The 72,089-nt window shown below is 41.9% G+C and overlaps 2 protein-coding genes across 4 annotated transcripts; one reads left to right on the top strand and one right to left on the bottom strand.

Annotated features, from left to right (window-relative positions):
* Positions 1 to 20,124: 20,124 nt before the first annotated feature.
* Positions 20,125 to 39,046, bottom strand: Snx21 (Sorting nexin 21). 2 transcript variants are annotated; one of them, XM_084589074.1, is made up of 4 exons: positions 38,370 to 39,046; positions 32,726 to 32,862; positions 29,652 to 30,033; positions 20,125 to 22,389 (listed from the first exon to the last, which is right to left on the bottom strand). In XM_084589074.1, the coding sequence occupies exons 1-4, from the start codon at positions 38,509 to 38,511 to the stop codon at positions 22,067 to 22,069; spliced, it is 984 nt and encodes a 327-aa protein (XP_084445200.1). In that variant the 5' UTR covers positions 38,512 to 39,046; the 3' UTR covers positions 20,125 to 22,066. The 2 variants fall into 2 exon arrangements, with proteins under 2 accessions (XP_084445200.1, XP_084445201.1); XM_084589075.1 differs by having other exon boundaries at positions 38,605 to 39,046.
* A 154-nt stretch (positions 39,047 to 39,200) lies between these two features.
* On the top strand, positions 39,201 to 68,056 carry LOC146204050 (uncharacterized). 2 transcript variants are annotated; one of them, XM_084589076.1, is made up of 6 exons: positions 39,201 to 39,437; positions 39,666 to 39,858; positions 41,381 to 41,542; positions 45,114 to 45,321; positions 51,860 to 52,055; positions 65,496 to 68,056. In XM_084589076.1, exons 2-6 carry the CDS (start codon positions 39,685 to 39,687, stop codon positions 65,647 to 65,649), a joined length of 894 nt encoding a protein of 297 aa, XP_084445202.1. In that variant the 5' UTR covers positions 39,201 to 39,437; positions 39,666 to 39,684; the 3' UTR covers positions 65,650 to 68,056. The 2 variants fall into 2 exon arrangements, with proteins under 2 accessions (XP_084445202.1, XP_084445203.1); XM_084589077.1 differs by lacking the exon at positions 65,496 to 68,056 and adding an exon at positions 61,504 to 61,772.
* The last annotated feature ends 4,033 nt before the right edge of the window (positions 68,057 to 72,089 follow it).

Raw genomic sequence — 72,089 nt, 5'->3', positions numbered from 1 at the left:
AAAAAGGTAAGTGAGCATTAAAATCGGTTCAGTTCAGTTGTGTCGGACTCTTCGTGACCCTATGGACCATATCACGCCACGCTTTCCGGTCTCTCACTATCTTCCTAACATCACATAACTTCATCTGCAGAGCCTCCAGGATGCCATCTAACCATCGCGTTCGCTGTCTACCCCTTCCCCGGTGACCCTCAACCTTTCCCAACATCAAATCTTTCTCCAGCGACTCCTCTCTTCTCATCAGATGACCAAAGTAGCTGAGCTTTAACTTTAGAATTTGACCCTCCAATGAGCAGTCAGGGTTTATGGTCGACAATATCGACTGATTTGATCTTCTGGCCATCCAAGGAACTCTCAAGAGTCTCCGCCAGCACCACAATTCAAACGCGTCAATTCTTCGGCAGTCAGCATTCTTCACAGTCCAACCCTCGCATCCATACATCACAACTGGAAGACCATAGCACGAGAAAAAACGGATCTTGGTTGGCAGTGTAATGTGTCTGCTCTTTACGAGGCGGTCAAGGCTAGCCATGGCTCTCTTTCCCAGAAGCAGGCATCTCCTAATTTCATGACTGCAGTCTCCTTCCGGGGTAATCTTGGAGCCCAAGAAGAGAAAATCTGTCACAGCTTCCACTTCTTGTCCCTTCATGCTTCAGGACTTGATAGGGCAAGACGCCATGATCTTTGTCTTTTTAATGTTCAGTTTAAGCCCAAACTTCTCACTCTCTTCTTGTACGCGCATCAGAAGTCTCTTGAGTTCCACTTCACTTTCTGCCATTAAAGTAGTATCATCTGCATATCTAAGGTTGTTGATACGTTTCCCAGCAATCTTCACACCAGCTGAACACTCGTCCAGACCGGCCTTCCTCATGATGCACTCGGCATATAGGTTAAATAGGCAGGGCGACAGTATGCAGCCTTGTCTCACTCCTTTCTCAATCGGAAACCAATCAGTAAGACCATGCCCAGTTCTGACTGTGGCCTCTTGCCCATCATACAGGTTCCTGAGGAGACAGATGTGAATTGGAACTCCCATCTCTTGGAGAGCTTGCCACAATCTGCTGTGATCTACGTAGTCAAACGCTTTCGCATAATCAATAAAGCAGAAGTAGATGGGTTTCTGGAACTCTCTTGCTTTTTCCATGATCCAGTGAAGGTTGGCAATCAGGTCTCTAGTTCCTCTGCCCTTGCGAAACCCAGCTTGCACGTCCGAAAGCTTGCGATCCACATACTGCTGCAGCCTACCTTGGAGGATTTTCAACATCACCTTGCTAGCACGCGAAATAAGAGCGATTGTGCGGTAGTTGGAACAATCTTTGGCACTGCCTTTCTTTGGAATGGGGATGTAAACTGACCTCTTGCAATCCTGTGGCCACTGCAGGGTTGTCCAAATTTGATGACATAATGTATACAGAACGTTAACAGCGTCATGGTTGAGGTTTTGAAGCAACTCAGCTGGAATGCCATCAATTCCGCTAGCTTTGTTCTTAGCAAGGCTGGCTAAGGCCCATTCAACTTCACTCCTCAGGATGCCCGGCTCGAGATCAGTAATCACAATCGTTTTATGTTGGGTTTACACATCCGGGTCCTTCTTGTACAGTTCTTCTGTGTATTCCTGCCACCTCTTCTTTATCTCTGAGGCTTCAGTGAGGTCCCTGCCTAGTTTGTCCTTTATCACGCCCAGCTTAACACAGAAGCTTCCTTCGATATCTTTGATTGTCTCATACAGAGCTCTTGTGTTCCTCAATTGGCTGTTGTCCTCAACTGCTTGGCACTGTATGTTCAGGAAGGCATTCTTATCTCTTCTTGCTATTTTCTGAAAATCTGCATTAAGAACCTTGTGTACCTTTCTCTTTGCCCCATAACTTTTGCCATCCTCTTTTCCTCAGCTATTTGCAAAGCCTCTTCAGATAACCAGTTTGCTTTCTTGCATTTCTTTTGCTTTGGAACTACCTTAGTAACAGCTTCTTGTATTATATCACGAACATCAGTCCACATCTCTTCAGGCTCTCTGTCTTCTAGATCTAATTCTTGAAATCGATTCCTCACTTCCACAGCATATTCTGATGGAATTTGATTCAGATCATACCTGAAAGGCCTTCTACTTTTCTGCATTTTCCTCAATTGAAGCTTAAATTTGGCAGCAAGAAGCTAATCGGTGCCACAATCGGCCCCAGACCTTGTTTTTACTGCTTGTATAGCACGTCTCCACCTCTGCCGGCAAAGAATATAATCAATCTGATTCCTGTACAGCTCGTCCAGTGAAGTCCAGGCGCCTCTTGTGCTGTTGAAAATGGGTATTAGCTATGGTCAGGTTGTTTTCTTGACAAAACTTTATTAGCCTCTGCCCAGCTTCATTTGGCTCACCAAGACTGACCTTGCCTGTAATTCCGGACATTTCTTCACTCCCCACCTTAGCATTCCAGTCTCCTATGAGAAAAAGGACGTCTGATGATGGAGTGCGGTCTGAAAGGCATTGCAGGACAGCATAAAATCTCTCGTCAGCTTCTTCAACAGTAGTGGTTGGTGCATAGACTTGGATAACTTATGTTGAAAGGGTGACCTTGGATCCGAAGTGAAATCATTCGGTCGTTTTTGGGGTTGTACCCTAGCACTGCTTTGCCCATTCTTCTGTTTACTATGAGAGCGACTCCATTCCTTTTCCTGGATTCGTGCCCACAATGAAAGACAGAATGGTCACCGGAATTAAATTCTCCCATTCTGGTCCACTTGAGCTCGCTGATACCCAAGATATCAATGTTCAATCTGTCCATTTTATGCTTGACGACATCCAGTTTACCTTGCGTCATAGATCTTACATTCCATGTTGCTATGTGATATATCTCCTTGCAACATCGGACTTTCCGGTCGCTTCCCGACACAGCCACAACTGAGCGTCCTTTTGGCTTTAGCCCAGCCGCTTCATTTGTCCTGGAGCTACTAGGAATCGCCCTTTGTTCATCCCCATAACATGTGGGATGCCTTTCAACCTGGGGGGCTCATCTTCCGGCGCCATATTCTTAATGCTATTGTGACTGGTCATAGGGTTTTCTTGGCAGGAAATACTGGAGTGGGTTGCCATTACCTTCTCCAGTGAATCACCTTTTGTCAGAGCTCTCCTACTAGTAAATATGCCTCCGGTAGCTGTGTTATGAGTTCTAAGTCATGTGTTACTTTTAGGTGAGGCTAGAGATATACAGTGCATATTGTGATGGCTTTAAAATGGAGAATAGTTACCGCAGCAGATTCATGTTTGGTGTTGAGTGATTTTGCGGGTTGTGACCCCACTCTGAACTATGATTGCAACACCTCCAGAGAGCCCTGCTTGCTTCTTTTCGGCTGCAACGAAAGACTGCGTTTCTTTGAAATATTCTCATGTCGTGGTCCTAAGTTGGTTTCTTGTAAGCATAAAACAACTGGGGAATACGAGTTCAGAAGATCTATTATGTCAGTGTAGTTTTTAATAAGGCCATGAACTTTCCAGTGTATAAGGAATGCCATATTGAACTATGTGACTGTTGTTAAACCCTTAAGTTTCTACATTGTCTGGGCCTGTTATGAGACTTCTCTCTTTTCTTTTAGAGAGTTTTGCTGCCGCTGTAGCGGCGGCAAAAAAAAGGTTAGCGTTCATTCCCTGTTCACAGATGCTAGAAGTCCACAGTTGCACCACGGATGAACAAGTTTCAGGCTTCTCATTGGGAGGAAGCCTTGTAGCTACCTACTAAGGGGCCGGCGAGCCCGTTTTCGAAAATGACCGAGCAGCTTTCGCTGTCCGTCTGGGGCAGGGATGGCCTTGCCCGAGGCTTTGCCTGGGCAGGGGTGAGATCCTGTTGTGGTGTGCCGCCCCCACGCACCACCACATTGGAGTAGTCTGGCTGTGAACACAAATTTCCTTGTGTAATTTGGTACCACTTTTGCGCATCTTTGAAAGTTGTGTTTTCCTTTACCTTCAGGGTGATTTTTTTTTTCCTGGACGGACATGACCGCGAATATGCCGCTTGGTCACCTTCACAATTTGCACAATGCGGCGCAGCTTCACATTCATCAGACTGGTGGTCATTTGCAGCACATTTGGCACATGCTTGTTCACCATGGCAAGTCTGGGAGCCATGGCAGAATTTTTGGCAGTTGAAACATCATTGGAGGGTGGGGGTATATGATTGGATATCTACTTTAATGTAGCCTACTGCGACGGAATCTGGCAGTCTGCTGGTGTTGAAGGTCTATGTGCTTTGTGGGAATCCATCTTTTCAGATTTTGATCTGGTGCACAGCAGTGACATTTGGTTCAGTCAGTCCTTTCAGTATTTCTCCCTCAGTGAGCAATAGGAAGTCATTCTCGGACATTACACCTTGGACAGTGCTGAGGGATCTATGACCACCAACAGTTATTGGGACGTTGCCAAAGGTCTTCTTGGAGTATTGATTTTTGCTTTGAAGTTCGAGCAAGATATCCCTGCTGCTCAGCTTAGTTACTTAGTATCTGGGGCCTAGAATGTCTGTGAGGCACTTGGAAACTATGAATAGTTATATCAGACGAGCTTGTTTTACAGTGTTTTCACCATGAATAAGATGGTATTTGGGGAAACTTTCTTGTGTTTTGGAGAACTGAAAAGCTGCTTCGATCTGCCTCTTTTTATAGAGGCGGTCATTCTGCTGTGCGGAGGAAGCCATAAAAATTTGTTTTTCAGCCACGGTGTTAGCCACCCATCATCGAGCCCAACTAGGGGACGAGACAAGAGCTTGGAAGCAAGCCCAGCCCATGCCAACCATACGCCATAACTATAACCTAATATGGGGCAACTCAGGTAAGCCAATTCAAGAAGAGGTCTTTGTCGGGCTGGTTGGTTGATGTTGACTGAAATGTAGAAACAGCACTAACAGACAAGACTAGTGAAAAGGCGAGACAGACACATGTGCATGTCTGTCTCGCCTCTCCACTCATCCTATCTGTTGCGCTGTTTCTTCATTTCGTTCAAGTTAGCTACTCTACGCTAGGTTAACCCTCGCCGCCAGGAAAACAATAAGAGAGAAGACAGGACAGTTGTAAGAAAGGAAATAGGAAAGTTAAAGATGAATGAGAGAGTAGGAAAAGGCATCTGTCCCAGGGTGGGTCAGCCCAGAGGTGTCGTCTGTGGCAAGTGTGGGCCAAAGTGGTGTGTTGCCTCTGCCGAGGGGCCTTAAAGGTCCGAACACTCGGTATCGGTTCAACCACCAGGATCCCCTTTTCCCCAGACATGCCGATGTCACGCACGGCTAAGCATGGGTGCTTGTGGTCAGTGGTGTTGCACAGTACACGCAAACATCTGCTTTAACAGATGCCCCCTGTGGGGTCTCCATTTTGCGGCTAAGACGAAAATCCTTTAACTTCAGGACTTTTGAACAAAACTGTGCATGGCAGATGGATGCCTACCTTCAAAGAATTTGAAACTCGCTTTTGAATATGAAGACGGTCATCAAAGCTGTATGTTAGTGGCTATGGTAGAAGCTGTACACGGAGCCGTAACTACACCTCTATATAAGTAGCTACATGTGCATGATATAATGCTTTCTGCCCATAAAGATGGCAGTGCTGCACTTGATGCGCCTTTTGGAGTCACTGTGCCAACAGCAGTTCTCATTATAGTGAATGTGATTTCTTGCCATTGTAAAGCAAACACACACGCTGAATGCCGAGGAAGCTTTCTGTACTTCACAAAAAGTAGGAATGACTGTTTGTACACAGAATGTGGCAGGCAAGCTGAACCTGGAGGTAGCAATATGGTACAAAGGAATCCAAATAACTTATAAAAATGAAACTTTTACGATAAATTTTAATGCACCGTACGAAAAACGCATCACTTATATTGTGTGTAGTGATCAGATTCACAACTGAAATTATAAATATGCAAATATTCGAAACTTAAAAAGTTTGTGAATGCTACTTGCTATTCGATTCGCACCGCACTTTCAATATTCAATCTACACGAACCTCCCGAGCATTCAAAAATCACAAACTTCTCGTTCATCTAACTTTCAGAAACACACAGGTTTGTGTACTGCCTAGGCCACCATGAGCAATCAATATTAATCCAACACAGCCACCTGGATCAAGCATACAACCGCATGCTAGATATGGGCGGAGGTGTTTTATATGAGCTACATGACTAGTGTGATAAAAATTTCAACACAAGTTGCTATATTTTTACTGCTCGAGACCTATTGCATTATAAACACTTAATACCCACCCCCTCTGCCCAACACATACACACATTTTTATACATATATTTTTCCTTTCTTTGTACTCTTTTACACTCAATGATGCTGCAATTGCAGATTATCAGTGACTGACTTTGTCTTTAGAGGAGATGGGGTATGAAAAGCGGCTTCCCTCAACCCCTTAACAAAAATATTTATATTTCTGTCTTTTAGGCTGTAAAGGTTTCGGACAAATGCTTTAGACTAGAAGGCCCTTAGCAGCAAAGGCGCAACTCTTTTGCCATGTAGCTGTGTACCATGCATATAAGGAACAGATTCTGAAAGGGATTTCTGGTGCCCATGCAACACAATGCTTTACGATGGTATTCAATAGCCTTATTTGCCATGTGAGCATCATATCAAACTGTGGTATTACTTTTTCTCACAAAATCACAGTTATCCAGAGAACTGTAAACAAGCATATTGAAGAAAACAGCACTCGCCGAGGTCACAGAGGGAAAGAAAAATATACAAAACACCGCTACGGGTACTTTGTTCACAATAAAGAATGAACGAGATGGGTCGTTGGTTATGAAGTGAAAGCGTTGAGTATAGAGCACATGTGCATCTCTGGTAGACTTTCGCTTCATAACCAACGGCCCATTTCGAACGCCCCATCTCGTTCAATCTTCATTGTGAACAAGGCACCCGTAGCGGTGTTTTGTATATTTTTTTTTTTCCCTCTGTGACCTCGGCGAGTGCTGTTTTCTTCAGTATGCTGAATTTCACTCACCGGACGGGCTTCCATCGAATCCTCAACTAAATTATAAACAAGGTTTTAGTCTAAAAAATAATCTTCATTACATTACTATGATCCCCCTCAATTATTGCCTGGTAGGCCTCGCAGGTAAATTATGCTAATGATGGGTGAAAACAAAACATGTTTGCAAAACTTCAGTTTCTTTTTATGGCCATGATTTTTAGGAAAGCATTATTCTTCGGTTAAAACTAACAACACCAGCATTCAAAATTATTCAAAAATGTTTGATTGGACTCACAACCAATTTTTATTATTCATATTTTCTTTGAACGAACATCTTCATAATCACACATCTTATTAAAGTTCTGACCAGCTGCAAGGACAGGAAAGAATATTTTAAGTGCCTTTTTTTGGTCTTTAAGTCCACTGCCACCATGGAATAACAACAGTGTAGGTTTGCTCGAAAAGGAACACTGAAGAAAAACCAGGTAATCAAGATTCCTTTGTGCATAGAGCACCAAACACATTCACTTTGACGTGAAGACTTCATTCAAGCTAAATCCAAAATGATATACTTGATCAAAACTTTACTCAGGGTCATCTGTTATTGTTTCACCAAAGTGGACAGCACACTAAATAAAGCAACAAAGGAAAGATGCGACACCTGCAGCCTATCAAGAAAAATGCACCCCTGGTAGCCTTGAAAATGCAGAACAGCAGCAGCAATGTAACCAGTTTCATTTTTACAAACCTCAGCAAATGCAGCAAACCATTCTAGATTCAAAAGAAACATCTAATGCAGAAAATTGGAAAGAAACTTGCCAAGCAGTCTGTAGCATCTATTTGAACACAGTAGAGAATATACAACTTTGCAAAAATAAAGTATACCACACGAGGAAAAACCTTATTTAAAACTTAAACATAGTGACACTACTAAAAAACAAAATTTTGCTGCAATAGACTATTGAACATACATAAATCCATGCAAACTATGGCAGGCTGCAGCGATTACAAAATATCTATAGTAACTTGGTGTACTCAAAAATGACAGCACCATAGCGTGACACTTGCGCATTTTGCTGCAAATAACTATCACTGAACCATGGCTATCAACACATGTACATGGTACATAGTATGACAGGAAATTAAACTAGGTAAACCTTTTATGCGTTCTGCTATGCTGACATGCAAGTAGGTGGTCCACTATACAATGCCAGGTTGTGAACTTTTGCACGAGTCCATGTGCAAGCACAAGTTCAGACAGAAGTCGACGGTATTTTTCTTTACTTTTGTCTGCCTCACCATAGAATATGTATGGCCAAAGGAACAATACAGAAAGCATGAACACAATGCATTAATATCAACGCTTGAGAGCATGACATTTCTTTGGTCCTTGATGCATAAAAAAGAGCATGCCCAATAAACATTTAAAAAATGAAGTGCTGCTTGCATAGAAAAAAACAGCATTCTGTACCCTGCTTCCACAGCACCTTTAAGCCTCCTTCCTATGCTCTCCCGAGAAAGGAGAGTGATTAATCAGTCCTGCGCAATGGGTTGGGTTAGCAGTGATAGTGTCAGTTTGAAATTCTGAATAAGTGACAAAAGCAATGTCTCCTTGAGCCTCCTCTCAAGGTGGACAATTGTCACCATTCAAAACTCATTCGATACGCAGATAAACAACGCATGTAATCCCCTGCAATAGTTTGCTGTCTTGACAAGAGCTGCTAACAAAAATGAATTCTTGAGCGGCCAAGCAAACACAGTGCTTTTTAATTCCACACAATGCTATATCCTGTCAGAATTCAGTGCTTGTTGCTGCCTCGTAAAATGAAGCTGCCCCTTCCCTCTCCAAACTTTCCCAACAAAAGGAAGCATATACAGGGGTGGAAGCAGGCTCGAGCATTTTGAAGCAGCTTTGGCAGCAGTAATAAAGCCATTTTGCAGCAGCTTTGGAACAATGAAACGAGTTCTGGAGCATTTGATTTATGCTTTAGAAGATAAAACGCCTTTGGTAATTGCAGTTTTCTTTTTCTGAAATTCAGAATCTCCAGTCTGGTTGATTCCTTTCTATGCAAGTTCAATGCCTTTCCAACTTCGCACGCATCTCTGACAAGACAAACGGAAAAAGCATGTAAAGATATATAACACAGGCCAACTTTAGCAAAAACTTGGAACAGACTAGCAGCAAATGTAACACTTGCTGGTTGTCTTCATAACTGAACATCTAGTCTGCCCTAATCTGTTTACCTATTTTTACTTGATAGATTCAAATGTCAAGTTTACCACTTCGATGCACTTTAAGCGATACTAAACTGGAGTTCAGATTAATGGGCATGACATTTCCGCTCCCTATCTTGTGCATATATATTTTATTTGATTTATTTTGAATGCACTTCAAAGCACCCAGATATGGGGTATTACATGATCCTTTTTGATCCTATACCTGAGGTGATATATTCCTGAGCACATGAATATTTCGTCTGCCAAAAAGGCGCCTTCAGACCACAATAACATGCCTTGATAGGCTTGGCGCTAGTACCGCTCCCGTGCTTTTTGTCTACCATGGGATCGCAGACAATTGCAGCATGACCTTGATCGCCTTGTCCGTGGTGGAAGCGGGCTTGAGCATTTTGGAGCAGCTTTGGGATACAGAATGATGGCATTGAAGGGTAGCCTTTCCACCCAGCAGCTTGTTTACTTCACTGCCTCCTGCCAACTGTTCATCATTCCTTGTTTAAGCAACGCTGGGGCTCATTTCTAATATTTTGGCTATAGGCCCCGTATGCCTTTCCAACACTCTTGAGAAGCTTCCTAATGATTGACAGCTTTGGTGTACCAATCCATGACGCTTCAAGTATGGTTTTGTCTGTCGTAGGCCTGGCAAGCTTGTCACTGACAAAGGGGCTCGATGATGAAGTACCTGCTTGTTTTCATAGCAGAGCCATTAGAATAACTCATGCAGTGTTTGCAATCTGACAAGTTTCCTTTGTAATGGCTCACAGTAGTTTGCACTACCTGCTTCACTTGCTGATCTCACTTCTCTCTACCGGCAATTCAAACAGCTGAGAGGAGGTGCTATGTCACACACGCACAGTGCATTTTTTTTTCTTATCTCCAATCGCTGGTGGCTCAGAACAAGTATTTATTATTCTCCATGCTTCCTTCCCTTACAAATATTTGATCTGTATTAAGACCAGTGCAATATACTTTATATCTTAGCCACTGGTGTAATGACACTTTTCCCCTGCTCTGCTAAATTGAATGGCAGAACATCAAAACAGTCAGTTTGGAGCAGTTTTGGTGCAATATTGCATTTTGGAGCAGAATGGAGCAGGGAAAGCAGTTTGGAACAGGATGGAGCAATTGGAGCAGCACCCTGCATATAATGCTATGCACTTAATCAAGTTGAACACTTTCCTAAGTTAACAAGCTGCAGACACTACTGCATCCCCCTTTAACCAAGACTGGCAAATGCACAAAACCTCACCAATTCCACCTGTTGCTGTAGGAATGACATTGCTACTAAAAGAATGTCATCCTTTTAACACTTTCAGAACAGCATAGAACTACCTTGCAGACTGCGCAGCCATTTGATAACTTGATCAATTTCATGCATGTTTCCCGTTCCCCTGCATGGCTTTTACAGCCATACTTTCCATTTACACACTCTGCTATTCACTGTTCAAAGCAAAGTGCTTTCATTATAATAGGCTTCACAGATCAGATCACAAAACATTACCTAGAACAGCAACTCGTTTCTACGCAGACATAAATTCTTCATACATAGTTTTAAGGGATCTGATTAAACAGCAGTGCCTTCACATGTTGCTTACAGGTGGAAGTAAAAGCACACAACACAAAAAGTTGCTCTCCTACTATTCATTCAAAAGATGAGATGGAGACAATGTGCTGAATGTAATATGTAAGATTCCCACAGCATTTATCTTGTCAAGATGCTGAAATTAAAAATAGAAACATTTGTATCGATTTTCAAGATGGTGATGCATAATCAACTATTGTACAATTATGAGTCTTCAAAGTATGTTTCCTTTAGACAGCTTAAATTCGAAACACGGCAAAATGTTCACCTCACTTTTCACGATGCTGACGAACGTTTTTAACTAGGTGCATGGTAACAAGGGCAGTGCAATCAACTAAAGAAGCTTTATAATATGATAGTGTGAGCAAGATACAAGTGCAACTGTGCCAACAGTTACAGTGCTCTATTGTACTAAGTATACTAATGTAACTCCAGACATGCATACAGGGTAAGCATCATACACCACAGAAAATAAGTAAAGGCACTAGGGAACCAAAAAAGAAGTTACACTGAATACATTTCGTAACATAGCATGGCTAAATTTGCAAGTCATGACTGCTGTCAGATGCATACAATGGAAATTACATTTATACTGTTCCAGACTTTAGTTATCTCGTATGCATGCCTACTGCTAAATGCCATCTCATTCAAACTGCTAAGTAAAAATGTTTGCCCAAGGACCTTACAAATGAAAAGAAAAAAAAACATTCCTATAACATTCTAATTACCTCCAGAAGCAAATTTGAGATGATGCAACCAATGCTTAAAGGTAAAGTATGCAAGCGAAGGATGTGCACATGACAGTTCCTTAATTGCAGAGATGCTTTGAAGGTGAACACCGTAAAGACTTCAGCTGATGCTACTACTGAAAGTTAGACGCCAGCAGCTCACATTCACTTCTGTCAGATATAAAACAACTAAGCAGCCATTCAGACAACACATCAAACAAATACTAGACAACTTTGCTGAAAGATATGTACACATCAGTATGCACACTGAAGTGTGGTGCAAGACAGTGACTTGCATTAGCCAGTGCCAATTGTAGCACATCCTTTACATACTGTGGCTCGACTGCAGACCTTGCAAGCAGTTACTTCCAGATGTTAGGTAATTACTGCAGTGTCTCCCATTTCTCACTAAGCATTTTCGGCGCCCCTTTTTAACACTACTAATTACCAAGCATTCCACTCTCTTACTGTCATATTTAGCTCCTTCGACTTTCCGTTGACACACAAGAAATGCTGCTTCAACTCGCATAAAACTTTGAAAATTTAGATTCAATACTGTCCATAGATTGAATGTTACCTGTTGGTGCTACTGCCCATTTTACTCAGCTGCCCACGGTAACATGAAGCCCATCTTACATCCAACATGCTCAGTAGATTATCTTGCAACATTAAGGCATCAAAGATTACTACATACAGCTTCGAGAACATGGACAGGTAAGGCATCTCGCTTTGGTAGTCAGATCTTTCAGTTTAGTGAGTGGCAGGAATTTATCTTGCGATGTTCTTGAAAACCATAATATTACCGATTAATGGTGACTAAGAAGCCAAGCAGAATGTATACTACACAGAAGACTGAGAAACACAAACATGTTTAACACGACCATATGTAGATATGTATACACCACTGATATCCTCTCTTTACAACTGATAAAAGATTTTAGGCTTTTCAATCAACATGCACAAGAAAAAATAACAAGCACCATTCAAGAATAGGTGGAATGTATAGCCTCCGTGGCTTTGGAATGTGCAGTCAACATAAAAAAAAAAATCTATAAATTCAATTCTTTCAAGAAAGGTATGGACAGTTCATGTATCCTAATAAATGTATACAAGCAGCTTTGAAGGCGCTGTAAAGACAACTAATTATCAAGCAATGCATTTTTATGACCTCCACAGACCATGATGCTTATAAATCAAAGCAACGCAACATCAGCAACCCACTGCTGAAGAAGGCAGAACACACTTGGTGTTCCACAAAATAATGTGTATGGTGGCCATTTTCATGTCTAGCAGCTGCAAGGCTCCATTGAGAACTGAGCTAATTTACTGCAGTAAAAATGCCAACAGAATTTTGTTTCTTACAGCCTCAGCGCATGGTAGTGCAAAACATCTCACCAATATAAAAATGCACATCACACAATCTTTCCACTATCATTGCTAATCCTCCCGTCCATAGCTGGACAGACAACCAATGACAGTACCATAACACCTCTTTGACACTGTGGCATCGAAGTGATTTGGCGACACTAATGCACTGACAGGATACAATAAATGCAAGCACTACTGAGTGGACTGCAGATGCTTGAATGCCACAGCATGATAGTTATGAGAACTAGGGCCAAATTCTGCTTCTGTCACAAACAAGGATTGATCCAGGCTGCACGTGCTGACTGGCTAGAGCAACAGAAGTAGCTGTAATGAACAGTGTCAAGCATGAAGTGCAGCCACACCATATACATTCACAGTATAATAATTAGCAGTATTATGATATAGCCACACAAATTCCTTTTTGTTTTTGTTTAAGAACATAATACGACATGATATCGGCTATGTTCTCCAGAAATGAGTAAGAACTGCTACTTTTCATAAACAAAACCAAGCCCCTTTTAGCCCGTTTATGAACGTAGCTCACATGAAACTGCAGCAACACCACTGTACCTTAACAATTCTGACATTCAAAAACGAATCAGTAACTTTTCTAACAGCAGTGTGCTTCAGAGAAAGTACATGGGTGGTTCTCTGCAATATCAAAGATTGTAGCAAGAAAAATGCAACCAGTGCACCTCGTTATCAACACACACGTCACTCCACTGCAACTAAACTGCCACAACCCCTACCAGCGCTTCAGCCAATCATTAGGCAAGGCTGGTGATTCAATTTAGAACAGCAATTACTGAGTTATCCCTACTCTATCAGGCCAAGAATAACATCATATGACAATAAGGGTGCTTCATAAAGGTCCACAAACAATGTCAGTGGTCTTACAACCGCTTCACCATCATAACTGACAGCCTTTTAAGAACTGAACTTCAAGGGAAGAAGCAGCAGTAAAACTTTTAATGATATGCGACATGGTTCTCTCAGTGTGAAATGATGATTGCGAGTGAGTAAAATGCATTTTTTTCACTTTTCAGTTAACCCTTCCAGATGCTGCTCGCCAGTTATTTACAGAATAGCTTTCTGCCTAAATAATTTATGCAAGCCTCAAGAAAGCCAATTACCAGTAATTCAGCATGAAACACTTAACTGTTCTGTTTTGTACATGCATAGAGTATTGTGATTGGTTTAAGCTGTTTTGGAGCACCTTTTGCAGCAGATGCCTGTATAATACACACACATACAGTCATACACACATGCACGCACACATGCAAAGAGTCAGTCAGACATATAAAAGCAGTTTCCATTGATCAACAGGCCAGGGAGAACTTTAGGAACAAAAGGGTCATGACTTTTGCAGACAAACGAAGGTAGCCATAAGAGGTGTGACCCCCTTCAGTATACCAGGTGTCTCAACTAAACGTAATCAGTCCCTTAAAAATGGCGCTGCCACCCAGCTCAGTAAAACCAACAAAGAGCTGTTAAGAGTCGCATGGCATAATATGCAGTATTAGTTTATTAGTTTCATTCTCCAAAGTTAACGCCGTAGTGGAGGGCTCCAGAAATTTCAACCACCTGTGGTTTCAAGGCAGAACAGCGCAAGCTACACAGGGACAAGAAAGGAAGACAGCGTGTGTCTCATCTTCCTTTCTTGTCCCTGTGTAGCCTGCGCAGTTCTTCCTTGAGATGAACCAACTAGCCCGCGATGTGTTATTCACCTGGGGTTCTTTAACATGGACTGATATCTCCATTACACAAATGGTATCTTGGTGCAAACATCTCAGCCAGCCAATTTTCAAGACCGTCTACAAGTTCTCAATTGACACTTTGTTTCTGAAGCCAATAATTAAAGTTAGCTAATTAGTCTTTACCAATTGATTAAATTTAGAGAACAAAAAATACTGCAGAGTGGGCTATGGGGCTTTGAACAGCCCACAGCTGGGTTAATTTTACTGGAACACTCACTACAAATATATGAAAGTTAACATCACGAAAGCTACTTTGACCACACACATTCTATTGCTTCTCGTCAATTTTCCCGCCATTCCGTAGCTCGGACAATTATGAATATAACATAAAAAAAAGATTCACCAAACGCAAGCATTGCTTCGTCGTACCTCTGAACAGTGTGCGCACAAAAAACTGCATCACTTTCAGTGTACACTCATTGTTTTTAAGGCCTCTAAGATATAAGCGAGTCAAATCCCGGAACCCAAACCGACCGAGAATTTCACAGTGGTGCTACTATTGAGCAACCTACATTTCAGCCAAGCAAAGACATAAAAGCCAACACCAACCCCATTTGTAAATGCCTAAGCCATTCGTACTTGCCCTCTACACCTCGGCATGACCACACTAAGTGACCAGCATGCTGCAGGCTCATGTTCATGGCCCAGACTGAAAATGTTAATGTAGTGGTAAACTGCAGACTAACAGCTGGATGACTGATACTACAGACACAATCAGGTTCGCCACTCAACACATTAAATGGTCTCAGCACTAGTTGTGACATTGATATTGTATGCTACATGCTGCAATTGAGGTCCTATTTTTTTCTTTTAAAAAACCACAGCTTTTGGCACAGGCTTGCTGCAGACTACTGCTATTTTGTCATCATACAGCAGCACATAGTTTGGTGCAGTTTGGGCAACTGGTGCAGCAATCATATCATTGCACATGCAAGAATCTTGCACAAATCTTTGCAGCGGTCAAATATAGTAGTACTGAAACACCAGGGTTTGCAAAATAAGCATTATGGGTATCATGGGCTTGTTCTCTTAACACGTAATCTGAAACCACGGCATATTCAATAAATGACAATATGAGTGTGAGTCGTTACGTCAAGAGGACATACTGCCAAGGTCACTATTTTGAGAGACATTTTCTGCATTTGCAAGCTAAGATAAAGCACTATCCCAACTATCAAAAGTGTTAGAATGATCTTAAAAAAAATTGCTGATACCAGTCCCACACTAACAGACAAAACTGCAAGTTCGTGATATATACAAGTGTGCATATAGCATCTGAAACGACTAAAACCTTATGTACTATCACCACTCAAAGTGCTCTTGATTTTAAGGCTCCAAAATTTGCCACTCGATCATCGCAGTAAAAAAGACACTATTCTTCACTGCTGCCAATGTACATAAAACACATGTCACAGTGGCAGTTTTAAGAGGTGTGGAAATGTTTTGGTGACCACCACTGTTCTTCACGAATGCTCTTCCTGGGGTTCATGTGCCCTTGTGCAATGCTTTTCGTTTCAGAGCCAGCATTGTGTATGCATGTTATGGCCCTTGTAATTGCAGACAAAGCATTTAGCGGCAGTGTACCAACTGTCCCATCCCTTTTGTCACCCAATGAACAGCAACTGACAATTAGCTACAAGTCTACTAGACCCCACTTTAAAGGAGTATAGACACCAAATTTTGGTGACATTTTTCTTCTTGTTAATGATGCGTAAGTCATTCCTGTATGTCGATCCGCACGCAATTTTCGCTTACAAACACTAAACAATATATAATTGAATTTTCTTCTCTCTCCAGTTTCAGTTTCGATATCCGAGAGATGGCTGTGACGTTACAATCAAGTCTTGAGGCGTGGTATGAAAAAACAGCGATATAATTGCTTATTTTCTCTCGCAATGACTCCTGTTTTTAAGGCAGGTTGGCTTTACCATTGCAGCGAAATCAAACAACACAGGAATGATTCTATTGCTGTATTTTCATCCTTAGCATGACCTAGACTTGACTGTGACGTCACAGCCATCGCTCGGCTGTTGAAACCAAAACAGGTGAGAAAAAAAATGTGGTTATAAATTATTTAGCAGTCGTAGGCGAATGTGACATGGTGATGATCCATGTACAGTAATGTCCTAAGCAGCATTACAAAGAATAAAACACGAGCCCAAAAATTAGGCGTCTATAGTCCTTTAAGAAAAGCATAATGTAACCTCATAAATTTGTTCAGCTTAAAGAAAGTGCCGAAATTAAAACACGTAAAAGGGTCATACAAGCACTCAAAACACTATGAAAGACAAAAAAGTGTGTATATATATATATATATATATATATATATATATATATATATATATATATATATATATATGGCGATTGCACAAGAATACCTTTATTAAGCCCCAAGAAGAAAAAAAGTTTTCAGAAATCCCATCAGGCCTGTAGGCAGCTATTCAGCTGATGTGGTTTTAGCCTTTTTCAAAGAGAACACCCTTTTTGACACAGAAAAACATGTGTTCAATGTTTTCTAAAAACTAACCACATGCATATGATCCTCTTCATAGACTCTGGTCATATCCAATTAACCAGACTTTTTCTGTACCACATTCTGACCAAATGGTCCCAAAACTGTTCAGCTAATCAGAATTAAGCTTAGTAGAGTTGGCTCCAAAGGCCATTAGCACAGCCATTGCAAAGAGTGACTGGCCAGCAGCGCTTGCTAATGATTTGTGTAGCAGGGCACGCCTGCACACCTGGACCTCCAAAAGCCTCTTGGGTGCTACTCCTTGGTCCCCCTACGGAGCTATGTTTAAAGTTACAAGTGTCCTACTGCACAGCTTAACAGCAAACATTGCAGATAACACACTTTTGACAAAGGCAATAATCTAGTATGTGTACAAAATTAAAATCATGTGAAGTAGAACTGCATATGCACACTCTTGCCAGGGTAGACAATAATGTTTCCCTTTTTTTCTTTTGTACAACTAAAATGCAGGTATACAATGAGGTAGGTAGTAAATTCAATAAAATGATTTCCTTACAGCCATCCCCTAACCCATTTGCTGTTATGGATGAGCCCTGTTCATGAGTTGTACTAATATAGCCAGAAAAGCTCAGCATGCCTAGTATTTACGACCAGCTCGTACAAAGCCTGTAACAAGCTAAGCCTGCCATTCTGCATTAATGTATAATTCTGACAACTAAAATGGTGACAGCTTTTCCATTCCTTGCTTTTTGGTTGCTTTTTGCTCGCCATGGTAATGGCATTAAGGAAAAATGACTATGTGCTCACAGCAAGTGCAAGAAAATAGCGTGAACATGAAAGATTTAAATGTGATTGAAAGAAAGCTACATAGTTTTAACCAGGAACAAAAACTGATTTATGGTGGTTTTTGAAGTTTAACGCCCCATAGTGATTCAGGGACGCCGTAGTGAAGGGCTTAGGAGAATTGATCACATGGAGTTTTTTAATGTGTACCAACATCGCACGGCGCACGGACGCCTTGCGTTTCGCCTCCATCAAAACATGCCTCCCTCCCCCTCCCCCCAGTTGAAAAACGAAAACTGACACAGACACTGTTTCAATCATGTCGGCAGTGACTAATGCTACTCATCACTCCAGATAATAATGATGATGATGATGATAATAGTAGTAATAATAATAGATGCCAGTAAGAACGGCACAATTCTAATCATTTATAGTGGTAGAAGGGCAATGCCTCTGTCACTTGATGTGAGCTTTCCTTTGAATGTTCTGGTATAAGCCATTCCTATTTTAAAGGGCACTAAACGCACAGATCAGCCTCACAAGCTATTTTTCTTCTTCAAGGGTCATTCACTACTACAGGTAACACATTTGTAAATGCTACCCCAATTTTACGTGACATTTATTTAGAGAAAAAAATAAGTAATTTTACAATAACACCTGCACGAGGGATCTTCTCAAGGGTTAATACCATCAGCTATCGGCACTGAACATCATTTGAAAACTACCACATTCCTTTCCTTGGCATAGAGGCCAGGAAGCGCCACCTGCGGACATGTCTAAGTGGATAGATGGTGGAGTATGGCATAGCTATCATCATTCCTTGTTCATCACAGAAGAAAGCCAAGAGTTTAGGAGAGGACATGTCAGCAGAAGCTGCACAAACACAATTTCTATGCCCTCACTAGTCACTTTCTAGCACATGTTTAAGGCAAACAAAACAATTATCATCTCAATTATGGCAAACAACCTCCATAATAATGTACGAGGCTCACAACTAATAAAGAAATTACAAGATTTTGGGGCATTCAGTGCACAAAACGCTGATTTCAATAAAGCAAGCATTTAAAACTTAATCTCTTGCAGATGCTCTTTATTTTGCCAGTGTCCCAATTCTTTCCTCCACTCTGAAAAGCAAAGAGAGGCTACAATGGCATAACACCAGCTGGCCTTGTTTGTAAAAAGCAATGTTGAAACTGGGCGTTGCTAACATGTAAGTGTCCACGGTATCTGTAAGCATACTGTTGATGTATGTGCAGACTGCTCTCGCCGATTCTTATATTTATGTATCTCTTCCCCCTACAATAATGCCCATCAGCCCCCCCCCCCATTGTAGGTACTCCGAATAAATAAACAATGAACAATAAAGCAATGTTACCTTTATAAAATAGAAACGACTCGCAGTTATCACAGCTTCTCTGAAATGTTAAAGGACTTAATACCAATCCCCAAAAACCACTGAAAATTAGTCACTGACTAATAAAAGGAAACAGGCACTGGCCAATATATATGACTTGTGGTTAAAGCTAGATAACAAAACTTTCATGAAAAGATAAGATGGATATGAAATATTTGAAAAAGCAATACACCCATAGGATTCCCCATTAAACAGTGACTGTGGAATGAAAGCCATACAATGAGCTTATGATCCTCAAAGGTAGCAGAGCGGAGGAAAAATTATACACAGATTGCCCCCATTTTGTCCAATTTGACAAAGTATACTGCTTTAGGAAAAGCATACTAGTACTTTGACCTTTTAAATGCAAATAAAAACAAAAAAAATAAATTCATTAATTTTCTATAAGTGCTTCACCTGTATGCCTTATAAAAAAATAACCTCTTTACAAGAGGTCACCAAGTACTTTTTTCAAAAGATGATATAAAAGTTCACAAAATTAACCATTTCATCACGTATACTAGGGGCCTCCAAACACCGCATGTGAACTACATACTGCCTGCAGAGATGTACTCTCCAATCCCCGTTGATGGCTTGGTAACACTGAATCTTGAGCTTGTTACAGCTCCTCAGGTCCTCTGATGAGGGCCTCTGAATGGCCCCTCGGCCATTTCTTGTACTTTTTGCATAGCCTATGAAATAAAAGCTAATACTTTTGCTTGCCAACATGGACAACACTGATCTTGGCAGCTGTGACAGCCAAGTCCAACGAGCTCCCTGTAGCCATTGCCAAATTGCCTTCTCGGCTTGTGCAAAACGCCATGCAAGCATCAAGCCACCATTAAAGAACTGTTAGCAAACAATCTGTGTAGAGGTCCGCATTCATTTTAATATTAGCCACAAGGCTGAAATAAAGGGCAGCTTACCAATGACAAAAAAGTTGTGAAAGTTTTAAGTAGTAGTTCTCACCTAATTAACTCTCATGCTGCTTTAACTGGCCATGGATGCATATTATAGTTTGTTTTAAGCATTGATGAAAAGTAAAAAATATAGCCTGTTCAAAATGCACAGTGGAAATACATAATCGAGAAGAGTGTACGAGACTCTTCCGCAGCTATTTTTTTCATCCAGTGGCTACTCAGGCCCCACAGCACGCAACTCCAATGATGATCTGCCCACCTAGCTGCTTCTCTAAGGCTTTTAGATTACTTCAAAATTGATTTCTATTGTTGGGTATATAATTACGGTCATGAAATACAACTGCTGCTGACAAACACAGCTGAATGCCAAATTCAAGCATGAACGTCTGGTACATATTTGAAGAAGTCTGGTACCTTAACAATTTCCAGGCTACAAGCCCCTTCTTTCTTACATCTACTTTTGGTTAAAAGTAACAGTGCAAACAATTTTAGGAGTGAAGTAGATAGGTCCAAGGACAGGGCTGATTTATGTAAAAAAAATTTAAGGTCCACTCTCACTGCTGAAACATGAAAATGTTAAATGCAAAAGTGGAAGCATCAGCTCTAACATTTACTTTACTACTCTGAATGCAAAATCATAATTAACCTTCTATGAGTGTTCCTTGGATTATTCAGTACACACCTGTTAAGCTTAAAAAATATAACTCTTATTAAAGTAAAGGCTTTTCACTCTCTAAGATACTGTGTTTATCTGCAGATGACTACAATTTATAGCCCACTGTGACTTGTCTTTCTGACCTTCAACATAATGACAGGTCACCAACACAGTCATATAGGCAGAAGGCTTGAAGACCCCAGGTTTAAAGCAACAATATATGTGGCCTAAAGGTAACATTAATTTATTTAGATGTGTTAATTTGTGCTGCTAAATATGCCTGTAAGATTTGTCTGAACACCTGTTTCAATTAATGCACTTTAACATAATATTAAAGGTCCCCCACTTGCCTCACAACAACATAATCAACAATAAAGGTTACACGGCAACTAGCTTTACCAAGCTAATTTAATAAATAACCGTTCACAAACTTCAAAACAAGCACCACATACCAATTTGTATCAGACACCACAAGCTTTTTTTATACAGAATCCACAGAGGCCCATGACATGTCCCCAATCACAAATGTCGCACAAGAGTTCTGTTTTGACAGAAGTCCAATACAACCTGCCTATGGCACTTCATGATAGCCAATCAGAAATAGCACACAATGTGAAATTTGAAAGTGTGAACATTAAAGTGCAAAAGGCTGCATTTGCTTGCCATACAGAACGAAGGTTAGCTCAAGGTTTGTGCATCATGACACTGAATTCTGTGCTTCTTCTGGTACCCAGCACGCAAAAAATTTTGTTCCTTTCTGTGTTCTGTATGAAGCAGAAGCTACTGCATCCACAGCTTCTCACATACAAAATTCTAGGCACTATCCTCAAGTGATGCTTCCGAGTTCCGAGTACATGTGACTGATGCAATTACAGAAAACGGAAGAAATAGTTCAAATCCACAGAGTCCGTGTCTAATTTGCTCCTCAGATCCCAAACTGGATGCAGGTTCTCACCATGGTTGCTACTCCATCAGTTGCTCCAGCTAGTAACCTGAAAAATTTTTTCAAATCATCCTACTCTCTTAGGCTTCAGCCCTCTATGTCACAGAGGTCGCGTAATTTAACTGGTGCCCAGTTGCATTCACACAGCCTACAGTGGCTACTCCAAAAGCATCCATATCTACTGAGCACACGAAATAAATACCAGATCTAATTCGTGGCAGGCAAAACATTAAAAGGTCGGCCAACAGGTGCGGTGCGCCGGGGGAGCCGGTGACGGTGGCCAAACCCCCAATCTAAGATGAATACAAGGTGGCACTGTCCTTCTTGAGCACCAGCTCAAGCAGTGTTGGCAGGGCATCCACGTTGAGCCCCGTGTCTTTCACTTGGCGCAGTCTCTCCTCCAGCTCACGCTTCTCCTTTCCCACTGCCCACCAGAGCCGGATGGCCAGCACAAGCAACGGCACCTCAAGGTCACTGGCACTGGTAGCTTCCCCACCGGGCAGCCTCTTGGACAGGGCCAGCTCCGCATACTTTTGTGCCTCGGCTACATTGTCCACCGCATTGAGGCAAGCTGTCAGCACAGCTAGGGTAGTGAATGTGTCTGGGTCGCCATCACCTGCAGCCAGGCCCCAACAAGAATTCACTTAACCTATTGTAAATACCACATATGCACATCCATGGCAATGGATGAAAACAACAGTTTTAGGGCCTCCTTCCTGCCTCCAACTCTAAGGAGTAAACTTTACAACAAATAAAGCCTGGGCCCCTGATATGAAAACCTTGCACAACTAAGAAAGGCCAACCAAAACACAACCTTCAGTGCTTTTTAATCAGTGCATTAAAATGACAATGTCACATAGCTATGAAGTTTTTGGCACTCCTTTAAGACAAGCCACAAATTCTAAAAAGCAATAAACTGTACTCTATATCTGTGAATAGGACAGTGAAGTGTTAAATACATGAAGAAGTGCAGCACTTGCAGCAGAAACATGGATTTAATAAAGCAGCAATTCTGCCCAGGAAAAACCAACAGAAAGCTGCCAGTTCCTATTTCCAAAACATTATGCAATCAGCTGGGGGGACATTCTATGAAAGCACAGAATCAGAGATTCACACCATGATGCAACCTTCCTGTCAGAGGCTGCACCTATGTTCGCTAGCACACATACTTAAGTCAAGAGTAGATGAAATCAGAGGCCTAGCTTCCCTGTTACTGTTTGCCATACATTAGAAGGCTACCCTGGTGCACGCATTCTACTGCCTATCCTTCTCTCTGACAGAAATCTGCAGCTGTATGAGTGATCTCAGAAATATCAAATAAAACCAGCAAATGGAAAGCAGCAACAGAAATTTCCATCAGGCGTGAGAACAATTTGTGCAGGGTGAAATTAGTAGAGGTAATGTAGAGGTAATCGGGAAAGTGCGATGCAGTGACCACAGGATGGTGAGGTCCCGAATTAGCCTAAATCTGAAGAAGGAACGCAGCAGATTAGTAAGAAAGAAACCCATCAACGAATTAGCGGTGAGGGGGAGGGCAGAGTGAGTGAGTGAGTGAGTGAACTTTATTAATTGCTCGGAGATCTTTTTCTTCGCCTCTTCAACCGAGGCTGACGAGCGGTTGGCGCCCCCAGTCCAGGGCACCACTGGCTTTCGCCAGTTTGCGAGCTCTTGTGACCAGGTAGAGCTGAGCCTCCGGATCAGAGCTGGCCAGCAAAGCCTCCCACTGTCTTTCATTTGGGTTTTCAATTTTTTGCAGTTGATGTGAGCTGCATTCCCATGTTATGTGGTACAGGGTAGGGGTCTTCCCGCACCACGGGCACTCGTCTCTGAATGTCGTGGGATGCATCATGTGTAATATGTGTAAATTAATGAAGGTGCCCGTCTGTAGCCGCCTCAGATCTATGGCCTCCTCATTGCTGAGCTTTTTATGCGGCTCCGGATATACTTTCCGCAAGCCTCTGTAGTGTTGTAGTATTGTGGTGTAGTCAGGGTCAAGCGGAATCAGGTACTCTGTCCCGAGACTGTTGGGCGCACGGTAGGTTGCATGTCCTCGTGCTACCCTGTCTGCGTACAAATTCCCCGTGATCCCTGCATGCCCCGGAATCCACACTAGTGTTTGAGTGTATTGTTTTGTTGGCTCGCTTGTGGAAGAAAGGATTTGGTGCGCTACCTTAGATAATTTACCCCGTTGAAAATTTCTGCATGCAGATTGAGAGTCTGACAGTATCGTCAGACTCTCTCCCGTTTCTCTTCCTTGCCTAATGGCCAGTGCGATAGCCACTTCCTCTGCCTCCGTGACTGTACATTTGGATCGAGGCGCTAACTACCTCCCGGCCTTCGCAGTCTGTGACCGTGGCTATCGCCCTCTTTGCGTTGGTTTCGTATAAGGCTGCGTCGGTGAACCTTGACGTGTCTTGTTGGCGGAATGTTTTTTCATAATACTCTGCCCTTGCCTGCCTTCTTCCCGGGTGTAGGCGGGGGTCCATGTTTCTTGGTATGGGCCGAACTCGGTACCAATTTCTGACTTCCCGCGATACCTGTCTTGTCTTGTTATAAGCCTGTAGGTGTGTGCTATATCCCAGTCTTTCCAACACCCGTCTTCCCGTCCTCGTTTGTAGAAGTCTGTTTACCTGTGACTTGATTTGGGCTTCTGCTAATTCTTGTATTGTATTGTGCAGACCCAGAGCTGCTAGTTCAGGATCTCGCTACAGAATAGGTATTCAGCTCTAACTGAGGATGGCGACATTACCCTAGAGGCAAGGAACAATAATTTCACAGGTATCATTACTGAGTGCGCGGTAGAAGTAGGCGGTAGGATAGTTAGAGAGGATACCGGTAAGCTGTCTAAGGAGACGAAAGATTTGATTAAGAAACGCCAGAGTATGAAAGCTTCCAATCCAACAGTCCAGATCGAATTGGCCGAGATATCAAAGCTAATCAATAAGCGCAAGGTGGCCGATATAAGGAAGTATAACATGGAGAAAATAGAGCATGTTGTAAAGAACGGGGGAAGCCTTAAAGCGGTAAAAAAGAAATTGGGCATAGGCAAAAATCAGATGTATGCAATAAGGGACAAGGCGGGCAACGTCATCACTAATATGGACAAGATAGTCAAAATAGCCGAGGAGTTCTATACAGATCTCTACAGTAGCCAAAGTAGTCAGGACTGTAATGAGATTGGCGGTAGGGAAAAACAGTCCGACGTTCCACCAGTGACGAAGGACGAGGTCAAGAAAGCACTAGAAACTATGAAAAGGGGGAAACCAGCTGGAGGGGATCAGATAACTACTGATTTGCTGAAGGACGGGGGGGATATCGTGCTAGAAAAACTGGCCACCCTGTATACGCAGTGCCTGGTGTCATCGACGGTACCGGAACCATGGAAGAATGCAAACATTATCCTCATTCACAAGAAAGGGGACTCTAAGGACCTTAAAAATTACAGACCAATCAGCTTACTGTCTGTTACGTATAAGGTATTTACTAAGGTAATCGCTAATAGAATCAGGAAAACCTTAGACTGCACTCAAGCAAAGGATCAAGCAGGGTCTCGGAAACGGTACCCTACTATCGATCATATCCATACCATCAATCAGGTGATAGAAAAATGCTCAGAATATAACCAGCCCTTATACATAGCATTCATTTATTACGAAAAAGCATTTGACTCAGTTGAAACCTCGGCAGTGATGCAGGCATTGCGAAATCATGGGGTAGACGAGCCGTACGTGAAAGTGCTGGAAGATATATATAGTGGCTGCACAGCAACCATAGTTCTGCATAAAAAAGTAACAAAATTCCCATAAAGAAAAGTGTTAGGCAAGGAGACACAATCTCCCCAGTACTATTCACAGCTTGTTTAGAGGAAGTATTCAGAGACTTGGAATGGGAGCAGTTAGGGATAAGGGTAAATGGAGAATACCTCAGTAATCTGCGATTTGCTGATGAAATTGCCTTGCTAAGCAACTCGGGGGATGAACTGCAAATAATGATTGATGACCTAGACAGGAAACGTAGAACCGTAGGCTTGAAAATCAATATGCAGAAGACTAAGGTAATGTTCAACAGCCTCGGGAAGGAACAGCAGTTTACATTAGGCAGCGAAATACTGGAAGTAGTAGGCGAATATGTCTACTTAGGACAGGTAGTAACCGCAGATCCGGACCATGAAAAGGAAATAACAAGAAGAATAAGATTGGGATGGAGCGCATTTGGCAAGCACTCGCAGATTATGACTAGCAGCTTACCGGTATCGCTCAAGAGGAAAGTATACAACAGTTGCATCTTGCCTGTACTCACCTATGGGGCTGAAACGTGGAGGCTAACCAAGAGAGTTCTACTTAAGTTGAGGAAAACCCAGAGGGCTATGGAACGAAAAATGGTAGGGGTAACATTAAGAGATAGAAAGCGTGCAGAGTGGGTCAGAGAAATAACTCAAGTTACCGACATTCTAGTGGAAATTAAGAAGAAGAAATGGACATGGGCAGGACATGTAGTGCGAAGAGAGGATAACCTATGGTCGCTGAGGGTAAGAAACTGGATTCCAAGGGAAGGAAAGCGTAGCAGGGGGCGGCAGAAAGTTAGGTGGGCGGATGAGATTAAGAAGTTCGCAGGGGTCACGTGGATGCAGCTAGCACAGAACCGGGTTAAGTGGAGAAATATGGGAGAGGCCTTCGCCCTGCAGGGGTATAATCAGGCTGCTGATGATGATGATGATGATGAAATTAGTGAAACCAGCTAAGGAGGCAGGAGGAAAATATGTAAAAACAAGGCAGCAGATGAAGTAGCACACCACATATTCACTGACAGCTTTAGTACCCCTTTTCACTTAGATGTACGTGACTTGTCCTCGTTGACGGAGCAAAAAGTTTAGCTGCCTTTTTGTTCCAATGTTTATTATAAGAAAACAAACAAACAAAAACTAGGAAAAGGTACAGTCCTACCAAATAACTAGCAGTGCACCTAATGGAACCATAGGTTACCTCTATAACCTGCAGAAAATCATTACTGACACCCAGAAGTGCTTTCACAAGCACTATAGAACATCACAACAGCATACTAACTAAATTAACAAATTATACTGCCACAGCAATACTTTCAACCACACACTTCCACCACCACAAATTGGTTTTACTAAACTTATTTGAACTCAATATGTTCATTTTCACTATTTATTTTTAAAAACGTGTCAGCAAACAAGATTCCCCTGTATCTTCAAGATGTAACCTGCGCAGTTTCACTGCATTAAAACACCACAAATTATTTTGAATACCGATAAACTTTGAAAAAGAGCTAACACTAACTAGCAGCTGCAACTGGCACGATTAAGCCAATGACATGCCCCACAAGAATTAGTTTCCCAATACACAGCACACACTAACAAAAAGCAAAATACTATAAAAATCAATAAGGCAAAATCAAGCTATGTTTAAGAAATTTCAATGAAAATGCTGCACATTACTTGCATATTCACAATTATATCTATAAGCGAAATCTTTGAAGTGCAGTGAAGTAATGTCAGAACTGTCAGTGACAACCATCAATGTGGCCACTGTTGCCTTCAGTATCATCTCATGGTAGCCACCGGTGTTATCAGCAATATTACATGTGTGAACTGCAGTTTCCAAGCTATGCCACAAGTATATGCCCCAAGCTCGACAGGTGCATGCTTTAACCTTACCTTATTATTACAGCCAGGCCTTTGAGACAAAAATGGCTGCAAGCAGTCAATGACATGCAGCTCACGATCATATGCCTAAACAGCATCATCCGAAACAAGATGCAAGTGTGCACTGTGTGGGTTCACACAAAGCCTTTTTTAGCATTTTAGCAGACCATCCACAAGCTCACAGCATTCACATAATGAATGAGTAAACAGCGTGGAAGAAATCACTGTCAGCCATAGTACACAAATATGACTTATTCCAACAATTCATATGAATCCTACTTCCTTTCTGCAGCAATGTTTGTCTTTTTGATTCATGCCTGCTTAAGTCCCAAAGTGACTCGGGCCATACAGAACACCACAGTGAAGGGCTCCAAACAATTTTGACCACCTGGAGTTCTATAAATGTATTGACATCACACAGTAAACGGGCACCTTGCTTTCCGCCTCCATCAAAATGCGGTCGCCACAGTCGGGTCTTTTCTGCAAAATGTCTAAGTCAATTCTTATGTACTAGTACCTCCACCAAAGCTAGGAAGAAGAACCCATTACATGCCAGGTGCCACGTTTTTCAATTACAAATTCATGTCTGTCCACCACTAGAACTTCAACTGTACCACAGATGTGAGATAACGTACGGAGAGCAGTCTGTATACCACACCAAAGATTTCACATTACACGCTAATCAGCAAAGCCTGGCTGCCACAGTGAACATGCGTAAGCTAACTGGAAACTCTCATGGCTACCAAAATGGCAGTGCTGATGGAGCCAAAGGCCAGGTCTGTCAAATCAGGAGGTGCTCAAAAGCACTACATCTCCAAGCATGAATCACAATAATACATATTAACCACAACTTATCACACACATTCTATGGCTGTTGCATTTGAGCATAGAACTCTTCTCTCATGACAAAAATTGTGTCAATTTGGCCTTCAAGGTACCATGAAAAATGTTTGAATTATCCAAAAGTTCAAATTATCCAACATCCCTAAAAGTACAACAAAAACCACTTTGCATCACAGAAAGTTTACCTAATGAACAGCTAAAATATAACCTTTCTATACATTCGAGACGAAAACTAAGCGACAACGACGATACTTTGCAGTATCGACTAATGGTCTGCTACTCCACCTTGGGGGATTCCCCTAACTTAGGACTGCCAATGCTTTGCTTTGAGCACACTGTCAGGATGTTTAAGAATTGCTCCAAGATGGTAAGTGCCTTGGCAGCCCTTGTTGCCCTGTGACACAGTGGCAGTGATGTGTGCCTCCCCATAAACGGCCCCGTCACATTTTGAGGATGCTTCACCACATGTCGTGTAAAGTGAAGGATCCTCAAAACTTAACGCTTCAACGCACTAGGGGAAATGCAGAGGAAGTGCGTGGATGCAGAAGAGAGAAATATGCAAAGGAATTAGAACAGCATGACACCATCTAAAAAAAAAATGAAAAGACCACAGACACACAAAGTAGCGTCTGATTGGCATGCCCAATTGCAGCAGAAATTGGCGTGAATTTGACAGGAGCGAAACTGGAACAATGCTGCTGGACTATGCTTTAGCAATAAGGACTTTTGACCAGCGTGCTTGCCAGAAGTGCGCAAGCACCACTGTTTAGGTTAGGTTAGGGCAGGTCTAGTTGGATGATCGCCAGCTTCGAGAGTCGTACCTCGACGTGACCCACAACACGAACTAACCAGTGTAGCCTGCCCATGCCCAAATTAACAAGCATCCAAGGGACATACACTTACTGGCATCGGCCAGGATCACACTACTACTAATTCAAATTAGTGGGGGCCAAATTAACAAGATTTTACTGTAACGCAAACAGGGCGACGATCTGAAAGAAAAATACCAGTCTAACCTGGCTTCAGCCTGGTTAACAGTTATTTTACTGCTGTCCAAATCAAGGTACTGAAAACTGTAGCAGGTATCAAGCCAGCTCACATCAAACTTTTGTGAGCTGGCTTGATGCAGTGGTTAACCAATACTGCACAATACACAACAGGTTAAAGTTGGCCTGATGCGATGGTTATCTATTTTCTACACAAAACAAAATTAGCCAAGGTCAACGCAACAGAACCCCTCTGCAATAACACAACTGCTTTTTCTGTGTGTGTGAATGCGTTAGTGTGAAGTAATGGCTCCAAAATGCAAGTCTGAAGATCATTTTTGTCAACAAGGCAGTTTTAATAAAGAAGCATAACCTACTTACCAAGTACCTTCTCCTGGACAGAGTAAGCATTTTCGAGGAGAACAGAGGCATCCTCAAACTGGCCAGAAGCCATCAGCCGATGAGCACGGAACACTTCACGGCGCCATGTGAATTCTGCGAACTCTGGAGATCGGCGCAACTCTGGCGAAGCATGAACACGGGATAGTAGGCGGCGAAAGGCCAGACTGCGTTCTGTTATCACTTCAGTGGTAAAGTTGCCCAGCAGTGCCTTGCGGGGAAATGGGAAGTCTCGCAAGGCCACACATGATGGGTGGCGGCGTCGCAGGCCTGCAAACAGGGCTGAGAAGTCCGAGTAGCGCCGCTCCAGAACCCCGGGAAGACGCTCCAGCCCAGGGCTCTTCTTCACCAACACTGTGTAACACTGGCAGCAACAAGAAAGGGAACTGCGCCTAAGGTGCTTTGCACAGGTGAAAACTCAGAGTGCCTCAGTAGCCAAGGGCTACCACAAACACACAACCAGCATGCACCAAGGAAGATGTACAGGGAAGTTTTTTTGTTTTTTTTTTAAAGCATGAAAATTAGAACAACAAATTAATCTGTGCACAATCTCAGCATGCAGCCACAACTTGAATAGTGTGATCTGCACTTCCAGGCACAAACTCCATAATTCCTTCCTCATTGCCAGGCAGCACCTCTAGGGAGCAAAGAAATTCTCGCTTTTCACAATTTCAGTGTTTTAAAAACTATTTTTGGGCACCAATACACATTTCTCTCATGCTGCTTTGGTTTCAACAACCAAAAGATGGCTCTTACATCAAGTTTTAAGAAAGATCATGCGAGGATGACAAAACTGCAATATAATCACTGCTTCTCCATTCTGGCTCTTGAGGCAAGCTAGCTTTAGCATTTCAGTGAATTAAAGCGATGAAGATGTCTCAGTTTTTATGCCCTATGTGACCATACAAAAACTTTGATGCCGCTGCCATCATTCAGCTTTTTGAAACCAAAATATCACGCACAAGAAAAAAAATTTAGTATAAATTATTTAGCGGTTGTAGGCAAATAATGCCTGATAATCCATGTCATATCTGACACTTTCATTACAAAAAAAAAAAAAATGGGCAACTAAAATTTTGTGTTTACACTTTTTTAACCTTTTGAGTGCCAGATAGTTCATGAGGACCCACTTTCTGTATGCTTCTGCTTTAAGTTTAAAATATTCAATGCCAAGGTTTATAGGAAACAGTGGGCAATATAAGCTGTTTCTGGCCATAAGGCAGGTGCAAATCGACTGACTGACCAAAGCAAAGTGGGATTTCTACGTCTGTGTTTTCTCACGCCTGAGAAAACCTGAAAGGCACAGCTCATCAATAATTTCTATCAGCATCCCTCACTAGTGCTTCAGCTTCCCACATGCATCTTCCATGGCAGAATAAAAGATTCAAAAACCAACTACCGGAAATCACCACAGTAAAAGCAGCGGAACTTGCCCTTCACCCATTAAAACGGGCATAAATTTGAGTTTGAGCATATACACAACAAATGGCAGGGCCTCTTCAAGATTATTTCCTGAGTAGACTTTTAAATTGTAAGGAGTGAATGCAAGATGCAACCCGAGTATACTCTGGTGTTTGAAAGGAATATGCACAGGGGCTTGCCCGAGTATACTCATGCATGGCATTCAATGTATGAAGGATCGACAGCGGCCTCACCTTCCCAAGTCGTTAAGTCACAGTAAAGCCATTTTTACAAGGTGTGAGACAAAAGAAACGAGACTAAGTTTGTAGCTTGAAAAAAAGAGTGAAATTTTAATGATTGAGTAGGTTCCCAGTGGTCAAACTTTTAATTAGCACTACTACATTGAAGAACTAAAAACACTCATGAAAAAATTAGGAAAAAAAAAAAAGGTCACAGTTGTGGAGTAATGGATGGTTGTGTACCAAGACAATGCAACCGCTAACACGGCCCTATCGGTCAAGCAGTTTCTGACCAGCAAAATCATTACTGTGATAAAGCGCCCTCCTTATTCACCTGATTTGGCTCCAAGAAAATTTTTTTTATTTCCTAAAGTTAAATCTTGCTTAAAGGGAACCCATTTTGCCTCAGTTGAAGAGGTTCAAGCAAAAATGAAAAATCTCCTGAAGGGCCTTCCAAAAACCTCGTTCCGGAACTGTTACCAGCAATGGCAGCACTGAATACAGAAGTGTGTGAATGCTGAAGGCGACTACCTTGAAGGTGATAACGTCACAGAGAACTGATTCTGCAAGTACATACAATAATTTATTGGACCAGTCTCATTTTTTTTTTGTCACACCTCGAATAACTTCTATTAATCTTTCAGTACACTGCAGCCACGTTTCTCGAATTACATTTACACAATTTTTTCTCATTTCACACCCGTAAAATGAGCTCTCATGTAGCATTTGTATTCTTTTCTTTTCCCTGCTTCACACCCACAACGGCAACCACCATGTTTGCAGTCATGGTCGCCTTACATTCCGGTCAATGTAGTAGCTTTGTGCCTGTAGCATGTGCACCACCCTTGTGTAGATTATTTGAGACGCACTGCACAAATGGTCGCCTTACATTTCGGTCAATGTAGTAGCTTTGTGCCTGTAGCATGTGCACCACCCTTGTGTAGATTATTTGAGACGCATTGCACAAAAGCACAGCAACGACTGGTAATATCAGACACATACTAAATAATGCTTGCTTGGAAGGACAGTCACAGAAAGCGACAAGCCAGATGAGAGCCTGAGTTCCTCATCTGAAAATTAGCAGTCACTCTTATTTCATTTCTACTGTTTCTACCATTTCTAGCACAAAGCTCGAGCACTCTACACAAGAGTGGTGTGTACTGAAACACGATACTACTTCCAAGTTTTTGCACGTTCTCATGCCTTAAAAACAGCAATAATGCTAGCACAACAACATGACTGCATCCAAGCTGTGCCATCACACATATACCCACCCAGCATGCGACCTTTCTGGCTACACATTCGGTGAGTTGCTAAAACTTAATACTGCAATGTTCAACAAAGAGTACTGAAAATTCAACAATATGTGACAATGAAATGCAGTCAACAAATGCAAAAGCACAAGTATACACTTACCACAAACTTCTTGCGTCCTTCAACCACTGTTTTGGCTGACACTATTTCAAAGACCACCTGCTGTGGCCCAACCCTAGAAGGCTGATCACCTCCTGAAGCCATCAAGGTATTTGTCTGTGAAGTCTTTGACCACGACCCTAGAAACCAGAAGAAAGTATCTTTAATAAGGTTTGTTTTGCTCTTTGAACCAAATTGTTTGGTTTAAAAGGCTTGGCAAAATACGTCTTTACACCGCCGATAGCATACAACACTGCGTAAATGACACCGTTACATGTTATATTACTGGGCATTACTTAAGCCGAAGTTCATGAATTACAATCAAATGAAAAATATGAAAAGAATGCAAAGTGTTTCACATAGCACTACATAATGAACACTACATGCAGTACAGAGGCCCTGCAACACAAGCTGAGCATGCAATGTGTTTTATTTGTTGGCAGTGCAACGGAGCATGCTAATGTTACTGGACTAGTCTAACACTCACAATGAGGCATCTGTTTGGCATTTTAATTAACTCAAAGGACCAAGATCCCGTCAATGACAGAGTCATCTCCCGAGGCAGCAAATATAATGTGCCTTATGGTCAGGTGGTTCATAGGAGCTCTGGATATTTTCAACCACCTCAGGTTTCTTAATGTGCACCGACATCGCACAGTATCCAGGCACCTAGCATTTCACCTCGACAGTTACCATGACCAGGTTTGAACCCAGCTCATCCAGCCCAGTAGTAGAGTGCCTTAACCACTGAGCCACCACAGCAGCACTCTATGCCAAAGGTTGGATGACCAATCATTTGGTCAATACTTAATGTACCTAGGATTTTGACTTATTTTACAATTATTTTGCGAAGGATCAGAATAAGCAAAGGCAACAGAAAAAAAAGGCACCGTGAAAAGTGATGGGGAATGTTCGCATGCATGTTGTCTAGCCCTCTACTAAAGAGGTTTCACATGCTCATATATTTCATAAATTTGCACAAAGCCCTTGCAACTGTCTCTAACATATATGCACAACACTCTAAAACATAGCCTCAGATTGTAAACTTGTGCACATGAGCACAAGGATGAGCTCATAGGTATTGACACTTATGTGTAAGGAGGCTAGAGCAAACACCCCTCCTCATGAACTGACTTCTTAACACAACTGAGGGCATTAACTATGATAAAATGCCATCAACTATGGAAAACTAATAGGTTTGAAACATCACAGAGACAAGGCAAAGAAAAATGCTGAAGATGCCGCTTCATGTTTACTATGCACCAGCAGGCCTCAATTTCCACTTTACTCAACAGTAGTCATATTACAAAGTGAAAGACTGAGCAATTTCTTTTAATTACTAAGAAAGGAATTTAAAATAAAAAGCAATTACTCATTAGCATCTACTTAAGCACGTGCAACACTCCTAAATGGATGCTAATAATTCCTCCCTTATTGCTAATTTCCCAAAACAGAATGGACAAAGAAATATAATTCAATATCTTTAGCCCAAGTAGCATAGCTAAAAATGATTTTCAGCTATACTACTTGCTATGCTACGAGTTTCATTCCTTCTGCATTAGCTGTCATTCCCACAGGTTATTCATACAGGAATCTGAACAGTATGCAAAGTCTTGCAGAAAAACTAAAATCAACATGATTTACCCACACTCTTGCCCACATAAGACATACAGGGTAAAAAAAAATGAGCTCTGGGAGGAAAATGTGAAGTAAATATTTTTACAGTTCAAGCTCTTTCTCAGTCTAATAAAACAAGAAAAACAAGTATACGGCACCAGCCCAGTGGCAAGCACCTAACCTCAAAATATGCGTGGATACAATGCATGCAAAATGTGACCATATAAAATATGAACAACAGATTTGGGACCTTATGTAGCAATTACACACTGTACACAAGGAGAGAAAGCAACTTACTTTGCTGTATGCAAAATACATCAAACGCTTTACTTCTAAATATAAGGATTAAACAGAAGCACTTTTCGAAGGCCTAACTTTCTCACGAGCACTTAAAGAAGCACAGCTCAAAAAATGTTTTGGAGATTTTGAATAGTATTTGCAGCACCAAGCATTCCATCAGCAAACACAAGAAACAAAAATTGCGCATCTTGCAAAAAAAAGAAAGAGTATGAAGTGCAGTAAAAGAAGATATACAAAATAGACAAGAAATTAAATAAAGGGTGTCTTAAGATGAGCTAAAAAGCTGTTCTGAAAATGCATTCACACAAATGCATGTACACAAAAAGAGCACCAAATAAAAAAAATAGAATACATAGACCCAAACCGCTATGTGAGAGGTATACCATATTTCCATCTCACCTGAGTGTGCAATGTTGTAAAGGGGACCTTTTTTTTCCTGCTTTCTTCCTGAATTTGTTATCGTCTTGGTTGGGAAATTCGAAATGCATGCCTGCTCCTAATCCCTGTCCAACCAAGATAGGCAATAACAAGTTCAGGAAAAAAGAACCAGAAAAAAATGTCACCTTGATGACAGAAATATGGTACCTCCTCACACAGAAACTTGAGTCCTTGGATTTTGCAGTTCTCTCTCTCTCTGTGCATACGCACACATGAGTGTGATAAAATGTATTTTTTGGCAATCAAAAGTCAGTTTATATTGCACTTTTTTTTTTATCACAAGCAGCATATTTATCCATAATTAATGCACAAATGGCTGTACCTGGGGCTGGTCTTGAAGAAGAAAGTGCTATTGCCAATAAGAGTAAAATAACAGAAGTACAATGCAAAGCTGTCAAACAACAACAGAATGTAAGTATACATCTAAAATCTAGATTGTCGTGTCGGCCTTACGCTGTTGTGCTGAATTAACAGAAGAGTGAGGAATAGCCTATTCTGCTTTCTACAGCAGCAATGAAACTGTTTCTGAAGTCACAGTAACCAGAATGCGAACCTTTCCCTTAAATATCGTTAAGTGCAGACAGTCATAGTAACCAGAACATGACCCTTTTCCTTAAATGTCATTAAAAGAAGTTGAGAAACCTACTCAATCCCTTGAATTAACTATCCTAAGTGCAAATAACAGCGACCAAACAGCTCTTCAATGGCAGATGGCAAGGAGGTGGAGCCCCGAGTGAGGTGTGTTAGGTAGCAAACAATGCATCAAAGCACACAACTGCTTTAGCAACGGTATTAATATCCTGCCATGCCCCTGGTTTCCACACGCTAATTTTCTCCTTTGTCCTCCTGGTCAACAGCCAGCTAGCTGTGGTGTGCATGTTACAAGGATACCGACCATTTTTTCAGTTAAAACCAAATTTCAAAAATTAAATTCAGCACGTATTTTATTTTATTTTTTTCTCTTTAAACCGAAAGGTCAAAACTCTATTAACATACGAAAAAAGCAAAGCATACACCTCATTTCCCGATTTTGAAAAAATGGAGAACCAAAATCACTTCTAGATATTTGCCCATGGCATGCAAAAAATTTCAAGTCACATGAATAAAAATTCTTTTTCTGAATTTCAAGTTGCGGAATAAACATAACATAACCATGCTTAGTAAAGCAGCACAGACTTTGTACATGAAGACAAAGTGCTGTTCAATAGCTTTCCCCTGATGATGAACCACCCATAGCTTTGGCAATGCAAGCCATACCAGGTTTCAACCGGATTACAGAAATGCACACTTTTTTGCAGTGCTCCTTTGCCAGCTTGGCAGCTGCTGTGATGTCAGTACAACCCAAGTATAAATGCTACCTTGCACCAGCTAGGCCAGCCAGCCTGGCAAGAGCAAGCATGAAATGCTGTCTTGTTGCAGCACCCATCATGTATACAAGGCTAATTTCATACCATCCTCGCATCATTCGTCTTCAATACTACTATGTGTGCCACCATGTCCTCTTTCACCACCCAGAACACCAGCACACCACCAGAAACATCAAGTGAATCCTGTGTTTTTTCATTGGTGACTTCCATTCCACAACAAACGTAAATTACTAAATAGTGCTTGCTCTCCGAGGATCTGAAGGTTCCCAAATAATCAGCACCCCACCATTTAGTGGGGTGCTGGCCGTTTATCCGCCACATGCCCGAACCCACCTCAACTCATTTTTGGTAAGGACAGCCATCGACTGGAACGATTTTCCCACTGACATCGTCGTTCACTCTAACCCAAGCCATTTCCGAACAGCTATTGAAACATTTTTTTGTTAATCGCAACAATAATGTCAAGCCTACCCCTCATGCAAAACCCCGCACTCCTGGGGTCTTTGAGGTAATAGAAATAAATAAATAAATAAATAAATAAATAAATAAATAAATAAATAAATGACCCTAGGCACTAATTCTCTATAATGCCAATCTGGATTCTGCTAACTCCTTAGATTTCTATGTTTCAAAGCTGCCTCACCAAGTCTTTTGTTTTATTTTTTTGATAGGTACAATTTACTTCTCTTGCAAAGGTATATTAGCTTCAAGCTGCTTATAAAGTACACATTTAAGACAGCTGGGCTATATCTGCTAACAACCACTGCTTGATTTCATACAGGGCCGGGGATATCTTTACAACTATCAAGTCCACAATGCATGCCCCTGCACAAAAACCATATTAGCAGTGAAAGTGTTCAAAGAAAATGACCAAATGCTAATCACTGACTGCTTTTTTTTTTTTTTTCGGCAAGCCTTTCATTGTATAAACATTAGAAGCAGCATCCACCCAGCTGAAAACCGTTTTTTTTTTTTCCCCCTCAGAGATGGTTCTGATATGGTTTGGCGGGTAGATCAAAGAAATTCGCAGGGGTCAAGTGGATGCAGCTAGCACAGGACCGGGATAATTGGAAGAAAATGGGAGAGGCCTTCGTCCTGCAGTGAATATAGTCCGGCTGATGACGATGAGATATGGTTCACAGAAACAGATCTGCTTGTTTGCTACCGCTTTACATTCGCCTGAAATGAAACAATGACTAGCTGATGATTGTGGCGCAAATTTTCGGAAAGAGCGGTGAACCCATCAATATGCTGATATCGCAAAAACGGTATGCCGTTGCTAACAGTAACAATCGCAATCTATAAAAAGGGCTGCAAGGACGTATTCAGCATGCCTTCAGATACGCGAAGATGAGGCAGAAGGACAGTGAAAAAAAAAAAATAGTGCCAACAAAGAAGAACCAGCTTCCAGGATTTTTCTTTCTTTTTCTGCGTCCGCTTTCACGTCCTAAACGTACACCGAATCAGCGGCACCAGTGAGTTTTCGCATAATAACAGAACGCGAAAACATCTCATAGCATGAAAGCAAAGTCAAAGAAAAAGCTCACTGTGGTTTCCTCGTAGAGGCAGCGTCGCATGAGGTCAAATGACAAGAATCTCAGTCATAAACAACAGCGGACCACTAATTTACAGGTTCCTAACTACAATTCCTTGAAACGTCATCTAGTAAGCATATCAGGTTAGCACTAAAACGTGAGCAAATTCTAAACGACAAAAGCTTTTAATTTTCTGCTATACCAAAAGATTCAGAAGTCAGAATACGGTACCGAAATCTTGACACGATCGACCCTTAGCGCGCAGTGGTTTACGCAAGGTCCACTACCCGACTGTCGTCAACGGTCCCCACATCTCTTACTGTTGAACAGTGAAGTAAAGGCCACCTAAGAATGAGAGGTAAGGTAAGAACAAGAATGTGAGCAACTCACGAATTGTTCTCGAAGTTGACGACACGAAACACTCCCCCGCGTCATCGGCAGCCTCGGAAAAGCAAAGGGTACCCACGACTTGGGAACAACGTAGTTCGTCCAGGTCGTCAGAAAGAGACGAATTCAGTTCCTCGGAGGTCATAATTACTCAGCACGTACGCGTGTAATAACACGGCGCTTTGGAACCATCGCTAAAACATTTCTGCTGTCAATACTACTATAAAGCAGTCAATACCTGCTACAGCCAGCTCTGCGTGGCGCAGCTGCGAGAGCACACGCCTCAGCCAGGTAACCCGGCGACGAATGCGCCGAATACTTAATCAGAACAGCTGTTACTTAGGAGAAGAGCCTCACTGCTGCCGTCTCATTCTTCAAGTCGTTACTTTTTTTTCTTTTTGCTAACATTGCAGCGAATTATACTGACAGCCATGTTTTCAACGAATTTAGATCAATCGAGTTGGCGCTGTCACACAGCGGATGATACGGCGCTGTCGACGTCGTCGTCCAAACTGCTAATCTCATACTAATTATGGTGGTAATGGAATGGCTCAAAAAAAGAAACGTTGTAGAAGTATTGCACTAAGTAGTCTACGCATCGATAAAATTTTGTTTTCAGAGCAAAAACAGAAATAGCGAAACCGATGTTGATATGGGCGGTACCCTGGTACCCTTACGCAACCTGTTATGCTGTAGTGAAAGACAGAACATCAAAAATTGTTTTTGAATATCTAAAATTTTAAACAGATTTATTATTAAAATTTCTTGCGGACAAAATCACCGTGTTTATTTTGATGCGGATCTGCGGATACTTATACTTCAAAGGCCCATCGGCCCATCACGCTCCTTTGCGCATCACGGCCGTCACGGCATCACCAAGGGCATCCCTTGCGCATACATATGCGCACACTTTCAGCGCATCGAGACTTCTTGTGCTGAAAGCGACATGTCTTCCGATGTTGAAAGTTTTTTTGCGGCTGAAAACTATGCACTATCACTCAGGATACAAAAGCCTCGCGGATTACGAACACGATGATGTTTTCGCACTGTCACAAATATGAACGCTGAGAGGTAAGTAGGCATCAAAAATAATTGAAATCTATATGCGCTGGTGCGTACTTCCCCGCATCCCACGACAGCACTGCTGAAATGATTGACTCAGGGGCTTCACTAATTTGGATATACTGCCATTTAACCGTCTCTGGCATATCATTCGAGTGAAAAGAAAGATTTTTGATGTACACTTTGAGGTGAGTAAGTAACCCGCCTGACTGTTTTGTTTTCCTTTTCGTTTTCCAGGTATTATTGACACCAACGAATGGCAGTAGAAATACTTGACGTCGACCATTTGGCCATATCTGCCATCATTACTGTCGGGCTGCAGTTTATTTTCTTTGTCATCGCAGCTACATTCCATTTTGATAAATTGACAGATTTTGCTGGAGGTGCCAACTTTATTGTACTAGCTTTAACAGTGTTCCTTTTGGCCCAGGTATGTAAAGCATTCATTAGTACATATGCACATGTGCTTTACACACTTTTCCCGGCAGTTGTATCGTATTTACCGTTATAGAACTACACTTGTACGAGAGTAGAAGTCTGGGCAAGTTGGTATGGGTTTAGAACACCAGACAAAAAAGGCGAAGGACAAATCGACTCCAATACTGTTTTGTGCTTAATTTTCTGTCCCTTAATTTGTCCTCCATCTTTACTGACGTGTTTTAAAACTACATTTGTTTGCATGGAAAATCTGCATTATCCTTTCTGCAAATATTCACATATGGTGCAATATTTTTAAGCAATGATTATTGTTTCATGACAACGAATGGGAGAAGTTTGCTGACCAAACGAAATTTAGCTAGAAGGGACATATAATGGGGTCCCATTGTCGAAGCAGCATAGAACGCTGTACTTTTCGGCAAGAGACCAGTAGCTGCCTGCAGGCTGGATTCTGGTTAGCCTCACATCAAAGCAAGAGAACTTGTGCAAGCATGTTGGACGTATGTTTATTCTTTGTCAGCTACAGTGGTACAGGTTAGTGCAATGATGCTGGTCGGCATTCATATGTAAGTTTGTATGGGTACTTCATTAAGTTCATTAATGGCTGTGTTTGGGTGAGTTGGTTTGCCATGTTGATCATGAAAGCGCTGAAAAAACACAGGGACAAAAGCAGAAGACGGACACACAAGTACTTAAAGCGCTCTTTTTTCTGTTGTCCCTGTGTTTTTTTGTTCTTTGAAGCGCTCGTGTGTCTTTTGCTGTTGTCCCTGCGGAGGTTTTTTTGCGCTTTTGCAATCAGCGTTACTTCAGTAAGGCTAGCTGCTTACATAGGCTTTGGTCAAAACTATAGAGAAGTAATTTGTAGACTAGAGTGCACATATCATTAGCCATTGCTTTTACAAGCTTATAAGGATTTTTTGGTTCTTTGACGAGCTAAGTTGAACTTTTACAGAATGCATCAGGATTGGCCAAAGCATACATGAATGGTATGCTGTAGTAGTAAGCCAGTATCTGACATATATGTTGCCTTGCAGAGAGCATGCTTCTGCGTACATGCGGCTGCATAAATGTGCAAGTATATGTGTACAATCACTTGATCCCTGTCAAATTCTGTCAGGTTTCACATACTGTGCCACTAAACTCTTGTTATGGCACACAGGCCTATTGCTGATTGTAGAATGGGGGGTTTGGTCATGTGCTCAAGTGTTTATGTATACAAAAAATTTGTACCACACTGTTTATGTACAGTGACATTCACTTTTAGCTGAAACATAGTTACTGTCTTCAAAGCACCATTGCGCCTGACGCGGCTGCCCATGAAGGCAAAGTGATGCTAGCATAGAGCGACCTGGTGGTGTTGCTGTGCATGGCCAGCTGCCACTTAATTCACTGCACCGCCAGGTCGGATGCAGTGGTGCTTTGAAGATGGTGATCATGTTTCAGTGGACAGCCCTATATACACATATATAGTTGTGGCAGGAATGCAACACTCACCAGTCTTGAAATTTTTTCAGACTTACAGCCCTAGACAATGCCTCGTCACTGGCCTTGTCTGCCTATGGGGAGTACGGCTGTCAACCTTCCTCCTTTTTCGCATTATAAAAATTGGTAGAGACGAAAGGTTTCAAGAAGTTGGCAAGAATGTTGTCCGCTTCGCAGTCTTTTGGACTTTTCAGGTTAGTAATGTCATTAGTGACAAAGAAAAGCAATAGATCTTCACACCAAAGGCAGTCCTAATAAGGATGTGATCAGAGTTATGCATTTGAGTCCAGCAGTATTGTTTTACTTTTATTTTTATTTTATTTATTATACACCTTGGGGCCAGAAGCATTCATCATCATCATCATCAGCCTGATTATACCCACTGCAGGGCGAAGGCCTCTCCCATATCTCTCCACTTAACCCGGTTCTGTGCTACCTGCATCCACTTGACCCCTGCGAACTTCTTAATCTCATCCGCCCACCTAACTTTCTGCCGCCCCCTGCTACGCTTTCCTTCCCTTGGAATCCAGTTTGTTACCCTCAGCGACCATCGGTTATCCTCTCTTCGCACTACATGTCCTGCCCATGTCCATTTCTTCTTCTTAATTTCCACTAGAATGTCGTTAACTTGCATTATTTCTCTGACCCACTCTGCACGCTTTCTATCTCTTAATGTTACCCCTACCATTTTTCGTTCCATAGCCCTCTGGGTTGTCCTCAACTTAAGTAGAACTCTCTTGGTTAGCCTCCACGTTTCAGCCCCGTTTCAGCCCCGTTTCAGCCCCATAGCCCCAGAAGCATTACAGATGGGAAAAGGTAAAACACACAAATAATAAAAAACTAAAGCATTCGCTTGAATGTGAGAGAGCACCTGATTATATGTTGAGCACTGCCTTACTGAGGTGGTGGCACTGGCAACAAGCCCAGGATAAGTACAAATTTCTCTCCTACCACAAAGATTTGAGAATGCTTTTTAACTTTCCTTTTGCATTAGGACTTTGCTTAGGTGAACATTAATAATGAGTGTTCCCTTTTCTTGAGTTTTATTCCAGCTTATGTGGTTCTCCTGAAACCATTGGACACAATCCTAGTGCCATTCAGTTCACTTTGGTGCACTAGCATGTCACACATGCTTGCATGTTGTGATAAGATCTATAAATGTTCTTTCTAGATAAGGCACATATGTTATTGCTTTTGCCACAACTCTAATAACCCTCTTTGCATCGTGCACAATCATAGTATAAATGTTGTCACCTAAGTTAGTTTGTCTGCATGCCTTGTATTGCAGCTGTTGTCACTTTTATCAAAAGGGTTGCCTTTGTATTGCAAATCGCCTGAAATTATCCTTTGAAGGGGCACAGATACAAAATTTCAGCTCCGCCGCAGTGGAGCAGTGGCACTCAACTGCTGCGCCCAAGAATGCAGGATTGCATCCCAGCCACTTTTCAATGAAGGCAAAAAGCAAGGCACCCATGTGCTTTTCAATGTCAGTGTGCGTTAAAGAGCCCCAGGTGGTTTGAAATTTCTAGAGCTCTCCACTATGGCGTCAGCTTCAATCGCTTTGGGACGTAAAACCCCATAAAACAAACACAAAATTTCAGATGCCACCAAAGAACGTAATTCATTTCATTAGCATGTGTAGGTGCCAGGCATCAAGATTTGATTGCAGGCAGCATTCGGTGGAGGATAGTTTCATAGGATTTTCAGCATTAGCAAGTGATCAACTTCAACATTTCCATTCACATGGAAACTGACATTCAAGCGAAGCAAAAAGTGAGGTGTGCCTGCGAAAAAACAGTGGCTTGGAGCTCGACAGACTGCTTGCCAGAACATGGTGGAGGTTCTAGCAGATGACCTTCTCACATAAGAGATTTCCAAGCCCACATGATCACCGATGCTAGAGCAGGTGTAACGTGATGCAGGAGCTGCGCACTGATGTTAGTTATCGAAAATGGCGTTATAATTTGTCACTGTGCTCATGTTTTCTGAGTTAGGGGGAAGACACTTTTAAGGATATGGCATGATCACATCAAAGGATCCCATCTGCAGCTCCTCCTTGTGGACTCTTCTCATTTGCATATGAGCATTTTGCTAATCATTAATCACTAATCCCTTCATTTGTGCCCCTGTTATGTCACACATTTAATTAGCATACATTCGTAAGCTACCAAATTACATGAAAGATGACCCAATAGATATAAAGCCCCATTTTCAAAAGCCATAAGAATGTGCCTGTGTGGCCTAGGAGTAGTGTGTCTGACTGTATCCAAAGGTCCCAGAGTATTCGATTCCATTTTAATGTTTTAAAACTACCTGAGTTGGCAGCTCCTTCCAACTTTGCTGCCAAGCATTCAGTGCTCAGCCAAAATGCCAATCCTTTATTTCTTGGAGAATGGGGTCTTTAACACTGTTGCATTATTTATATATTTATATATTATATTTTCAGTACACCCTGCAGCGCCAAAGCATTATAGCAGGGGAGTGGGTACAATGTTGAAGTGATGAGCAGATAAACAAAAAAAAATTGCACGAGAGAAAGAACAAATAATTGGTGGGGGTAGACAAGGAGACAAGGAATTAATATTAACAAGTGAAGACTATGTTATGCTGATCAGTTGTTCATGAGGCATCTCCTGGCAGGCATCTTGTTGATTAGGAAAGCTTTGCATTGAAGCTTAAGAGGAAGGTGCAGCAGAAGCAGATGTTTCACTTTCAATTGTGTCATGCAGCTTGCAGCATTCTAGGCCCCCTAAAGCAGATTATCCTGGAATTGCAATGCTATCTGATCATAGTTAGCCACGTGGGAGCAATGAGAGACAGCCATCTATGCATTCAGCTAACGTGTTCTTGTGCAGCTGTGGATGCATGTGTTGGTACTCTGTGAACCTGGCTTCATATGAATAATGTGCACATGGGCACTGAGTGGGTGCATTTTTTATTTTATTTTTTTCATTCCAGCTAAAGGAACAATAGACCTTTCCACAAATTACAGTAACACGCCATCCCCTAGTGGACCTGTGCTAAGTATGATGGGAGAACGGAGCAGTCGCCTCTAGCGTCGACTGCTGGCAAACGTGTTGGTCATTGAGTGTCAGCTGATGATCTATGGATTGAGAACACAACACCTAGCTGTACAAAGCGATGTGAAGGAACGGCAGGCACAACAGAACTAATAAAAAACAGTGGGAAGCAGCAGCGCAGCATTGACGCCAGGATGGCAATGGAAGGTTCGCCTTAGGATCAGAATAGTCAGAGACACGTGAGCGCAGTGACGGCAGTACACAGCAGCGCTCTCCGTTTTCCCAGGGGGCTTTGCGCGGCTGCTAGGTGGTGGGACGGAATTACTGGAAAGGTCTATTACCTTATGAATAGCTCGTACATGTCAGAGGAAGCATTGGTCACCTGTTAAGTTAATATATGCCTTCGTATTTACTGTATTCATAAATCAGCAGTATGTTCTCATTGTTATTATTGCCTTAATTGGTATTAATTTGTATTGCCCTAATTTCTATTCCTGAGGAAACTCTATGTGTGTATGTATGAGTGTTGAGTGTGTATGTTGGTGCTTTTCCTACTTCTGCCGCTTGTTTTAGAATGAACCCCTTTAGTTCATAAAGGTTTTTTTTTTCACTGATGACTACCAAAAATGACTGCCGCTTGCACTCAACATCTTCCCCCCCCCCCCCCCCCCCCCCCTTTTCCTTTATTATTTTCAACTTGTGGAGAAACCTCTGGACAGGATAGACTGAAAAATTTCTCATACAGGCGGTGTGGGTGTACACTGTCAGCCTGCCCGTCATATTTGTCAACTCCCCGCGCAAGGCCGAGCCCCTGACGGATGCCACCATGACCCGGCTTGACATGGCCGGCACCATTGTGTTTGTCATTGGCTTCCTCTGTGAGGCCATGGCAGATGCCCAGAAGTACACCTACCGTCAGAACACGTCCAATGCCAGGCATTGGTGCGACGTCGGTAAGTACACCGTTTGCAAGTTATGCAAACTTTACTTCATGTGTAGGGACTTCATGTACTCGTACACCTCCTCAAATAGGTTTGGCCTGAAAAATGGGCAATGTCAGACAGGTTCGGCTATAGAATTAGAGACAGCCTTTTCTTTAAATATGTGCACCTCCTTCTGTATACACTTCGGCAGGTTGCGGTTTACATGTTTTAAACCATATTTTTCATCATAATTTGCTGCCAAGATCATGTGTGTGCAGCATATATTTTGAAATGAAAACCACAGCCAATCTTACAGCATTTAAATTTAACACTAAGGTAATAAAAAATACGGCCATTATTATTTGAGTCACCTGAAGTTGTGCATCATAGGCTTCTAACTGTTGTGTTACACCACACTTGGCAGCTTTGTGAACATCACCACAAGCAGCAACATTGTCATTGCCAGAACTTGACATTGCAAATGACATGGTGATCGATGAGATTGCCTGTACCCTTCTGTAAGGTGGGTAATCCAAATTAAGAAAGACTATTACTCAATGCCATGTTCACAGGCAGGCAGAGGAGGTCAGTAATAACTTTTCTAAAGAATGTATTCTACTTACGTAGCTCGCCAATTTAAGTTGTTAGATGGAGCTGAATGCAAGTTCAAATCATTTCTCTGTGTTAAAAGGGCTGGGACATATATTACAGGATTGTAAAAGGAAATAAAAATTGCACTTAAAGTAACTATTCTGATCGATTTTGACACGATTAAAATTTTTTGTTGCTTAATCAGAGGTGTTTTTATACCCGAGACCACATCTTGTGGTTGGCATCTTGTACTGACGCATTTTACATTGGTACTTGATTGTTGATTAAATAAATATAGATCATTTCCCATTGCAAGCCTTTTTAAAAAATGAAAGCTTCATGATGCATGGACCTGATTTGTCTGCTATTTAGAGGCAATTATGGTAACTTTGGGCAGAGCAGCACATTTGTGCTTCATCGCTGCTCCCGATATATATTTTGCCCAAAATCATGCAAATTATTTTCTGTGACTTCACATAAGGAAAGCAGACAAAGCAGAATTTTTCTACTTTTTCACCCTGTAGAGCTACCACAATGATGTATCCAACTAGTTAAAGGTGCACTAAAGAGCATTCTGCAAAATGTCGTTTTCGCTCTTATTTTGTTTTCTAGGTTTCTTCGAATAAATAGTTTCAGTCGCAGAAAACATAGTCATAAATTAATACCATGGCAATAAAAATATGCCCATGCTCCTTGCTTTCACGAAACTCAGCCTTATCACTTTGCAGTAAGCAATGAAATTCCTCTACTCAGTGAAGACACCTGAAGTAATTTTTACTGGCATTTTTTGATAGAGTACAAATAATATTGTGATAGGATCGCTACACATTTGTGGCTCAGAGGGCGTATCACCAAAACAACAAGCCCAACGCAAGCGGACTATGTTCATAATATCATTCTGCATATTACTGCACTGACAGCTGAGTAACGAGCCGCCACGTGACTGGCTGAAGCACACTCCACGTGATGGGTGACTGCTCCTTACTGCAGTACAGGACGTTTTATCCGATTTCAGCAGTGAAATCCATCACACAATGCCCCGTCGTGGCGGTGCAGGGCGCTCGACTACTATGCCCAAGGATGTGGGATTGAATCCTGGCGCCGTGGCCGCCGATTTTTGATGGAGGCTAAAAGCAAGGCGCCCGTGTGCTGTGCGATGTTGGTGCATGTTAAAGAGCTCCGCGTGGTCAAAATTTTTGGGCCCCTCTACAACGCCGGCTTTCATAGCCTGAGTTGCTTTGGAACAGTTTGTGCCCCACCACATAACGCAGTAATTTGAAGTTTATAAGAATGTTGTGAGCATGTAGATCAAGTTATAGGAATTAAAAGAAGCCCTCAGAATTCTTTTTAATGCACTTTTAACCAAAGTTGGTATGTCCTGTATCCGGCAAGTCGAGAATCAGTTCACACACTTCATGACGCTCACTTTTTCAAAGGTTTACGCACAAAGGTGATTTTAATATCTAGTGAACGAAACAAATATTGATGCCAGTAAATGCACTATTATACGAGGTTGACCTGAGAAGCCAAAGTTTATGAAATTTTAGGAAGAGAAAAATGCCTCAACTCTATCCCTACCGTAGGCGAAATGGCTGTTTTTCTGTAGGTTTCAGTAGATTTTTTTTCTGTAAAAACTGTCATGTCCAAAATTTTATGCAATACACGAAAAGAAAGCCAAATAGATGCGCTTTTTAGGCATATAACTTTGAATATGAAGTTATGGGTTTTAACACGCAATATAATTTCCAAAAAAAATTGAACAAAACTTGACGAAATCCACTTGTAAATGAAACAAGAAAAAATTTTTTGAGCTATGCGAAATGCAGAACATTATATTGGCCACTCCCTGTGAAAAAATAAAGGTTCAGTATTGAATAGTGTTCTTGATGCATAATGAGCAATCAACGAGGGCCGCTGCAGAGCGCCATGCCGAAACGGATGCCCGGTTCGCTTCTTGATAAAAAACTTTTAATCAAGGAAATGGGCATAAACAGATATGCATAATTGAAAAAAGTGGCGAACACTTAAAAAAATGGTCCTTCAAAGTTACACATTGTAGTGCATATTCAATTCATCAAAATGCGACCTGCGGCTAGCAAATTCAGTCTCAAAATTTTTCTGCACGGCTTGTGCACATAAGGAGTTAGCCTCTTGTTCCTGTCTGTCACTTTTTTGGCATAATTAATTGACAAGAAGGATTCTGAGAAATTTTTCAAATATCATAGAAGCAGACCATATAACATGACTGTTGTCAATTGCTTCCGGGCAACTTAGTGGTGATTTCTCAAGTGCTGATTGAATCAGGATCTTAAGTACTTCGAGAACATTTGTGTGTAGTAGATGCACGGCAACTTTTTCAGAAAAAAAAAAAAAAAAAAGAAACCTTGTCTAATAGGGCAACAAGCTCTGGTTTCTGATAATGCAGTCCACTAGAATATTGTCCTGATTGCTGATTGCGGCACAGCAGAATTGATATTTTTTTTTTGGCATCGATGCAAGGTGCCTTGATTTTGCTCTCTGATGAAACGTCCGTCTTGACAACGTAGTCAAGTGCCGCTAGCTGTTACGGTCCTCGCATCTAGCATGTCGTTCCCTTCCGCACATTAGCCTTACTTTCCCAAAGAGAGCCTCAATGGGGTCACTATAGGGCTTGAAATGTGTCTTCAGTGAGTGTCCTTCTTTAACGCTTTAGAAGTTTCTGGCATACTTTCAATATAGCAGGTGAACTCATTTGTAAGCCTCTCCATCGAGTATCACCTGCGTCATTTATTGGTCTCTTTTTACCACTTACAGCACAAGTGGTGTCATGAATATCAAACCACTTTTTGATTGTTTTCATAATAAGCCTAATATCATGTAAAAAATTGATTAAAACAATGAATGTTTATTTGCAAAATTAAAGTAATGTTTATAATACAACACATTTGCTAATATATGAATTATATAATATTTAAAACTCAACCCTACAACGTTTACTTTAACTATTATACTAATAATATCATACGAGCATTTTGCAATTTACATTACATTTTCATGAAATTATTTTCATCTTCGGTGCTACGTCGATGGCTTCGCATCTAGCGCTGAAAGACGGTTTTGCTGTTGCAGAAGAGATGCTGTCATGTTAGTCTTGAAGAAACTTCGATGTGATCACTGCTCATTCAGTTTTTTCTTTTAAATTCCTATTCTTGTACAAGCTTGGGAAAGATTCGTATTAAAATGCACAAAAGTAGCTACCATGCCACAATGTATGTCATATGCTTGTCGAACATTTGCTGAGCTACATTGTTTTTTATATAAAGACTCCGTTCACGTGTGTAGTACGTTGACAACATGCCGCTGCAGCATCTACCTTCGGTGTTCTTTCATTTCGAGGCTGCACTCACCACGAAACCCGCGAGCAACAGCGCGAAACCAGGCAAAAGCCACCCGCCGTCGTTGAAGCAGACGCGGATCGAACAGTGAGCAGGTCGTGCCTCTTGCGGCGGCGGAGAGCGTAACTCAAGGAGAAACGTTCCCATTGCTCCCGCGGTGATTGAGAAGGCTGTAAAAAAGAGCGCGCGCTCTCCCTCGAGACCGGCTGTGAAAATCTAAGTTTCAGGTACCCGACTACATGCTAGTAGGCGTAGCGTGCCTGTGAGCGACGCGGAAAGGTTCAAATTTTGCTCGTGAAGTCATCGTTAGCTTGCCGGAGTGCGGCCGCCGGTGTTCCGGGCTGGTTTCCATCGGCAACGGGGTCAGAACTGAATTCTGATGGTAATTGGCAGCATCTTCAGAGTCGCTTCTGCTTGGATCATTGATTAAATCAATCGTAGATAGTGCGTAGTTGTTAGATTTGCGACGTTGCGAAGCGCGCATTGTCTATGCGAATGCCACCACTCTCACATGCGACTGAGACGCGTGTTCGGAGCATGCTCAAAAGTAGCCGCTTTGTGGGAAAAATGTAAACAGCATCAAAATCGAAACTTCAGTTATCCGACTACATACTAGATATTATAGCGTGTCTGTGAGCGTCGCGGTAGGGTTCACAGCGGGCGCGTAAATTCATCGTTAGCGGGCTAACAATGCTCGATGGGCATGGTAGGGAAAGAGTTAATGATAGTAAGGTGTCGGTATGAACCTAAACTTGACAATAGTGCCACATTTACATGATTGTAAATCTGCGATTTCATGCTGCAGGGAGAGCTGAGAGAAAGCATAAAATTGCAACATGCCATAGCGTTCCTGATGTCTTGTTTATCTGACACTTATTGGTGGTGTCATGCTTTAGTTTCGAATACACCGTCACAATAAAATGAAATAAGAAAAGAAGAAAACAAAAAAATATATATATTAGTTTCTGGAAAGGAAATAGAAGAGGGCTGCATTCACACTTCTAGAGAGGGGTCCTTGCACTTTTAAGGTGAAAATCAACAGCATTACTGTTGTTTCTCTCAACTAAAATCTTCTAGTTTGTGTTTGAACTATAGCTCCAACTGCTTTGTTTGCATTGCACTTCGCACTGATAGTTCTGTGTGTTTGGTGCAAAACATAAGGCATTTAAGCTGTCGCTCCAAAATTCTTGTAAAGCACAGAGCAGAGTATGGAATCTTCACATTTGACTTGTTTATTTGTTGTTGTTGTTGTTTTGAAGTTTACTTTAAAGGCCCTCTTCCGAGTGTTCTCCTAGCACTGAAAAAACACTATTCCATGTAGAATTTCAAATAAACTAAAAAAATTGTGTGCACAAGATTTAATGCAAGGCAAGAAATACAATTATGAAAACAACAAAAACAAGTAAATAACTTAAACTTCACAGGAATGCATGGAAACTGAATTCTACAGATATACAATGAATTGCCACAACAGGTGCAGCTTTATATCAGGAAAAAGGTGGGAAAAAAAAGGTATAAGAAGAATGCAGTGGCACCACTAACACTAGATTGTTAGATGATTATTCAGTGTGCGAATTAGCTCTAGAAAATTAGTTTTGTTGGACTCGGTAACAATATCAGATGGCAAGCAGCTCCATTCAGTGATCGTGCGCTGTATGAAAGGAATTTTTAAAGGATGATACAGCATAGTAGATTGAAGACGAGTTCTTTCTTTCTTATGAAGCGATTAGTGGTGAGAAGGTTTGCAAAAAATGTCGAAGGCGTTCATATGTTTGCGACAGGAAAACAGTTCTGGCATTTTGAGCACATGCTTTTAAACTGTGACACTGGTATAACTTGAATAATGAAAATAAACATACTGTACAGTTCTGAAAAGTTTCGATGTTATTTACGATGTAAGTTTGGTCAGGATCTCAGACGGCAGATACATATTTTGTTTTAAGACTGACTAAAGTGGCAAAGCAGGTTTAAGTGGCCAAAAGTATGTTGAAGATTGTGTTTAAGAAAATCCAAGTGGCAGTCAGCAGGTGCAAATGTGAGATTAATGTGGGAATGCCAAGATAGGTCAGACTGCAAGTGGAGTCCAAGGTACTTGTCCATAGGTGTAAATTTGACTGCCTCATTTTTCACCATGTATGAACTCTAAAACCTGATTATATGATTAGTGAAGCTAGAACATGCTTTTGGTTTAAGTGAAATTTAAAGGCATTGACCAGGAAGAGCACCAGTCACGTGATGGTGGACTGGACATTACAGCTTCACTTTATAATCTGTTCTATCAAAGCTGTACTGTCCAGATCAGTTTTTACAATCCATTCCAGCTTTCAAATAAATAGACCACGTGACCACCTATATGCCCGAAATGTGCACACTAACGACGGCGTCAAACTCCTCCACGACGCATCTGGGCAGCCAGCTATTTGGGTCTGAACTAGGAGCATGGAACTTGGTTTTTGCATAGATTTGCGCCTCCTGTCTCATCTGCATTCTTGCCACAAGTAACTTTTTCATCTCCTGCAGCAACCTCCTGTACAGATAGTAGGCTAGAGCAACCCATGTTGCCAACCTCTCTGCATGTCACCTGTCTCTCTCTCTGTTGGCAGGGTTGTGGAAGTACTCGCGGCACCCAAACTACTTTGGGGAAATCACGTTGTGGTGGGGAATCTTCCTGATCGCCGCCAACGTGCTCAAGGGGGCCGAGTGGGTGGCCGTGCTCAGCCCCCTTTTCATCACCACCATCATCCTTTTTCTCAGTGGAGTGCCCCTGCTGGAGAACAGTGCTGACATACGCTATGGCTGGTATGTATTGACACACAGTGCAAATGTACAGAAGCAGTATAGGTATTGTATTTAATATATTGCTAGTGAGAATATAAGAACTGATTTGTTTTTACTTGTGTGTTGCTGTGTCAGTGGGGAAGAATACTTCAAAGAATACAATAAAGAATATATTATCAGTGTCAGACTTAATGGCACTCAAAAGGCTGCACTGAGTAGTGCTGCCAGACAGGTGTAGCATCATGTATCAGTTGTTAGTGGGGCTTTCCACAGTGCAGCACAGTGCACATAATCCTGGAAGAAATCCTGAAGGCTGTAGGCATTCATACTCGGCTAGTGCTAGTCAAGAATGGAGCAACAAATGCTCCTCCGTTAAGGCCTTTCATCAAGTAATCATTATCGTCATCCTTGCCTCTGAATGCATATATCTGGTTTTTACTCATGCCTAATTTTGTCTTGTCCAATTTTAGGCTGCGCTCATTCTATAGAGCAGGGGTTCTCAAACTTTTTTGCTTGGAGGAACCCCAAAAGCCTTCAATAAGTTGCAGGGAACCCCGCCCCCTGCCTTCACTTACGAGCAATGTTGTCGAGTGCAATTTTGCAAAGAGAGTTGCAAAGGTTAAATGTTTATTGCACAGATTAATACAAATACTAATGTGATGGGTGGTACTGCTTCCCTTTTAAGAGCAAGTCAAAGCGTGGCTCAGTAGCACTCAGAGCCAATCTCATATCAGCTGCCGGGTCAAGACTGCTCCTGTGCTTGTTCTTCAGATAGGCGAGGGCTGAAAATGCCTGTTCACATGCATATGTAGTTGCAAAGGGAAGCGAAATATCCACTGCCCTTTCAAAGAGGCATGGAAACAGTGGAGCAGTCCCCATCCAAAATGTCACCAAGCCTTCACCATTAAATTTCTCTTTGAGAGCAGTGCTTGCCCTGAGCTCTGAGGATTCTCGTGGAACACAAGAAGACAGCCTGCGGAACCCAGTTTGAGAACCCCTGCATGCTCATTGATTAGTCTTGGCAGTAGAATAACAGAAAACTGGGCAAATTGGCTTTGCTTTCAGACCATAGCACACACAAAAAAAAGTGAATATGGCACAAATGTGAGACTGAATAAGCATTAACTTAGTGCCTGTTCGATAGGATAGTTATGTGTAAAGTGGAGTGAGACTTCGTTTTGTAAAAAAACATTGTTATGTTCAGCAATCTTCTCATAGAGCATATTTTAAGAAAATGTATTAAATTATTGCAATCTCAAAAATGTTTTTTTTTTAATTATTTTTCATGTATATTGAGCAGAAAGGTAGGAGTACTCAGAGGTTTTATTTGCATTTACTTGCTTTGCAAAAAAATTTCATTTTAAGATTTGGCAACCTGGTCATAGAGTATTTCATTTACTTTAATTACACTTGAATATTAGCAATTTCAAAAATGCCCCTTTTCATAATTTTCATGGCCATGTCGAGCAGAAAGGTGGGAGTTCTCAGTGGCTTTATCTGCATTTTTTTTAAAACAGGATTTTTGGAACTTTATGTACCTTTTTTTCAGAAACTATAGAGAGTGTAGCTTGTAAGCACACAAAATTTTCCACAGATGTCAATCACTGCCTTTTACATGATCATGACTGGAATAAATAACCTAAGTCAGTGTATATTTTTATGACTAAAAGCAAAAAAAAAAAAAAACGTGGCTGGAAATATTTTTCACACTGACGAGAAAAAAAAAGAAAAGCATAATGAACTTTTTTTGCTTGGAGTGAACCATCCTAGTCATGATTGTGTGACAGTGTTCCTGCTTTCATACCGAATTTCAATGCTCTGCGTCCAGGTTTTGAGAACAAGGCACATAAGTGTAAAAAAGCATATAAACAATACTCGGCAGAATTCCAGTCAATTTTTGACATCTAATGCAAGCTGCATTTATTTAGAAAATTGCTAGTAAATTTCATGGCCATAGATTTTGTTGCTGTTCTGCAGCCAAATTTGAAAATCATTGACAAGTCTGTCCACATTAAAGGGGTATAGTCACTAGGTGTTCAGTGCATGCTTTCTTCTTGTTAGTGATGTGTTAGACACTACCGTACAACCGACAGCAAAATAAGTTGGGGCACGTGACAGGCGGCAAAGATCAGATAAAACTGCATTGCCACGCCGCCTCACGTTGCACTTCTAGTGTCGAGGCGTGACAGTGGGTGTGTGCCTTCTTTCATTCTGGCAGGCATGTCTTTTTTCTCACTTGTAGCACACAAACTGATAACATGCAGTGCTTGGCACCGGGGATTGCTTTGCTAATTCCCTACGCCATACACACAGTTTGGCAGGAGCACGACTATGGATGAAACGTGTGTTGCTTGTTTGGCTCAGATAAGAGAGAATGCACATAGCTATGAGATTTCTCTGCTCATTTTTTGTACATTGCTGTGGCCTTCGAATCGAGTAGACGCGAAATCCATCGAAAATGTGCGGGCGTGTATGAAGTCGTGCCTGTCCACAAAAAACCTGTTCAGGGTGGCACCGGACGCGTGCCGTGGAATGCCAGTCGTGAATGATGGAAAGTCTTTCAAGCTAACCGAGAATATTGTTACGTGGTGGCATGACAAGTGATGGAACACGGCGACACAACAAACAGAATGACATGATGACATGCTGATGAAATATGCTTTAATGGCCAGTAGGCCTGGCGCGAGCGCTCTGCCCCGCGCCACTGCCCGCTTCGTTACCTTCGTAGCATTACCCGGAGCCACCGAACGATCGTCCCGATCGATTGCTAGAAATCCAATGCATGACGTGACGATGAACTCAGACACAGGATTGGGACATGAAATGCTGGACACCACAATGAACGTGAAGATGGGAAGAATGCTTGCACCGGAGCATCCAAAGTCCAATCTTCACCGTTTGCCGAAGGCCAAGGCTCATGGACACACCGAACTGCTTGGGCGGGGGTGCTGTCTTCGCTCGAGTGGTCGTGAGGTCGCTTCGTCGTGGGGTCGGTAGGGTCGGTAGGGTCGGCTTTGGGCTCTTCCTGGTCGTCTGTGTTGTGGTCAGGGCTGGGGACGAGGCTGGGGACAGCGGCTGGTCAGGTCTGAGCAAAAAGGGCTGGGGCAGAGCTGGGCGGCGATCTCCACGGGCTTTCGGCAGATGGACCCGGCGTACAGTTGGCTTCGACGATGCAAGGCGAGGATGGGGATGAACCGTACCTCCAACCAAATGTTACGTGGTGGCATGACAAGTGATGGAACACGGCGACACAACAGAAACAGACTGACGTGATGACATGACGATGAAATATGCTTTAATGGCCAGCGGGCCTGGCGCGAGCGCTCCGCCCCGCGCCACTGCCCGCTTTGTCATCTTCCTAGCAATATGTTGTCTCACTTTATGACTATCCCTAGGAGGATGTCAGAGATCATTGTCGTAGGAGGTTACTTCACTGGCTACTAAATCTCTGGGGGACGCTGAAGACACATTCCACCTGTGCTATTTTTTTATGTCACTAATCACTGCTTTTGCTTTTGCTTTTGTCCATGTCCAACCTTTGAGAAAGCCGATATCTGCACGCATTATTTTTCCCTCGTCTACTAGCTTATTTTTTCATGTGTAAAGGGCCTTGCCTACTTCATCTCATCTGACATTCAGTCGGCCTTTTCGGCTGAATGCCTTTTCGTTTTCGTTTATCAATTGACATGATTGAACCAAAAAGAGTATGCAAAGTAGGTAAGAAATTCTGTGCGCTGGCGTGTCATCAACACACATAAAAAAACACTGTTTAACAAGAGAAAATCTAGCAGTGCGCACTTCACTCTTGCTGGGCCTCACAGAACTGCGCGCGTGGCGTTGTGAATTAATAAAACAACCTCTGTCGCAAAGCACCGCATGTAATCAGCTTGTACTCTGTAAGCTAAGAAAAATACACTTCTGCGGGAATGAAAGGACGCGCACGTGCATTCCTATGTCTCAACACCAGAAATGCAATGTGCAGTTTTATCTGATATTTGCCGCCTGTTGTGTGCCCCGCTTTATTTTGCTGCCGGTCGTACTACATGCATCACCATGCGGTATATGCTTACAACCGCTAAATAATTTAATTGAATTTTTTTTCTTGCCTGTTTCGGTTTTAGTTTCAAGAGCTAAGCAGTGGTTATCACATCAAAGTTCCATATAAATCACACGAGGCATGAAGAAAACTTTGAGAACTATATATAATTGCCGCCTTTTCACTAGTGATTTCAACTCCTGAGGTAGGCTGGCTTTAGCGTTATAGTAAATCAAAACAAAGAAAAAGCAACTATATCGCAGTTTTTTCTCATCTCCCACGTGACCTGTACAGAAATCTCATGTCATAGCCATCACTGGGCTACTGAAACCGAAACAGGTGAGAGAAAAAAAATTTGATTATAAATTATTTAGCACTGATAGGTAATAGATAGATAGATAGATGGATTTATTGAAAGGAAAAGGCAGAGAGGTTGGCCGGAATAATTCAAATCTGGCCTGCTACTCTCCACTGGGGAAGGGGAAGGAGAGAAGAAAGAAGGTCATGATGGGTGACGATGTGGAAGAAGGCATATAAAATACATATACAGACACAGTAGCTTGCTTTACAAGCGCGAATCAAGTTCGCTGGCGCACAGAAAACGGCAAAGAGCACGCACTGCCTGGACATCCTTCCCCTTGTCCTGCCAAGCGCCCAAGAGCAGTTCTTCCGACAGAGGCCTCTTGTCTAAACACTTCAAGGAAGCGGCTAGCACACCTTTCGCACGTATATGCTGGGCACACCAATAATATATGGTCCACAGTCTCTGGGATGCCACAAGTTGAACATTCTGACGAGTCCATCTGTCCAATTAAATGTAAGTACTTGCGCGTGAAAGCCACATTTAAACGAAGTCTATGTAGCAAGCATACCTGATGATGCGGAATATCATGCGGAACATAAAATTTCAATGTTTGATCGAGCCTTCTTAGACGAATGTGTCGGGCGTCTGGCTGGGCCCAGTAAGCTGCTGTAGCATTATTCATACAACTCGTAAGAAGGCATGTCATATCCGCTCTTGAAAAAGGCACAGCTGTTTGGAGGCCATTGATGAGTGCGCTTCTCGCTTCAGCATCGGCCTGTTCATTCCCATGGAGCCCGCAGTGGGCAGGGATTCATTGAAACATTATCCTGTGGCCTTGCAGCTGGGCAGATGTGAGGAGCTCCATGATGTTTAGTGCCAGGGACTGATAGGCAGTGTGGCGTAAGAAGTCTTCCAAAATTTGTAATGCAGTCTTTGAGCCCGTGAATATACACCATTTTTGAGGTGGTTCCCCACATATGTAGCAAATAGATTCCCGAATGGCTACAAGTTCAGCAGCGGTTGATGTAGAGGTATGTCCCAAAAGGAAATGCAGAGTCGTTTTCTGAGCTGGTATGACCACAGCTGCAGCGGATGCCTGTGCTGACACAGATCCATCGGTGTATACGTGAATATAATTAGGATATTCTGCCCAGATGTGTGCCAGAGCAAGTTGTTTGAGTCCACTAATTGGCACCATTGATTTCTTTAGTATTCCGGGAACACGAAGGTGCACCAAAGGTTTATCCATTGTCCATGGTGGTTGGGCGGGACGATATGGGAGGGCATATGCTGTCGGTATGTGCGACTGATGGCAGCGGAGTGCACTTGTAAAATTGCAGTCCGGCCTCTCATCCAGAATCTTACTGAGTGGGTGAAAACTGTCTTGTAAGTGCTCGTAAATATACACAAAGTGGTTTATGTGACAAGTATGTAGATATTGGGCAAGCATGTGCCTCTTCAATTGTGCCTTTGTTAGAGGTGCATCTGGGTAGTCCAAGGCAGATTTTCAGTGCCTGCGATTGCACGCTCTCTAAAGTCCGCAAGCATGAAATGCTCATACTAGAGAGTACTGAGAGACTGTACCGGATGTAGCCAACAAACAGTCTCGTAAAGCCGTATTAAGAAGCGCTCAATTGGACCACATTTGATGCCAGCTATATAACGAAGTGCATGGCAAAAATTAATTAGCCTTTTCTTCACCATAGTAATATGTTTCGACCAAGATAGTCGATGGTCAATAATTACTCCCAAGAATCTGTGCCTGGAGACGTATGGTATTACGACTCCATGAAGGGAAATCGAATAGCGGCTGACACATTTTCCCGTAAACGCGATCACTGCACACTTTTCTGCCGCTAAAAATAAACCTTGATGCCGTAAGTACATCGATGTCGATGACACAGCTCTTTGCAATTTCGCATGTAGTTGTGGGTGCGCCAAACCAGAGGCCCAGATGCAGATGTCGTCAGCATATGCACATATGTGGATGTTAGTTGGCAGTTCACTCACCAGGCCAATTAGCCAACGTTAAATAAAGTTGGGCTGAGGACTCCTCCCTGTGGAACTCCACGACCGACCTGAAAGCGGGTAGTATCTCCTTCAGGCGTAGTCATGTAAACAGAGCGGCCACTGAGATAGCTTACGATCCACAAGTACAGCCGGCCACCAACTCCCACGTCGTCAAGTCCATCAAGAATAGCATCATGGAGGACGTTGTTGTAAGCTCCCCTTATATCTAAAAAGACAGCAGCTACTAGTCGACGGAGACACTTTTCGTGTTCTACTGTCGCCACAAGGTCGATGACGCTGTCAATGGAAGAGCGTCCGCGGCGAAATCCAGTTATCATATTCGGATAAAGATCATTACTCTCTAGATACCACTCAAGTCTTGCCAGCTCTATTCGCTCCATAACTTTTCCAACACACCTTGCTAGGGCAACTAGCCGGTATGAGGTAAGTTCGAGAGGAGGCTTTCCAGGCTTCAAAAGGGCAACTAGGCGGCTAATCTTCCAGTGTTCAGGAACAGTACTAGAAGCCCATATGTCATTGAAATAATTAAGTAGTTCAGCTCTACCATCCTTGCCTAGGTTTGATAAGGTTGAATAAGTAATCCCGTGAGGACCAGGTGCAGATGAATGCCGACAAGAAGCAAGAGCGGCGTCTAATTCAGCTATTGTAAAGGGCACGTTGTATTGATCATTCGGCAAAGGTGGCGCAAAACCTCTGAAATTGGTAACTGTGCCTGGTTTGTGCCCACAACCATTTTACAAAAATCTTCAGCTACGTCAACTTCATTGCGGCGTTGATAAAAGGCCAGGGCACGAAAAGGGTGCCTTTCTTGCGGAGGTGTGCGCAAGCTTCTCGCAACATGCCAGATACGCGAAAGGGGCTTACGGGGATCCAGTGATGAGCAGAATTGTCTCCAACGTTGTCGTCCTAACCTCTCCAGGTGGTGCAAAACTTGTTGTTTAGCTCGGCGAGAAAGTGCAAGATCTTGCACGGGTTTCATTCTTCTGTACTTCCTTTCAGCCCGCCGATGCATTGCGCGAAGTTGCTCAAATTCCACGTCGATGCTGGATACTGACAGCGGCACACAAACATAACGAGTGTTCTCACTGAGAGAGGAAGTAATGAGGCCCTCTATTTGAGATGGTGACTGAAGGTCCATGCTGGAAGTCTCCACTGATGCCCTAAAGGCGGGCCAGTCTGTATATTGCACACGAGGCGAAGTGGCAGGTGCAAACCACTTGATGCATACGTACGTTGGTATGTGATCACTCCCATGTGTTTCCACATCACTACACCAAGAAACGGAGGGATGGAGGCTTCTGGAAACAAACGCCACGTCCAAGCAGCTGCTGTAGGTTGTTCCGCGTAGAAACGTCTGTGGAGCCGTCGTTTATATTGACGAGATCTTGCGTATGCATAAAGTCTGCCAGGTCTCTTCCTCGATTGCTCATTATGGCACTACCCCACTGAGGCTGGTGAGCATTAAAGTCCCCCACAATAATACGAGGAGCTGCACAACACTGGATTGTTGAAAATAGATATAACTTGTCCGAGCCATCCCTCAGTGGAATATAAGCGCCACTTACAGAATATACTCGTCCTTTCAGGGTTAATGTCAAACAAATGTAATGGTTCGTGTTGTGGGGCTGCAGAGCATGGCGGACGTGCGCAATTTCTTGGCGTACACACACCACCACTTTGCTTGTTTCGTCTGCTTCTCGAGACCACAGCAGAATATATCCAGAAAGGCGAAAGCAACCGGCATGTTGGGCTCACAGATCACAATCGCAGGAAAGCGGTACTTCTGTACCCGCTGTCGGAAGTCACTCAGCCGACCACGCAGGCCTCGGACATTCCATTGCATCACTACACTGCGGCGAAAGTGCATCGTCACAAAGGTGGCGTTAGTTTGTTGTGCCATTGTGAATTATTGCAATGCCGCCAAGAGCGGCTCAAATGCGTCCAAAAACTGAACAGCAAGCTTTGCTGTTTGCGTGTTTATGCTGCAGAGCAGCACCCGCATAGAACGAACTAGCTGTTTCAGCATTTCTTTCACCTGCTGGCTGTCAGGGTTGTCGGAATTTTCAGCATGTGTGGCAACCAAACTGGGATGAGGCCTGGCGATGGCCTTTGATGGTAAAGCAGGCCACTCAACATCAGAGGTGGCAGGTAATACAACAGCTTCTGTCTGATCCTTGGCCTGTAACATTGCCTGTGACATTACAGCAAGAGTATTCTTAACGGGATTAGACTCAATCTGTTATGGCACCTGAGCTGACGTTAAGTCTGAAGTTGACTTATCCAGGCTAGGCTTGCCTTCCGATTCCTTGTGTCGGCGTCAGGAACGGTGCTTGCGACGACGAATAGACGCAGCCGCTTCTTGATGAGTCGAATTGTCTCGCACCATCTTCTTTAGTATACGTCTTTCGTTCCAAATTTTAGGACAGTCCTTAGCCGTCGCTTCATGGGCACCCGAGCAGTTCGCACACTTGACAGTCTCCGTCTGGCATGTGTCGTGAGGATGCGTACCGCCGCATCGACGGCAGGATACCTCATTTCGACAAATGGCACTCGCATGTCTGACCTTGTGGCATTTGTGGCACTGAACAGGTCTTGGAATATACATACGAACTGGGTGTCTCACATAGCCCACTTTAACGTGGGATGGGAGGGATTCAGTTTCAAAGACTAATTTAACGCACTTTGAGCAGCCGAAACGATGAACATCCACAATGCGCGCCGTAGATTTGATCAGCATGCAGAGATCGCTTTCACTTATCTCAGGTTCAACGTTGGTGATTACACCTGCAGTAGTCTTTTTTCCATGTGCAAGAAAGGAACGGACTGGCATGTTGCCAAGCGCACCAATTCCTTTCAGCTTGTCCACTGTAGCCTGGGATTTGACATTCGCGGTCAGGACATTCTTCCAGGGATTAATTCTGACTTCGTCAACTTCACCGGAACTTCACCTTCAGCTGGTCGAAAAACTGGGTCAGGTGCTGTCTATTTATAACATTCAGATTCGCCGTTGCTGTTGTTGGTACGAAGGCTACGGAAAAGATCCCTTGCTTTTCAGCATTCTTCTTTGGTGTCTCACTCATTATTGATGTTCGGCGCAGCTTCCTTTTCAGGCGGCGCGACTGTACAGGCGTGTAGCTGCTGTCGGAATCCATCTCAGTCACTGTGGAGTCATCTGCCAAGTCTGGAAGCTCCACGTCTGCGACGTTGAGGTGACACGTCGAGTACGCCGCAGCCTGTTCGATGGTGGCGGGTGGGCGCAGGGGTCGTGCACCCGTCATCCCGAAGGATGACGAGATAGGCGAATTCCACGTGGTGGTTCATGTATGCCTTACACATGATTACAAAGAATAAAGCACACAACCGAAAATTAAGTGTTTATTTAAAGGGACCATAAAAAGCCGCTTACTAGAACTACAAAATGCACACAATCAGTATCCTATCAGTCATCTCCAGAATGCAAGTCCTTAAGCTAGCTTCACTAACACCAAAGATATTAGCAATAAAAAGTGATGCTAATCTCCCCCCTCAACACAACACGTTTGCATGCAAGAAAAACATACAGAAAACAGCTGCAATGGCAATGGCGCCCCACCGCGCCTCATTCTGTCCGCATCATTTGGGCACACCCAAAAAGCCCAGTTGAAGTCAGTGGGAAGGGAGCAGCTATGAACACATGGTGATGTGTCACCCTAGTTGGTTGCAAGCGGTCACCAGGTGCGTTTTTTGAAAATTATTTGCAAATTACAGAGGGGACGCAGAATTTTTTTAAATTTCTGATACTCGCTATTACCACCTTTATGGATTGGTTGCATTAGTATATTGCCATATTGTTTCAGGGCCCCTTTAAGTTTGTGCTTGTGCTATCCTGCCTCTTTTTTATTTTTATTTATTTGTTTGTTTTTTAAGTGTTCAGTTAACTGTATTCTACCTATAGAGTCAGGGGAATTTACACTTAGCTGTTCCTTAATCTGATCTTTTGTGTCCTGAGAGAGCTTGTCAGTACTTTATCTGGTTGGCTTGCCCCCTACTTTTACTTTGCACCATGCATTTACCATATTTTCCACTATATAAGATGCAATTTTTTTACAAAAATTTCGCTGATACGATACATCTTATAAGGGTTTTTTTTTTTTTTTTTTTCTCCTGCGTTCTAAGGTTGACTTTATCGGGAAGCTGTAGCTGTAACGACTTTTGCTACTATTAAATCTTTGGTCATCTCACAGGCCCCAAGCATAAGTATGAAATGCCAGCTGACGACATCCACGCTCCTCACCCACCCACGCTGCCAAGACAAAGCAGCTCATTTTTCTAGTTGCCATTTTAAGCTGCGTTTGTTCACTACTAAATGTGAGCTTTCCACAAACTGCGTGTACTGTACATGGCACCCATGCACACGAGCGCAGTTATGATCAGAGCAGCAATTTTGAATGTGAAGCGGATGTTTCAGCAGTGCTGCTGCCAGAAATCGGCAAACTTTTTTGATAATGCATTGAAAGGTGTAGCCTCTGAATGCTGAGTAAAATTATAATAGCATTGCTGCTCTGCCTAAGCAAAAGTTGTTATGGGTGTGTGTGTTGCCTCTTCAATTTGCACCATGTAATATGCCCTCACAGGCATGGAGCATTTCACGATGATCACACATGCATCGTATAGTCAAGTCCCATTAGACTAACTGGGTATAAATTGAGGTGCGTCTTATATAAGAACTTCTTCACTGAACGCCCCTAAATATGAGGGGTGCACCTTACATGAGGGAGCATTCTATACTCTGGAAAGTGCGGTATATTTGCAAAATTGTCAATAATCACTTGAACACTGAAGTTGTCTTGCTCATAAGAAAGATCCTGCATTTCTCTAGTTTTCCTCTTACCACAATTTATTTTTTTTTTTTTTTTTTTTTTTTTGCTTTTATCTTGCTGGTTTCCTCCATTCTTTAGTTAAATTGGGGCTAGTTCTAGGATCGCCTTGCCTAGTCTATCACACTTTACCAGTAAGTGATATTATGCAGATTCATTTTCTGCTTGTGTTGCTTTATATATTGCCTTTCGTCTTGCAAGTAGTGAGCAAGCCTCCAGTTTTGGCGTTTCGCTGTACAGAAAATAAGAGGATTGTCATGGCCTTAAGCAAAAAAAGAAAAAAAAAAGGTTGTAATGCCTTCGTCATTCTCATGTAAAGCCCTCAAGGAACGCACTTCTCTACAAACAAAGCAGCACCTCATCTCATGGCTGCTAGGTTCTAAAGAAAATGATTGCACAGAAATAGAGTCCAACAGACATACTACCAGCAAAGTGGGCTCAAACACTTTTGTTGGAAAACATGGGCTGCTGTCCAACAGTGTCACTAGGGTCACCCGCACCCGGTGCGGAGGCGCAGCATGGCACCCCTGCCCCCGCATTTTAAGCTCTAAATTGCAACGTCCTTTCTACCTCCTCTGTCCTCATGGTTAGCTTTGAAGTGAATTTCGCTGTGCACCCAACCATGCAATGTGAGTGAAGTAGCGTTTTTTTTAACATTTAGATGCAGCAATCGTGCCCCATGGCTGATAATTCAGCAAAACATCACACAAAAAACACATATTTCCGAAAAGGCGATGGGCTTCTCTAGGCTTATTTTTTTAATGCTTTCAGTTCATGTTTCTAATTTTAACAATGACTTTGCCTTGTTCAGAGAAAAAAGGTAAGAGCCGCATAATTCACTATGTGAGCACCCTTGGGTACATTCACTTTTAATTCCTTTAATTCCTAAAGCACCTGGCCTTGCTAAAGGTGCCCTCCTTCTCATTATTATTATTTTTTTCTAGTCTGCACATAGTGATCAGATTAGCCATTCCACTGAGCAACAGGCATTCCATACCTTTCTGCGTTTTGAAAGTGTGAGGTGGATGTGTGACTGGGCCGAGGAGTGAGAAAGGCACAGGAGATAAACGAACGAGACAAAAGACTGCTGGAGAGATACCGCCAGTGGTCCTCTCTTGGGAAAGGAGACTGAACTGCACATACACAAAAAGGGGCGATGCGGCACCGACAGGTGTCGTCTAACACGCCTCCCGCGCAGGTGTTTCCGATGGGTTTCGGTTTAATACTGGTGTTTCCAGGGTACACGCACATACACAGGCCCAGTCTAATGTTAAAATGGTGTGGAGTCTCTGGCATAATCTAAGGCATGTGTTTTCAAGCACTCCTCGCAAGAGAATAATTTGTTTTACGAGAAGGTCACACTTGCTAGTCATCGTCTCCTCAGCAACACCAATGCGTGCCTTTTCGAGTCTTTACACAATGATTTATTTTGCCTGCTCCCCTTTCTCCCGCTCACTGCCCTGCTGCACCCCCCTAAGCGCTGCACAAGGTGCGGACCACACCCCCTCGCGATGCCACTGCTGCTGTCTAATATCATTTTTTATTTCCGGGTACGAACTGCTTGAGTGCTCTACAAATTGGTGACACAGACTGTACATATTGAAAAAGTGTCTTTTCTTTTTTTTTTTTTTTTGCTATTAATTGAATGAATGAGCCTTTAATCTACCCCCCCCCCCCCCCCCCCCCCCCCATTTGCTAAAATAATTCACTTGATTTGCTGTGACTTTCTTTTTATGCAGTTGTGCAGCTCTTTATTACATCAATTTTATGTTGGTGCACTGGCATTATGGCTTCTTGATGCTTCCCATGAAAAGAGCCATACAGTTTACATTGACATGATCTTAGTTACTGGCACCCTTATAGCAAACAGTGAAATATGAACATTTTGCAATTACTCTTCACAGTTGCCTGATAGCATGTGGATAAATTGAGAGAAAGTTTTTTGCAACAGAATGCTCTCATCACCTCAGAGCAATGTGGTCTACTATTTTGTCGTTTAGTTACTTTCGCATAGTAATTCGGGTAGGCACTGTACTCACTCATCAACAAGAAACTTCCCTCTTGGTAAGAAATATGGCATGAACATTACTCTTACCAACATTAGCAGTTATTTTTGCCAAAAATAGGTCTTTAAGCATTTTCTGCTCTTTCTGGAAGACTGTACTTCACTGTAGTAAGCAAAATGTTTTTTCATGACTACTTTCATTTTAATTGTCACAATGCTATTTATACAGCATGGAAGAGTACCAGCGGTACAAGCAGAGCACCAGTCCCTTGCTGCCATTGCCACCGGGACTCTACAAAGAGGTGCCATCTTGCTTCAAATGTCTCATCTGCTTTGAGTTCCCTATTTACACAAATTCTAAGGCTATTGCAACATCCATATAATCCTGTACCAATGCATTACAACATAAAATATGGGTGCCATCAGCGATTACAGAAAGAAAAAATTAAGAGTATATTTGAGTGAACATCATGAAATAAGTGTGGCACTTGCTAAAGTAACCATCACTAGTGTTATTTATGTATAGCAGCTGACAGCGCAGAAATAAGAATCCGTAAATAGGCATGTTGTAATGAAATAGAATGACCAAGAAGGGTTCAAAGACAGGATTACATGCCTAAGTCCTAAAAGCTCGAAAGCACACTTGTACATTAGCTTACAGTGTACACTGCTTGCTACACATTACACCTGTAGCGTCCGTCAATGTCTATCCTGTGGAGGACAAGATAGTTAACATCCATATTCAGTCCTGAAATTACGTGCAGAGCAGAGTGCCACCTAGTTTGTTAAACGTGCTGTTTGCAGAAGCATGGTATTGGTTGATGTCTTGGCTGTATGTATACATCACAGCGATTATTAGAAAAAAAAAAAAAAAAAGCAAGGTGACTGCAGTATGCTTATAATTATGTAATCTTGGATGATATGCAGTTTTGCTTCAATTTCAGCTCTTCTACAGCTTTGGTTAGCCTACTATTTATTCGCCATATATTCTAGATTACACAAATATGAATAGCGCTCTTATTTGATTCGAACTTCTGCAAGGAAAATTCTAACCTTCTTCCTCAGCCACAGGCTAACTTGTATGGACCGTATTGTATTACTAGTCAGATGAAATAGAAATGGTTTAGACATTATAGTGCGAAAAATGTGCTCATAGCTCCTTCTGGCCATCCTTAATAGTTGCTTAAGCTTGTGGTATAGCCTGTTCACCAGAGCTTAACCGGTGATTATATTGTCGGAGACAAAGTTTCCAGGACATAGGAAAAGTTTTATAGGGGCATAGATTGCATGTCCACCAAGCATTCCAGTGGAGACGAAATGCTAGGCACTCATGTGCTGTGCAATGTCAGTGCGTGGTTTAAATTATCCAGGGCCCTACACTACAAGCGTCCTTTATAGCCCGAGTCAATATGGAACGTTGTAAACCTAATAAGCCAACCAATCAATTTCGTTACTACACATTTTGAGCCTGTGTCCTACTTTCGCCTCCACAAGTGTGCTTGTCTAGGACCACCTACTGATAACCGAGATATCAGCTTTGGTAGCTTCTGACATGTTTCAGAGATTTTTGGCCCCAATTTGTAGCCAGATGAATATTTGCCTTTTTGCATGCAGCTGTTTACTTAGCAAGTGATGAGTAGATTTAAGGCCATTCTAACTTATGCGATGGCTCAGTGGCTAAGGCACGAGAAAAAGTTTTCAGGCTGAATGGCGGTCACAGTTTCCATGTTTCAGTGAAATGGAAATTCAAAAAGAAAAGTTTGCATAATAAGGTTTTGTTGTGTGTTAAAAAGCACCAGGAGGTCAAAATAATTTCAACCTCCTCAGTTCACTTGTGAAGTAATAGATTATAATGGTTTAAAAACTATGTAATGCTTGCTTGTAATAATTGGAACAAATATTGTAACAAAGTTGGTGGCATGGTGCCTGTAGTGTGCTGCAACAGCTGACGATCTACAAGAGCTGTTTCAACTTTTCAGCTTTGAGATTTTATACTGTTTCTGTGAGGGGAACAGACGTTTAGCATTTGCAAAAAAATCGTAAAATGGGCATATTTAATAAGCAAGGCAGTCTGCATACACAGATATTTCTTGCTTCAGGAACTCACAAACTAGTTTAATAGAAGTTGTTAGAAATAATCCATCCCAAGTCCCAGTAGATGCTTAGAGATGAGAAGTGCTTATATGGCAGTATTCAGACTAGGTTCATAAACACTGCAGCGTTGTATGCCAAAGTATTAAGCCTCAAGACTCAAGTGCTGGAGACGTTGCACCAATTACTGGATAGGTGTACAGCCCAGTGTATGAAATTCAATTATTAAATGGGGAAAAAAAAAGCTTTGTGATTTGAAAAATAACTCTGCAAAGTCAGCCTGAAAAAGAGAGGGAGAGATATATGTGTCAAAGTTAATCAGTGTATAGTGAAAATTTTTCTTAGAAATGAAGACCTGTACATATTATTGTTTGGTACTTGCATAATGAAAAATGGAGCAGCCCTGACACACACACAGCAGTATAGCATTGTACTCTTCTCCTCCTCAACGAAGAGCTTTCTATAGATGCATAGGCTCCATATCTGCCAAGTGTTTCAATAGAGAGGCAATGGATGGAGGGATGGAAACTGTGCTCTACCTTCCGTTCGGCACATGCACATCGAATACATTTATTTTTAGCTCTGCCGACCATGTCTCACCTGCAGTGCTTGAACTGCTGATGAAGTTCGAATAGCGCATAGCAGGTTGCGTGTGTTTGTAGTACTTCTGCTTGATGAAAATTACATTCCTGTTTAATATTTAATAAAAAAAAAGGAGCTTTTACAAGAGTGTATAGTGATCAGCAGTATGCAGCAGAGCTCCATTGTAGTAAATCTGTCCATAGCAAAAATCTAGCCTCGATGAAAACAAAAAAAAGGAACAGTAGACTCGTCAGATTTGTTCATGTTCCCTCTCAGTATTTCAGCATAGTAGGTTAGTAAACTCCAGATGCTGATTTAGTAAAAAGCAGTGGTACCAGGGACAGTACCATATCGGAGACAAGCACATTATTGTGACAAGCCTGATATCAACTTGCCAGAAATATAATGGCAGCATATAGTATAATCTTTGCATTATAAATGGATATTCTTGCTTTTGTAATATTTAGTGAAGTCCTTAGGCCTTTTTCTTCCTAATGTAGCCATCAATTCTATATTAGTGCTTGAAACAGGAGTGCTCATTTATGTAGCCATCCGATTTTAATTTTTATTTATTTATTTATTTGAAAATACCTTACAGGCCCATTAGGCATTGTGTAAGGGGGACATAAAATCTATACAGTGCAATATATACATAAAATGTAAGGAAACAGGCAAAAAATACAAAGGTAATTGATATATGAACAAACAAAATAGTATGACGCGGAAATTATTATATCATTAAGAAAAAGTGATACGCGACACAGATTAAAGCACAATGGTACATGGTATATGCAATGGGGCTGATTGTCATTACAAGGCTGCCTCAGTGCTCCTGCAGGAAGCAGAGAAGCAAATCCGGGACCTCAGCGACAGTGTTCTTATGCCAGAACGGTTCTAGAAGGTGTGTGGATAAGTCATATCTGGCACACATGAATGACTTCTTTGCAAAATAGAAATTGTGTTAACAAAACTGCTACAACAGTGGTTATTCAAGCAGTCAAGTAGAATTTTTACACTTTGCTTCCTTTCTATTTTTGTTTCAGAAAGAATTTTTCATTCAGTACTTGCTTCCTTTGAGGAGATTAGTGTTTTGAAATACTCTTATATATGTGGAGCTCTTGATAATGTAGAGTTGCTCCTTATTCTTTACCAGTTTTCCATGATGGGCTTCTGCTAAACTATGTTTCTCAGGGCCAGGGAATTAACATCAGACTTCAACAAATCACCAGTGAAGCAGGAATGAAAATGACTTATCAAGGTCTTGTTTAGAACAAATTATATGGGTGTGTTCAAATAAGAACGGTAATCGAGGTCCCATGATCATTTTTTTTTTTATTTTCAATGAAATCTTTATATGTGATGGGCAAATGTCTCGACACAAAGGAATGAACCTTAGTTTTGCTAGATATGCAGTAGTTTTCTCTGAAAAAAATTGTATATCACTACAGGTATAAAACGCTGCTTTTGCCATTTCAAAACATTGCAAGTTTGGAGCCCTACTGCTTGCACACTAAAATTTTGTCATTCATCATTTTTTTCTAGATAAATTTACACAACTTTTACTTTAAGCAGAGTTATTCAAAATATTTTTTCTTGCCGCGCTTGTTTTACTAAAAAATCGCAATGTTTTCTCCAGGAGCAGCGCGCTGCAAAAGAAACTGTTTGCAATCCTGTATTATGCCATGAAGAATTAAGTTTTGGTGCTAAACCTTTTTGTTGTGAATATTGATACAAATATCTTAATTTCAGACAAAATTTGAGGCTCTAAGACTGTTAGGTGTTTTCTCCACAGCGCTTCAAATTCGGCCAAATATCGAAAATAGCGGTGGTGCCGTGGTAAGACGCCCGACTACTGTGCCGGAGTACCTGGGTTCAGTCCCGACAATGGTGGCTGCATTTCGAGTGAAGGCAAAACAAAGTGGCGTCCGCGTGCTGTGTGATGTCAGTGCATGTTAAAGATCCCCAGGTGGTCGAAATTACTCCGTAGCCCTCCACTACGGCTCTTTCTTTCTATCCACTTTCACTCCCACCTTCCTCCCTTGTCTTACGGCGCAGTTCAGGTGTCCACAGAAACAAGTGTGACAGATACTGCGCCTTTCCCTTACTGTGAACTTATTAATTAAAAGGGGAAACTTTGATTGGCAGGTGGTTTGATAGGTGGTTTGAATGAAAATCAAATATACTGATGTTTTTTAAATTCGAATAAAAAGTTACCATTTTTTGGTATTTTGAATTTTGGTCAATTTCTAAGTGATGGATGGAGTTATTGATGTCACCATTGTCGTTAATTTTAACTGCTTTTGTGTAATTTGTTAAATAATTGTTATGGTGTCGAAAGAAGATATGATTAGTTTGTTTGTTGGACCATTAATCAAATTTCTGTTAGGTCCCTGAAATTTTACTTTTGTATGCTCATTTTTGTGTAATAAACAAACAGTTTCAAAAAAATATATATGGAAAATGAGCTGAAACAATTTCAGCAGTAGAAAAATGCAGGGCTAAATAGTGATAATTTTCTGTACAAGCACTAAGTTCTATTATAATAATTTTTATAATCTTGAACAATATAACGCTACACCTTTTTAGTCCTTAAAGGTACTGAGGTATTGAGAGTTCTTAAGGGTGATTTAAAAAAAAAAATTGAAGATTTTTTTTTTTTTAATTGGAATCAGTTGCCTCTTTTTGCTGTTTTCGAAATTTAGTCCATTGTGATGCGTTGTGGAGAAATCACCTAACATTTAGAGCCTTTAATTTTGTCTGGAATTAAGATAATTTCATCAATATTCAAGACAAAAAGGTTTAGCAACAACAACATAATTCTTCATGCCATACTATAGGATTGAAAATCGACTATTTTGCAATGCACTGTTCCTGGAGCAAAGTTTGCGATTTTTTAGTAAAACAAGTGTGGCAAGAAAAAATATTTTTGATGACTTTCTTTAATGTGACAGTTTTGTAGATTTCTTAGTAAAAAATAATGATCAACAGAAGTTTAGTGTGCAAGCAGCAGGGCTCCAAACTTACAACTTTTTGAGATGGCAAAAACGGCGTTTTTCCACCTCTAGTGATACATATACGATTTTTTTTTCCGAGAAAACTACTACATATCTGGCAAAACTAAGGTTCATTCCTTTGAGCTGAGACATTTACCCACCACATATAAAAATAACATTGAAAACAAACATGGTCATGAAACCTTGATTACCGTTTTTATCTGAACACACTCATATATATTACTTTTTTGGGATCTTCTTGAGTAGTTTCACAGGTGATGTTGACCTAGGAGTGAATGCTTTTATCAACACTACTTTTATCAACACTGCTTTCATTACCTTGGCACTTCTATGTGCAGTGCCTATAAATTTAGTATTAAATTTATTAAATTATTAAGTACTTAGTGAAGTATTTCATTCTCTTGGACATTAATGTAAATTAGTGTCTGTGGTTGTGCTGTTTGATAGTCAGTTATCCTTTCTTTTTGACATGAGCTATTTAGTTATGATTTTGTTTTTTTATTTTTGTAGAGTATTTGCGATAATTCTTGGCTGAAGATTTTCTGACAGCAAAAGAAGAGCGCTAATTTTGTTCTCTAGAATTTCAGGTTTTATGATGCACAGAGCAATTTCATCACAGTATTTGAAAAGTAGGCTTCTGTCAAACCTCAATATAATAAAGTGGGTGGGCATCAGAAGTCAAATGTCAGATTGTGAAGTGAATAGGCATTGAAAATATTTTTCTGGAAGACTAAAACCTTGTCTGTGCATTCTTAAAACACATGGTGAAAAATTTATTTTGGATTATCTATAGCTGTAACTTTTGTCTACAGCTTGTCTCCAACTGTTATAGTATTTAGCGAGTGCATTTAGCTCTTCTTGGGCTCTCATAGTGGTGCAGGAGAAACATCTTGTTTTCTACCTAGTTTCAAAGTAAAAATCACTCTCCCTCTCAGTTATGGACATGAGCAATTCACTTTGTGAGGTTGGTCGTCCAGCTCACATGCATTTCGTTGTTTCGCACCTTATTCCTTAGGACTTCACTCAGTAGTCATGCCGTTAACATGCCAATGAACAAAACTGCTGTGCAGTAATTTTGTACAAAATTTATTTTGGGGGTGTAAAGCTCAAGTCATTTTATTTTTGTGTGATTACAG

The sequence above is a fragment of the Amblyomma maculatum genome, chromosome 1 (genome assembly GCF_055883805.1).
Source record: "Amblyomma maculatum isolate TAMU_Amacu chromosome 1, ASM5588380v1, whole genome shotgun sequence".
NCBI lineage: Eukaryota > Metazoa > Arthropoda > Arachnida > Ixodida > Ixodidae > Amblyomma > Amblyomma maculatum.
The sequence above is the reverse complement of the archived record's forward strand: the minus strand, read 5'-3'. Positions and strand labels throughout refer to the sequence as shown.

Bases quoted from the DNA above. Each gene is read 5' to 3' on its own strand.
- LOC146204050 (XM_084589076.1), top strand. From the start codon at position 39,685: ATGGCAGTAGAAATACTTGACGTCGACCATTTGGCCATATCTGCCATC. The intron at 45,322-51,859 runs GTAAGTACACCG...CTCTGTTGGCAG, and splicing joins CAGGCATTGGTGCGACGTCG to GGTTGTGGAAGTACTCGCGG. The intron at 52,056-65,495 runs GTATGTATTGAC...CTATTTATACAG, and splicing joins GCTGACATACGCTATGGCTG to CATGGAAGAGTACCAGCGGT.
- Snx21 (XM_084589074.1), bottom strand. From the start codon at position 38,511: ATGACCTCCGAGGAACTGAATTCGTCTCTTTCTGACGACCTGGACGAA. The intron at 32,863-38,369 runs GTGAGTTGCTCA...TCTGGTTTCTAG, and splicing joins GTCAACTTCGAGAACAATTC to GGTCGTGGTCAAAGACTTCA. The intron at 30,034-32,725 runs GTAAGTGTATAC...TGTTGCTGCCAG, and splicing joins AAGGACGCAAGAAGTTTGTG to TGTTACACAGTGTTGGTGAA.